Source organism: Trematomus bernacchii, unplaced genomic scaffold (genome assembly GCF_902827165.1).
Source record: "Trematomus bernacchii unplaced genomic scaffold, fTreBer1.1, whole genome shotgun sequence".
NCBI lineage: Eukaryota > Metazoa > Chordata > Actinopteri > Perciformes > Nototheniidae > Trematomus > Trematomus bernacchii.
The window spans coordinates 1-72,089 of NW_022987653.1; the positions used below are offsets into that span (position 1 = coordinate 1).

At 42.1% G+C, this 72,089-nt stretch overlaps 2 protein-coding genes and 1 long non-coding RNA gene across 3 annotated transcripts; 2 read left to right on the forward strand and 1 right to left on the reverse strand.

The window, feature by feature from the left end:
- Positions 1 to 4,559: 4,559 nt before the first annotated feature.
- LOC117486430 lies at positions 4,560 to 6,330 on the forward strand. The gene has a single exon (XM_034134862.1). The coding sequence runs from the start codon at positions 4,560 to 4,562 to the stop codon at positions 6,300 to 6,302; it is 1,743 nt and encodes a 580-aa protein (XP_033990753.1). The 3' UTR covers positions 6,303 to 6,330.
- Positions 6,331 to 23,971: 17,641 nt separating this feature from the next.
- On the forward strand, positions 23,972 to 24,465 carry LOC117486432. The gene is made up of 3 exons (XR_004556274.1): positions 23,972 to 24,043; positions 24,172 to 24,237; positions 24,404 to 24,465. It is a non-coding gene; the product is annotated as an uncharacterized LOC117486432 (long non-coding RNA).
- A 19,376-nt stretch (positions 24,466 to 43,841) lies between these two features.
- On the reverse strand, positions 43,842 to 47,140 carry LOC117486433 (mediator of RNA polymerase II transcription subunit 15-like). Its single transcript, XM_034134864.1, has 8 exons — positions 46,989 to 47,140; positions 46,592 to 46,781; positions 46,400 to 46,511; positions 45,444 to 46,015; positions 45,156 to 45,358; positions 44,770 to 44,929; positions 44,183 to 44,326; positions 43,842 to 44,101 (listed from the first exon to the last, which is right to left on the reverse strand). The coding sequence occupies exons 2-8, from the start codon at positions 46,776 to 46,778 to the stop codon at positions 44,061 to 44,063; spliced, it is 1,419 nt and encodes a 472-aa protein (XP_033990755.1). The 5' UTR covers positions 46,779 to 46,781; positions 46,989 to 47,140; the 3' UTR covers positions 43,842 to 44,060.
- Between the last annotated feature and the right edge of the window lie 24,949 nt (positions 47,141 to 72,089).

Genomic DNA, 72,089 nt, shown 5'->3' on the forward strand with positions numbered 1-72,089 from the left:
CCACACACACACACACACACACACACACACACACACACCACACACACACACACACACACACCACACACACACACACACACACACACACACACACACCACACACACACACACACACAACACACACACACACACACAACACACACACACACACACACACACACACACACACACACACACACACACACACACACACACAGTATTATTGTATGAGAGAGGTTCCAGGTTGAATTGAGGCGAATATTTGTAATGTTCAGAGGTTGTTGTGTTTAATATTCATGAGAATATTTGTCATTGTTCAAATGATAATAAACAAACATATAAAGCATATTTGTCCGCTCATATGTTGATAAGAGTATTAAAAACTTGAAAGATATCCCTCTAAGGTACATTTAGAACAGATAAAAAATGTGCGATTAATTTGCGATTAATCGCGATTAACTATGGACAATCATGCGATTAATCGCGATTAAATATTTTAATCGACTGACGGCCCTAGTTTTAAGATATACATAATCACATCATGGGGTCATTAAGGAACAAATTAGGAGGGCCAGTCAGGCCACTAATGAGCTCAATCATTCACATGTATTAATATTACTTTATAAATTAAAAGTACTAGGGGTCTATTACAAAACCTTTGAAGGAATCGCATCAATTAAAATAAATGTATGGCAAGTATGATCAAATTAACATAATGTCAAGATATAGCCAATAGACAATCAACATGCTTTGAATATAAAGGAAGAAGAACAATAAACAGATGAACATTTAGGTTTTATGTGTAAATTGTGAACAAACCATCTTAATACATCTGGCAGTCTAAGACAGCAAACTAAGCTTCTTTAACTGCTGCTAGAACACAGTTTTACCATGGGGTATGTCTAACAAGACCAAAAAGATATACAAGGCTTCCAAAACAGAAGAAACCAACTCAATACAGTATTTTAATTTCCTTCAAAACGACAAAAGCACTAATAAAAACCAAATAACAATAACTTAAAGGAAAAGTAATTGAAGTGGTTGCCTGTTGTAAATACCTTGGTATCTGGCTTGATGATTGTCTCTTCTCTTGCGTTCGGTCATACCCCCCTTCCCATACTATTATCGGTCAAAATTGGCCGGTGTGTTCTATTTCGTATAAGGCTTTGCCCTCTAAGGCTATCGCTATTGGGTAATCCCACTGCGCATGCGCAGCACTGACAGACTTAATCCACGCCCACCTATGACGTGGGCCCCACCTACGGTCTCACTTCCTTATAAATAGGAAGTATGCCCGTCAATCTGCTCCCACTTTTCTTCAGCACGTAGTAGCAGAAGCACTGTAGCAGGCACATTAGTAAAACAAAGATTCCTCCCTTACGTAAAAGCTTTGTTTCTAGTGGAAAGATGGAGATGGGGCAGGTAAGTCAGGGCTGCGTCCGGAACTGCCTTTCATGTGAGGCGGGCTACATAATGAGTTTTGACAAACACTCACAGTGTCAGTCCTGCTTGGGGTTAGAGCATGCGAAAGCTGCTCTTTCCCCACAGGTGTCATGCTCATTATGTGCCCGGCTCCCTCTGGCCCTCAAACAGCAGAGAGCGGACGCTCTCGCTGCTGCTGCGGTCGAGGATGATTGGGCAGTCCCGGAGGTTTACTCTGTGGACGAGGCCCTGGACTTCTTGGATCCGAGTGGAGGGCACGAGTCGGATGACTACGCCCCCTCCATTCATGGATCACCAGGTGGTTCCCCCATCCTCTCTCTCCTCCGGATGGAGGAGACAGAGCGGGGTTCCGGTGTAGGTCCGGCAGACGGACCAGTGGTCTCTCTCTCCGCCGTCACGGCTCTGCCGTCGATTGGCGGAATTCTCCAGGAACTCCCGGAGATCATTTCTAAGGCAGCCGCCTGGCGAGATCTCCGCGTTCCCCCAGCTCAGGAGAGCACGTTTTCGGATGACATGTCCGGGGTGTTCTCCCAGGCACAGAGGGTCAGGAGTGACCCGATCTGGCCACGCTTCTCGCCCATTAGGAAGTACCAGGAGGGGGCGGCGGCGAACCCCAGGACACTGAGGGCTCCGGTATCCACGTACGCTCCCCTCACGAGGGTGGAGGGATTTACGAATAGGGGTTTTCCGACCGTGCCGCCTCTGGAGCCGAGCCTCACAACGTTCTTTGGAGTTAAACAGGCCAGCACGGTTGCCGGACGGCAACCCATGCTGACTGCCTCCAGAGATCAGTTTGTCGCCCGACAGACCGACCGGATGCACCAGTGTGCTTACCAGGCGTCAGCGGCGGCCAACAATATTGCGTTGCTGGTGAATTCCATGGTGTGTATAGCTGAGCAGTCCGACACCATGTCCTCAGTGGAGGCTGAGGAGATCGGTAAGGCGGCCAGCACTGCACTTACCCTGAGCACCGCAGTCGCAGTTTCGCAGGCGCGGATTGCGACGTGGGCGACTCAGGTCCACCGGTACCTCTGGCTACAGCAGGGATCTATACCGGAGGGTGCAGGGAAGGAGCTGATAGAGGCTCCAGTCAGTCCGGACAGACTGTTCGGACCTCAGTTCCACACCATGGTGGAGTCAATGAAGTCTGCATCGGAGCAGGCAGACGACATACGGCGTCACGTCGGATGGCTTCAGCCGGACAGACGTCCCCAGCAACAGCAGCAACAGCAGCGACTGTAACAGTCTCAGCAGGGGCAGCGCGGGCAACGGCGAGATCAGCAGCGGCGCCAGAATCGCCCTTCGGCGGCTGCGGGGGCACCGTCCCATGTCTCCGCTCCTCCGCCACAGAGACAGAGTCTCCAGGCGACGAGTCGGAGGGGAACGAAGAACCCCCGCTCCTGGTCTGCTCCTCCGAGGGAGCCTCCGAGAGAGCCTCCGAGGAAGCAGAGCCGAAAGTGACTTTTTGGGGGGGATGTGCGGGAGTACATTTTCAATAAAAATGTCGGCCACACTAGTCAGGCCGACTGTTGTTAATCTGTCGGTTAACAGACAGCAAGATTCGCTGCATAAACCAGCTGTTTGTAACCTGTCTGTTAACAGACAGCTGGGCTCGCCGTTTGAGCAGGCTGCCTCTGACCTGTCGGTTAGCAGGCGGCGGGGCTCGCTGCACAAGCCAGCTGTATATAACCAGGCGGTTATTAGACAGCGGGGCTTGATGTGTAAACCTGTTGCCTCTGGCCTGTCGGTTAGCAGGCAGCACGGTTTTTCCTCTGTCCCAGGTGTGCCTGCTTCACACGGTCGTAATGAGCCTAGGGCTGTTATTACGCGCTGTGTGAATAGCACTGCACACACCTCCGCTCATTCCTCAGGCCGGGGTGAGATGCAGTGTGTGGAGACCCCGTCGCAGCCCTTTCGGGCGGGGCCCCCCTTGGGTTGCTTCACGAGCAACAGCGGCAAGGGCTCTGGCATGGCTCGTCACCATGACTACCACAGCACAACAAGAACAGGTTTGCCCGCTCTCGGAGCATTGCTCAGAGTGGCGGCGGATATGTTTGATGGACAGATGGATGAGCAGGCTGATCAGCAGAAGGTACTCTCTGCAATTCGCCTCCCCCCCGCAGTTCAATGGGATTCAGGAAACACTCCTGTCATCCCAAGAACAGTGTCTTGCGCTCCAGGAGGAGCTGCAGGAACTCCTGGTAAAAAGTGCGATTTCCAGAGTTCCTCAAGGGGAAGAAAATCGGGGGTTTTCCTCCCGTTATTTTCTTATCCCAAAAAAGACCGGGGGAATGAGACCCATCCTCGATCTGTCAGCATTCAACAGGGTGATAATGAAAAGACCTTTTCATATGCTGACAATCAAACAGGTGCTGGAATACGTTCACCAGGGGGACTGGTTTACGTCAATAGACCTGAAGGATGCCTACTTCCACATAACCATAATCCCGGAACACAGGAAATTCCTGCGTTTTTCTTTCCAGGGAATTTCGTACCAGTTCAATCGACTGCCGTTCGGATACTCCCTGGCTCCTCGCACTTTTTCAAAGTGTGTGGAGACGGCTCTGGAGCCGCTTCACAGAGGAGGGATGAGGGTGTTATTTTATCTGGACGACCTGCTGTTGCTGGCTCGATCCAAGGAGGAGGCTGCTTTACAGACGGTACAGCTCGTATCTCATCTGTCAAGCCTGGGTTTCATTGTCAACTGGAAGAAGAGCTGTCCTCTTCCCTCCCAGGTTATCGTTTATCTGGGAGTGGAATTGAACTCAGCCCTCATGAGAGCGCGACTCTCACAGCAGAGAGTGGAGAAAGTGACAGCTCTCCTCCAACGCGTCACACCTCGCAGGGTGGTGATAGCCCTCTCCGTGATGCAGCTGTTGGGCATGATGTCAGCTGGTCACGTGGTGATCCCTCTGGGACTCCTTCACATGAGGAGACTCCAGAGGTAGTTTATTCGCCTGCACATCGACCCCGTGCGGCAGAAGAGACGCATGGTGTACATTCCCCCTTCCGTGGGTTTGGATTTAGCCTATTGGAAAAATCTCCACGTCCTGTCAGTGGGGGTTCCCCTGGGCAGAGTGACGTCACACACAGCGGTGTTCACAGACGCATCTCTCGCAGGCTGGGGAGGAACGTTCATGTCGCAGGCAGTGGGGGGGACAGTGGCCGGCTCACATCCAGTAATCCACCACTTCGCCCCGTTGCTGTTCAATCAACATGTGTTGATTCGGACAGACAACAGAGCAGCGGTGGCATACATAAATCGCCAGGGAGGCGTACGATCAGCGCAGCTGCTGAGCACAGCCAGGCGGCTGCTGTGCTGGGCGCAAACACACGTACTCTCTATCAGAGCGGTGTATATTCCCGGCGTGTTGAACAGAGGGGCGGACCTCATGTCCAGAGGAGGTCCTCGCCAAGGGGACTGGAGCCTCCACCCCGAATTGGTCTCCCAGGTATGGAGCAGGTTCGGGAGAGCGGAGGTGGATCTGTTCGCTGCACGCGAGAACGCGCAGTGTGCCCTCTGGTTCTCCCTGAGAACGCAGGACCACCCCCCCCCTGGGCGTGGACGCGTTCGCACACAGGCCGTGGCCAAAGGTGTTGTTATACGCTTTCCCACCAGTCCCTCTGATCCCTCGGTTCCTGGACCGAGTGCAGGAGGAGAGACTGACAGCGATTTTAATAGCACCGGAACGCACGGAAGCGTCCTGGTTTCCATGCCTACAGCGGATGCTGTCAGGGAGGCCGTGGGAAATTCCGTGGCGCAGGGACGCTCTCTCCCAGGTGGAGGGAGCGATCAGCGGTCACCCAGTATTGGGCCACCGTTTGTGGGCATGGCCCCTGAACGGGAACATTTAGAGGGGATGGGCCTCTCTAAAAATGTTATCAGTACCATTCAGGGTTCAAGGGCGGCGTCCACCAGAGCATCCTACACAGCCAAATGGGCAGCGTTCCAGCGCTGGTGTGTAGGGAAAAGCCTGGACCCCGTTACGTGCCCCCTGCCTCACGTGCTGTCGTTCCTCCAGACCTTACTAGACAGGAATTTGGCTTATAGCACGGTCAAAACGTACGCTGCTGCCATCTCATCTTGCCACGTAGGGTTTGGTGTCAGTACGGTGTTTAGTCACCCTCTGACAACACGCTTTCTACGGGGAGTACAGAGACTCAGACTGGTGTCACGCGCTTTGGCGCCTCAATGGGATTTGGCGTTGGTGTTACGCGCACTGAGTAAAGCTCCATTCGAACCTTTAAATCAGGTCCCCCTGAAGTTCTTGTCAGCCAAAGTAGCTCTGCTCTTGGCCCTAACATCAGCTAAAAGGGCGAGTGATTTGTCTGCTCTCTCTGTGGCTCCGTCATGCCTCCAGATCCAAGGAGATGGCAGCTCAGCTGTTTTGCGCCCTAACCCGGCTTTTATGCCAAAGGTTATCACAAGCTCTTTTAGATTGAGAGTGATAACTTTGGATGGTTTCTTCCCTCCTCCTCACTCATCGGAGGAAGAAGCCACATCTCATCTCCTCTGTCCCGTACGTGCGCTGTCATGCTATATTGCACGCACAGCCACATTGCGTAGGTCCCAGCGCCTGTTTGTGCATCACAGAGAGCACTCAATAGGGCAGCCTCTGTCTGCACAGCGCCTGTCACACTGGTTGTGTGAGGCTGTGTCACAGGCGTATGTCTCCTCTGGGGAGGATCCCCCGGAAAACATCAAAGCGCACAGCATCAGAGGAATTTCAACCTCTACGGCTTTGCACGGAGGAATGACAGTGGAAGACATTTGCAGTGCGGCATCTTGGTCTTCCCCCTGTTCTTTTATTCGTTTTTATTTGAGGGATGTCTCCCATTCCTCTCTTACTCATTCAGTACTCAGTGTCCTGTCAGATTGAGTAATGTCAGAGACTGAACGGTGTGCCCTCTCTCCTACCTGTCGGCACTGAGAGAGCTGCCCCTTTTTCCCCTCTTTTATCGTTTTAACAAGTGGGATTTTTGTATCTCTACTTTTTAAATGCTATATTTCCAGGGACTGTGATGCTCCTTTACGCATGGGTTATTAATTGAGTAGATGTGTTTTTGTACTTCTGGTAACGGACGGACCAGTGGGGCGTGGACTACATCGCTTCGCCCTTAACCCAATAGCGATAGCCTTAGAGGGCGAAGCCTTATACGAAATAGAACTGGGGTTACGTATTGTAACCCAGCTTCTATGAGTATAGGCGCAGCCCTCTAAGGTTCGGGCCCCACTGGCTCCGCGAATAGCTGAAGAAAAGCTGTTTGTGTGGGAGCAGATTGACGGGCATACTTCCTATTTATACGGAAGTGAGACCGTAGGTGGGGCCCACGTCATAGGTGGGCGTGGATTAAGTCTGTCAGTGCTGCGCATGCGCAGTGGGATTACCCAATAGCGATAGCCTTAGAGGGCTGCGCCTATACTCATAGAAGCTGGGTTACAATACGTAACCCCAGTTTTGCACAGTGATATTTCTGGAACCCCTTATCCCATTTTGATGGTTGACATCTCATTTGAACAGTCAAAGCCAGAATGACAGCAGGGGTGAATTTCATTTTATAATTTTGCAATAAGTCAAAGATATGTTTACTGTATATTATAAAAATGCTTGTCATGTAGGCATACTGGAGATGGGAAGGCTTTAGTCAGTGTTGTAGCTGAGATTCTTACCGTTCCAATGATGTATTAATAATAACTTGGATTTATATAGCGCCTTTCATGAGACCCAAGGTCGCTTTAAAAATAACAGGAGTAGAAACAAACATAACAAAAGGCAGTCAGACGAACAGTTAGACAGACAAAACAAATAGATTTGGGGCCAAAGACCTTGGCAGACTTGAGGGCCCTTTTGAAGGCGTCAAGCGTGGGGATGTTGCAGATCTCCGCAGGGAGAGCGTTCCAGAGAGTGGGGGCTGCCATACTGAAGGCTCTGTCCCCGAAGGATCGCAGGTTGGTGCGGGGGGCCAGAGTCTGAAGACCGCAGGTTCCGGGGTAGGGCATGTGGGAATTGTATTGATTTGATACAAGCAAGCCAGTGTTTCATTGTGTACTTTCAACTACAGTATATGGTCCGGCAAGTTCAGCATTCACTGTGATGAATATACAATAAGACACTGATACCGTTTTCCTCAATGCACATTTATTGAACAGAACATCATGTGGAAAATCAGAGGGGCACTATTCAAGCTGGTCTGATTAAAAAAAAAAAAATAACCTTTTAAATTGATCCCAACAGTAAAATCAACATGATTTTAAATAAAAATGTAAGCAGCCAGGATTGACCTGCAGGAGGTTAAAGCCTATTTAAATTGGTAGAGCACATTTTGTGTCTTGATATCTTGTTGAAAAAAAAAAAAGTTTAACTCCATCTGATTCAGCCAGCTCTACCCTTTTGGTTGACATGTTATGCACAAAACAACCTCTAGATGTCACTGTGGTTCGAACAGAAAGCCCTTCAGCTAGTTTAAATCTTTATATATACAGTCTATGGTTTAAATGTCAGGCCTACAGCATGGCCACAAACCCCATCTAAAAACAGGCCTGATTGCATCCACCTGGGTTACTTGGCTCTACCCAATAACTATATATCATTTAACTTTAAACCACACTTAATATAATTATACATATGTGCATGTCAGTATAGCAGCTAATACATGTTTTTTTTTTTAAAACATTCAAATGTGAAAGACACCTTCAATGAATATTTAAAACTTACACAAAATCAGATTCTTGTAAAAATGCGAGGACATGCATTGTTCCATCTGTCAAGCTAAAATATATACATATATCTTAGCTCTTAGTTTGACATGCTAACTGAACGAGCATGTTCAGTTAGCATATATGCTAACTGAACGTCGAGCATGTCAAGCTAAGAGCTAAGATATATATGTATTCCATTCCTTTACATTTAATATTTAAAATACAAATTAGCAAAATAAACACAATTACACTGCGCTAAACAGCCACATCGACAAACAAACGAGAACCTAAATAGTATGTAATTATATCTAAAACCACAATACGTTAATTACCTGTACTCGGTGCGCCATATTGTTTGTCTGTTCTCTGTAAACCTCATGTCTCCTTAAATATCCTTGCGTCAGCGTCAGTGTCGTCAATTCGCTTTTAATCTGCCATGTACGGTAATGTCTCTCAGCCACCGTAGTGTCGTGTCAGGTGGGCGCAGGGTTCCCGCGGGGTCTTAAAAAGTCTTAAAAAGTCTTAAATTTGATAATATGAATTTAAGGCCTTAAAAAGGTCTTAAATATGGCCAAAAAAATAAGAAAGGTCTTAAATATGATTTAGAAGGTCTTAAAAATGATCGGATTTGAAAGGTACTTCTGTGTTGCGATAGCGTCTAAATGTGTTTTGGGGGAAATGTCCGGGCTGCAAAGTAACCAGTATGGTAATAGCCTTTCAGTTCCCCCCAACAATTTGTATTGAAATAAATCAACATGGAACCAGTAATCACTAACTTTGTTTCCGCCGGCCCCTTATTGGAGAACACCCAGCTAGTAACCTAGCAACCAAGCTTCAGCTAGCGGCAGACAGAAACTCATGTATCTTCGAATAAATATGGGGAAGTGTAAGTTCAACCGTTATTGGTTGGAAAACATCGAATTTAGTGCTTGGTTGAAACCAGGGGAGGGGAACGTGTTTAAAGCCCGCTGCACCTTTTGCAAAATAAATTAGCGTTTGTTTGGCTAATGTAGCGTTAGCTAGTGCAGCGTTAGCTAGTGCAGCAGCTCCCGCAACAACACATTGGGACCTCCGGGCAACGTTTGGGTCTACGTCAACCCTAAAAGCGGAGGTGCTGTAGACGCTAAATGCCGTAGTTAAACACCAATCATACAACAGCAACGATGAAAGATTGTAGCCAAGGCAGCAAAGCTCTGAATATAGCTCTTGTCTCTCTCTCTCTCTCACACACACACACACACACACACACACACACACACACACACACACACACACACACACACACACACACACACACACACACACACACACACACACACACACACACACACACACACACACACACCACACACACACACACACACACACACACACACACACACACACACACTAGGGCTGCTCGATTATGGCAAACATCATAATCACGATTATTTTGGTCAATAATTGATATCACAATTATTAAATACAATTATTAATTGACTTTGAAAACATCCATTTATTGAACTTTAAAACAAATAATAATTTGGACAGTATCTTTTTAACTGTTGATTACCCTGAACGTATAATTCAACTGAAAAAATAAATTAAATAAATGATACATTTAAATAAATAATATCAAAAATAATAAATACCAATAAACAAGATCAACAAATATGTTGTAGTGCACTGTCACAACCTAGCAAAGCAAAATAATCGATTATGTTGTTTCGTAATTGCGATTAAAATATGATTAATTGCACAGCCCACACACACACACACACACACACACACACACACACAGAGACACACACACATACACACTTTTTGTCTAACACGCTAACACAGTTCTGTACGGTTATGCTGTTATGTTCAGTCATTGTTCTTATGTTGAACATGAATACATTTATGGGACGTATTTCTTCTTTCATAGCAATTTTCCTTCATACTTTCTTGCCGTGAAATAGGTCTTAAATTCTATTCAAAGTGGTCTTAAAAAGGTCTTAAAAAGTCTTAAATTTGAGTTGGCGAAACCTGCAGGAACCCTGGGTGGGCGTGTCGTGTAGGGGGCGTGTCGTGTAGTGTCGTGTACTGGCCGCGGCCGCAGCTAGACCCTTCTCCCTCAAGCGGTGGCTGCTCACCCCATTCCACAATCCGCAGAGCGCAGAGGAGAGACAATATAATACTCTCCACAGCCAGGCACGAGCTGTGGTAGAGCGCACCATAGGGCTGCTAAAGGGCAGATGGCGCTGCCTCGATGCCACAGGAGGCAAACTGTGTTACAAGCCTGACAAGGTGTGCCAAATTGTGAGGGCGTGTGCTGTGCTTCACAATTTGGCACTGCTGAACAATGTCCCATTACCCCCTGAGGCTGCTTGTGCCCAAGACGAGCCCGACCCCCTTCCCCAGGCATGGGCGAGAAACCCTGGTGGACTGCAACAGCGTCTGGATGTGATGCGTCACTTGTAAAACAGACAAAACAAGGTATGGAAACAACTTATTTATTGGCCAAATCTTTTAAAGAAGTGCTTATTTCAGCCAGCACATGATGAATTTGTCCCAGCTGTCTTGCAACCTCGTGTATTGCAGCAATTGCGTCCCTCTGCATCTGCAGGACTGCATCCGTGAGGACACGGCCGCTGCTGGAGGGCTGCGCAGGAGGTGCCGTGGAGACGCCGGGGCTCGGCGCCGGAGGTGCCGTGGAGACGCCGGGGCTCGGCGCAGGAGGTGCCGTGGAGACGCCAGGGCTCGGCGCCGGAGGTGCCGTGGAGACGCCGGGGCTCGAGACACGAGGTTCCTCGGTACACTGTCCCCCTACCCCGCTGGAACCAGCATCTATAACAAATGATTTTGTTAATAAAGTTATGATTTGTTTTTCTAAATAAAGTTATGATTTGTTTTTCTACATGGACTTATTGTTTTCTTTACATCGGCTACCAGCAGATATCACACAACTTGAATGCATTTGGTTTACTCTAATTTCAAACACGGGTATATAAATGTGGTTACCTGGTTCATCCGGTGGACACTTAACATCGGTGTCCCCATCTGCCTCCGTCACCACTCCACTCAGCAGGGATTCGCCGATTATACCGGCCAGCCTTTCATCCATAGGGGTGAGCTCCGGTGCCCCCGTTCCCCCTCCCGTGGCACACACTCTGCCTGTGTGAGGTGAAGTAAAAAGATATGATTCTACACTGTATTGAAGTAAACATGTATTATTTTGAATTGTATTTTAGTGAACATGTATTGTTTGAACTGTTTTAAGTAATCACAACTGTTATAGGTAATCACAACGGTTTTGGGTAATCATATATATAGAAATGATATTCTTACTTTCAAACTCACTGACCCAGGGATTCTGTTTCACACACACACTTGGCCTTTTCACCCCTAAAAACAGATGTTGGTTTTAAGGTCATTAAAGACATCATTACACCGCTCCTTTTCACCCCTCCACAACAGATGTTGTTTTTAAAGTCGTTAAAGACCTCCTTAAATATGTGCAGAAAGGTTTAAATGTCTGAAAAAGGATAGTTTATGTGAAAAACTCTCATGGGAAAGGAATGGAGTTAAGATTGGGACGGAGATAAGGGTTGACTTTTGACCTTGTGAAACTTTGGAATTTCTCGTTCTGGTCAGAACTATTGAACCCGACCAGAAGTGAATTCAGCCAGTAAAAACACTTGGGGGAGGTGAGCAGCTTAGACAGCTCCTCCTCACGGACTCTCTCATTCGCTTGGGAATAAAAGGGGTAGGGGAAAGTCAACACATCTCCGCCCCAAAATAAGGATATGAATACTGATGTTTTTGTATGTAAAAATGCTTTTTGGTTTGGTGAGTGGCAGGTCCCGACATCTGTGTCCGCATCGCATCACAAACCTGAAGTCCGGAGTACTCTGTATAACTTGTACAGATGGAGCCTCTTATTTTGGACCCCAGCATACAGCTTCCTGCCGACTGCCAGTCAGTTGCCAGCCAGTTGCCTGCCAAAGACCAGTATTCAGAAATGTTAGGCCCTCCCACTATTCTCCAATTTCAGGGTTTAACCAGGAGATGGCGCTATATATTAAATAACTAAGACTTAGTTTTTCACAATAGAAAATGCAGATATTATATAAAAAACTAAAGTTAAAATCTTGTTTTTAATGCCCCAAGAGCAATAACATCTTGTCACAAGCTTTTTGGAAGAAAAAGACTGACTCAAGAGACCTGTAGTTGACTAATTACAGGCCTCAATAAAGTTCTGCCATTGGTTGTGAAAAACAACGGTGGACATAGTGGAAAGTGAAATTGACATTGTCGAATTTAATAAAAATACAAAATAATGTATCTGTGTACGTGTTTTACTATGTGATCTGCACTTATCAAACATCTAATTAAGGCGAGACACGAAGTTAGGCACGTTAATAACATTTTAATGAAGTTGAATACAGTATATTCATATTTGTCAGTGATTTCATGTCAATTCGGCGAACATAAACGATTAAATTAGGATTAAAAATCGAGAGCCTGCTGCTGTTCGTTACGGTAACCCAACTAGGACACTTGACACAGTGGCTTTTGGCAAAGCACACAAAGAAAACAAAAAAACCCGAGAGAGATGAGTTATTGTTATTACAACGTGACTTCACTATTATTTAACAACTATTTTTATTGGGTTCTTTTATTTGGAGTTAAGTACATTGTCAGAATAAGTGAGAAATGGATTTAACTTCTGTTAGACAGCTATCATACTGAATAAATATTTATGCAAAAATGTATGGCATTAATAATGTATATCTAATTACATTTAAAAATGTATGGCATTAATAATGTATATCTAATTACATTAACTGTGAATGTCTTTCATTTGATTTAAAATGAAATAAAATTACATAAAACATTTTCCATAAAAAAGTTGATTCAAGAACAAATCAGTACTTTTCTTATATGACTATTATTGCTAAATTTGAAAGGTCTTTACCAGCTTTGGAATTATATATATATATATATATATATATATATATATATATATATATATATATATATAGCACCTTCTGCCATCCCATCTCTACTGACATATGGATCTTAACAAAGATCCGCTATACATTAGTACCAGATATACTGTACACGGACATTTTAGTGAACCAGACCAGCTGTTTCCGCCGGGTCTTCGCTTCCCGGGCATCACGTTGTTTACAAGTGTGTTCAGATGCTAAATGACAAGTGCAAGTGACAATTGTTGTCGTCTTCTCTGTGAACGTTTTTTTTCTCCGTTATTTTGCCATTTTCAGATTTAAATTTCGAGCGGAAAGCTAACCAGGAAGTAATAATTACTTAAGCGGAGAACGGAGAAAGTAAACGTTACAGCAGGCATAACAACAGCCCGTGTTTATTTTATTATAATATATATCATTTGTTTTAAAGCTCAATATATAGTTTTATTATAATATATAGTCGTTATTCATTTGTTATAAAGCTCAATAAGGAAGATTGAACTTTAAACTTTCACACACGTTGACCGGCGAAAAACTCTGCCCGGTTCACCGACCCCCCTCTGAGTGAATACCCAAGATATCTTGGTTTGATTTGGAGAAGGCTTTTAAAGTATACTAACTCTAACTCTATTGTATACTAACTCTTCCCGTCAAGAATATGAATAGAACTTAGATAGACCACTTTACATTTCTGCGAATGAATAGCTTAGCTACTTGGCACTAAGAGTACAGATATGTCTACCCTTTCTTTTCAGAGTGTAATATCTGCATTTTCTCTTTTGGTTTGAATAGGAGAAGGGCAATGGTTATCGATGGTGCTTTTAATGCCTATTGTATACGAACTGTGTGATTTATATTGCTTTTCAAATGCATATAAGCCCCCCATTCAATAGCACTTAGTTAGATCACTTTACAGATCAGGTTGGACCAGCCCTGTCGCTACTCTCTGCATTTCCTACTGCAGATAAAAAAAAGCTACAAATATGTATTTCTTAACCCTTGTGCCCTCCTCGAATTTTCAACCTTTCGACCCCTTCGTGGCAAAAATGTACACGCCCATAATAACTGCTATTAAATCATCATACATCAACATTTCTTTCTACTTTTTTTTTCATGAATCACTTAAACAACTTATAACGTACTCAAAACTACCAAACATTCAATCATTTTCAGGATTTTAACCCTTTAAATGCCTGTTTAATTAACTGAATTATTTCATTATTTATGACAAAAAACACAAAAAATGAATTTTTTTCAATATAATAATTAGTAGAGGGATGAAACTTTGGTGGTTATTAGAGTCTTGGATGTGTCAAAGATTAGCAATAAAATTGATTCGACTGCATTATTATTTTTTACGTAGTGTCAGATACTACCTCTGGACCCCTTCGTGGCAAAAATGTACACGCCCATAATAACTGCTATTAAATCATCATACATCAATATTTCTTTCTACTTTTTGTTTCATGAATCACATATACAACTTCTAACGTACTCAAAACTACCAAACATTCAATCATTGTCAGGATTTTAACCCTTTAAACGCCTGTTTCATTATTTTAATTATTTCATTTTTTCTTACGAAAAAACACAAAACATAATTATTTTTCAATATAATAATTAGTAGAGGGATGGAACTTTGGTGGTTATTAGAGTCTTGGATGTGTCAAAGATTAGCAACAAAATTAATTTGACTGCATTATTATTTTTTACGTAGTGTCAGATACTACCTCTGGACCCCTTCGTGGCAAAAATGTACACGCCCATAATAACTTCTATTAAATCATCATATATCAATATTTCTTTCTACTTTTTGTTTCATGAATCACATAAACAACTTCTAACGTACTCAGAACTAGCAAACATTCAATAATTATCTGGATTTTAACCCTTTAAATGCCTGTTTAATTATTTGAATTATTTAATTTCTCTCAAAAATGCCTCATTGACTTCCATTCAGACCACATTTGTTGATCTCACTGCCATTGCAGTATAAAACCATGCATTTTGTAATGTCAGCATTTCATTTAGAAGAAAAGTAGTGATATTTGATATTTCTACTCTATTCCAACAGATTAAACCATTTTCCCACTGTAGGCCGATACATGAAATTCTTACATTTTTGCCAGTTATATTATGGAGCCGTGTGACTACCAGGGGGCCCCGAGAGTGGTGTACCCGAGAGTGGTGTATGTATGTATGTATGTATGTATGTATGTGTGTGCGTATGCGTGTGCGTGTGTTTGTGCGTGTGCGTGTGCGTGTGCGTGTGTGTGTGTGTGTGTGCGTGTGTGTGTGTGTGTCATTTCCAGCAGCAGACCAGCAGGTCCTGCAGCATGTGACCTGGTGCTCTCAGGTGATAGAACAACCATTTTTTAGGCCTGTGCACAACCAGCACACACCTCTCCTCCCTCTCCGTGTGTGTGTGTGAGAATCTGTAAGCATGCACAGATCATTTCATGGGAACAAAAGGCCATCTTTTGAGGGATGTGTTTGATGTGTCTTTGAAGAGCTGCTTGATTACTCAAAAACAAAAAACAACTGTTAGTGTGTTTATGCACCTGGCTACGAAAGATAAACATGCAGTTTGACCAAGGGCTTATTTCATTAGTGAGCAGAGAAGGAGAAAGACCTGGAGCAAAGAGAAGGAACTCAAATGAAGAAGCATGTCAGTGCAGAGGAGACTTCAGAAATAATCTTGTAGCCTTCTTCTGCCAGCGAGCTGCAGGACTCATCTGAAGAAGACACAAGGTTCGAGCTGGGGTCTGACACTGAATGCTTTCTGGAGTCCAGCATTTCTTTGAGTTCCTCTGACCCTTCATCTGAAAGTGGAGAGGACACTGAGGGTCCCGTCCACAGTGAGGGGACAGAGAAGAACGGAGGTCGTTCTCCCAGGAGCTGGGGAAAACCAGGGTGTCCTCACAGATTGTGAGAAGAAAGCCCCCTGTGATGGTGGATGATCACCAAATCAAAAAAAAAAGTCAGGAAAAATGTACAAAAATGCCCGAGGAGGGCACAAGGGTTAATAAACTAAATAGTATTCTGTAGATAAATGTAGATAGTAGATAGTATTCTGTAGATAAATGTAAACGTAAATAAATGTAAACGTTCACCATCCCCCACCCGCCCACTCACTGTTTGTTGCTTTTTGACATGTAAATGGTAACTACCCCCCTCTGAGTGAATACCTGTTGTACCTGTCCGGGGCTAAGCCCATAGGACGATGCTCTGATGTCATCACCCTCGCACATTGGACATATGTTTACAAAAAACGATGTTAACACTTTCTCGTTCTTAATATATGCTATATTTAGGGTCGATATGTGTTGAATTTACTTTAAAATAGCAGATCACTGTGCATAAGCAGTCAGAGGAAACATAACGTTCTCAGTAAGATTCACGAGCGTCTAACTCTCTCCCCCCTCCCCCTTTTGAACTTTTCGTGAAGATGGCCTTATTCATTTTTAATACAACTGAGATGTTGGGCCGGTTGTAACTTTAAGACTATATATATAAATAATGTTTTATATAACATTATTGCCTCTGCATTGGATTATTATCGGATAAGGTAATAACTTAATAATTAACTATGTCTGAGAGCAGAAGTTTAGGGCAAATAATTTCAAATAATTGCAAGTCTCTTCAGTGCGCATGTCACAAGATGCATTATGGACATTGTGCCTTATTCTCATTCATACTTAATTTATTTCTTCTTCTGTCAGTATGAACACAAAAAACTAACCGGTATTACATTTCATTCTAAAGTTTACGGTCTAAAAAGGTATTTAAAACAGATAATTTGTCGTTGCTTTTGGCATAAGCAGTCAGAGGAAACATACGTTCTCAGTAAGATTCACGAGCGTCTAACTCTCTCCCCCCTCCCCCGTCGCACAACATTAGACAGAATGGCAAGGGGGCTGCTTTTGAACTTTTCGTGAAGATGGCCTTATTCATTTTTAATACAACTGAGATGTTGGGAATCTATTTATAGACAATTTATTGTGGCTCAGGTTAAGATTCCTCAAGTGAGAATCTCTCTAGTGATTACCTTGATGCCAAGGAAGTGCTCAGTGTATGTCTTATGACCATTTAAATAGTTAATGTGTTGTCTTGTGTTGACCTGCAACCGCATATTTACACCTCCATGTTCACATTTCCCTTACCTAGAGCAGGGGGTGTCAAACTCAATTTCATCGCGGGCCACATCAGCATTAAGGTTGCACTCAAAGGGCCGGTTGTAACTTTAAGACTATATATATAAATAATGTTTTATATAACATTATTGCCTCTGCATTGGATTATTATCGGATAAGGTAATAACTTAATAATTAACTATGTCTGAGAGCAGAAGTTTAGGGCAAATAAGTAGCTGTCACTACCCGATCCGTTCGCCTGCCCGATCGGTACTGCGCATGTGCGAGATGGTCCGCCAATTGGGTTCTTTTATTTGGGGTTAAGTACATTGTCAGAATAAGTGAGAAATGGATTTAACTTCTGTTAGACAGTGTTGATAATTGTGATCTTCTCGCTCCCAGGAAAGAAACTTAAAATAACGAGACTAATGGAGTCTCTGAAAAGGTTCAAATGGGTAGTTTAATTAAGTAACGTGGTTAAAGAACAAGCATGGTGAATGGAGAGACAAAGCCGGTGTTGTCTTGAGGGAGGCTGCAGCGAAGGGAAGAGACTGAGTTATCTTTCGTCCTGCCTTTTTATCCACGTCTCGTTGTCCCCCGCTGTGCAAATAGTGGGTGGCCCCCTACTCATTTGCCGGTTCGATATCGCGAGAGCACAGATGATTTCGACATTGATATTCTCTGCCTACTTCCTTAAGCATTTTCTCCTCATTATCTCTGTCATGACTTTCTATTTAATACCTTATAAACAGCTGTAATACTTAGTTTAGAAGTCCTAGTGGTTCCGCTCCGGCACAGTTCTTATTTTACGGAAATTCCCTCTGACGTCATAGCTTCTCACGTATCTGTAAACACTACGATCAACTAGACCTTCATTTAATATTCAGCAGTAATAATATCTTAACGTCTATCGATGTAGTGTTAAAGTCCGTACGTTTGTGTGTAACACTCCAAGTCATTTTCACTTTACATTCAGAAAACGCAACATTAGTCACAAGCTAACCGGATAAAGGATTTTTCAGAATAAAAGCTTGGCATTGATTTCCTGAGAACTTCCGGGCTTTTCCACAATAAAACAGCTTTAAACTGACGATATGTTTTAGACTGAATTATGCTGTTTAACATTGATTTTAATTTCTAACAACAGCTATCATACTGAATACATATGTATGCAAAAATGTATGGCATTAATATCCTAATAAGACTCACCTAATTAACTAACAACTAATAATTAACTCACCTAACTCACCTAATAAGATCATAAGACTCGTGCATGCGCAATGCATATTCGCATATTGGCCAGCCGCCTAGACGGTCGAGACGTCAAGTGTCCTAGTTGGGTTGCAGTTGTCACTACCCGATCCGTCCACCTGCCCGATCGGTACTGCGCATGTGCATATTGCTCAACTCCGTACGGCAACCCAACTAGGACACTTGACACAGTGGCTTTTGGCAAAGCACACAAAGAAAACAAAAAAAACCGAGAGAGATGAGTTATTGTTATTACAACGTGACTTCACTATTATTTAACAACTATTTTTATTGGGTTCTTTTATTTGGGGTTAAGTACATTGTCAGAATAAGTGAGAAATGGATTTAACTTCTGTTAGACAGCTATCATACTGAATAAATATTTATGCAAAAATGTATGGCATTAATAATGTATATCTAATTACATTTAAAAACGTATGGCATTAATAATGTATATCTAATTACATTAACTGTGAATGTCTTTCATTTGATTTAAAATGAAATAAAATTACATAAAACATTTTCCATAAAAAAGTTGATTCAAGAACAAATCAGTACTTTTCTTATATGACTATTATTGCTAAATTTGAAAGGTCTTTACCAGCTTTGGAATTATATATATATATATAGCACCTTCTGCCATCCCATCTCTATATATAATATCTATCCGTGACATATGGATCTTAACAAAGATCCGCTATACATTAGTACCAGATATACTGTACACGGACATTTTAGTGAACCAGACCAGCTGTTTCCGCCGGGTCTTCGCTTCCCGGGCATCACGTTGTTTACAAGTGTGTTCAGATGCTAAATGACAAGTGCAAGTGACAATTGTTGTCGTCTTCTCTGTGAACGTTTTTTTCTCCGTTATTTTGCCATTTTCAGATTTAAATTTCGAGCGGAAAGCTAACCAGGAAGTAATAATTACTTAAGCGGAGAACGGAGAAAGTAAACGTTACAGCAGGCATAACAACAGCCGGTGTTTATTTTATTATAATATATATCATTTGTTTTAAAGCTCAATATATAGTTTCTATCCGTGACATATGGATCTTAACAAAGATCCGCTATACATTAGTACCAGATATACTGTACACGGACATTTTAGTGAACCAGACCAGCTGTTTCCGCCGGGTCTTCGCTTCCCGGGCATCACGTTGTTTACAAGTGTGTTCAGATGCTAAATGACAAGTGCAAGTGACAATTGTTGTCGTCTTCTCTGTGAACGTTTTTTTCTCCGTTATTTTTGCCATTTTCAGATTTAAATTTCGAGCGGAAAGCTAACCAGGAAGTAATAATTACTTAAGCGGAGAACGGAGAAAGTAAACGTTATAGCAGGCATAACAACAGCCGGTGTTTATTTTATTATAATATATATCATTTGTTTTAAAGCTCAATATATAGTTCTATCCGTGACATATGGATCTTAACAAAGATCCGCTATACATTAGTACCAGATATACTGTACACGGACATTTTAGTGAACCAGACCAGCTGTTTCCGCCGGGTCTTCGCTTCCCGGGCATCACGTTGTTTACAAGTGTGTTCAGATGCTAAATAAAAGTTTAGCTTGTACTTTTGATACCCCGCCTCTCGGCACCACAACATCCAGTTTACTGTATTTCACATGAGCGATGTCGAACATTGAAAAGTCCTTATAAAATCTCTGTTATTAGATCAGTACTTTTCTTATATGACTATTATTGACTTGAACACTGAGAATGTATTTATTAACTTCAGACATTTGAAATATTTGAAATCAGATGAAAACAAACTGTAACGGACCCTGCCGTGTTATCTATGATTACTATGCCTTACTGTACATTCATAATTTCAGCCGGAGGTAGGTGGTAGGCGTTGCGGAGGAGCAGATTGCGAGTGAGGTGCCTGTTCTAAACGAACTATTCCAGCTGTTATAAAGCATTAAATAAAAAGTAAGCAAGGAATACAGAATGTTTCGTTACGTAACTTTGTTGAGAATGTGGCCATGTACATGTAATACATGGGATCATTTGCAGCGACTTGGTCATTGTGGGGAAAAATAACACCCATCCTGATCGTTTCAATGAAGTTGAATACAGAATATTCATATTTGTCAGTGATTTCATGTCAATTCGGCGAACATAAACATCAATGATGATGATTAAATTAGGATTAAAAATCGGGAGAGCCGGCTCGTTCGTTTTTTCCGACTAAACAACATCTATTATTTAGAAGTTGATTTCACATGACTCCAGTGTGGAACTCCACTGCACCCCCTGGTGGATCAATGATCCATTGCAGCTGGCTTCACAATAATTAAATGTATTTATCATGGGGGCGGTATCAAGTCTGACTGGGGGCCGGCCGGCCATCACGGAACGTGCATGAACCGATCACGACCCTCGCACTTTAAACTGTCCAAAATAAGACGCTGCATCTGTATATGTGTTTGGTTTCCTACCAGAAGTAAACTCAGATAATTGTTATAACTTTTGATTCCGGTGTTTTCAATTCCTTTCTTTATTTTAATAGAGATTTCAGCCTCATCCAACGAACGGCGCGTAGCAGAGGGGGTGGCTATCAGCCACCACAATAGGTGTTCTGCTCCAACAGAGGCCAGGCGTTTTTTGGCGTCCACCTTAATGTCGGACCACTTCTTTTTAAGTTCAGCGACAGTGCGACCCTGTGCTGATGCAGAGTTCACAGCATCTGCCACATGCTGCCACTCTCTTGCCTTTTTGGCATTCGTTACGCCAATACTATGGCCACCAAACAAAATGTTTTGCCTCGTCTCTACTTCTCTGACAAGGATTTCAACTTCAGAGTTATTAAAGTTTCTTTTCTTGCCTCTTTTTTCTGTCTTTGCCATGTTCGTTTTTGCCGGAAATCGGTTTGATGAATATTATTTATGGGCAATTATGGGTGTGACGGGAAGCCCGCAAAAGCTGCACCGCATTTCTAGTTGATTGGGATTTATAAAGGGAAACCGGCGTAGGAAGTGCCGTACGCACTTCCCTCGCCGGTACGCAATGTTTTGTGAATCGGAAAATGGCGGAAAATGTATGTCCCTATTTTTGTGCTTTGTACTACGTAAGTAACCTTCCCACGTCAATCCTACGCACGGCGTTATAAATGAGGCCCCTGGTCTGTTTGTCTTTGCTCTTCTACATGTTGTCCTAGTGACTATGAATTGAAACCAGTCATGTTGAGGGTAAGTTACTGCTTTTTTTCTTATTTGGATTGAATGAAAAGTACACATTTAAACTGCTGTGGTCACTAACACTTGAACGCATGTGTTTGCAGTGTGCCAAGTTATTTCATTATTAATCCAAACAAAAATAATGCATGTGTTGATAAATCGTGATCTTCTCGCTCCCAGGAAAGAAACTTAAAATAATGAGACTAATGGAGTCTCTGAAAAGGTTCAAATGGGTACTTTAATTAAGTAACGTGGTTAAAGAACAAGCATAGGTAAGGAAGAGACAAAGCCGGTGATGTCTCCAGGGAGCTGCAGCGTAGGAAAAGAGACCGGGCTGTACTTTTCGATCTTCTTTATACTTTTCTTGTTCTCTCCCGCTGTGCAGATAGTGGGACCGCCCTTCTCCTCTGCTTGGTTTGACATTGCGGAAAACAGAGGATTTCGACATTCTGTATTCCCTGCCTACTTCCTTAAGCCTTTTCTCCTCCTTATCTCTGTCATGACTTTCTATTTAATACCTTATAAACAGCTGTAATAGTTAGTTTAGAAGTCCTAGAAACACTTCTACGGCACAGTTCTCATTTACGGTAACTCCCTCTGACGTCATAGCTTACTCACGTATGTGAAAACACTCTACGATCAACTGTACCTTCATTTAATATTCAGCAGTAATAATATCTCGACGTCTATAGATGTAGTGTTAAAGTCCGTAGGTTTTGGTGTGTAACACTCCATGTCATTTTCACTTTACATTCAGAAAACACATTGTTAGCTACATTCTACATACTGTCCGGATATGAAGGATTTTCAGAATAAAAGCTTGGCATTGAGATTTCCTGAGAACTTCCGGATTTTTCCACAATAAAACAGCTTTTAAACTGACGATATGTTTTAGACTGAATTATGCTATTAAACATTGATTTTAATTTCTAACACATGTGTATGAATGAAATGTATTCTCTAAACATTAATATGATAAACAGTGTGTTTCACTTTATGAGATTAGCAGGTGAAGTAAAGATGGGTGATGTTTGGTCTTACTAACATAATTACTTATTTCTATATTGCCATAATATGAATACACCAGTGGCGTTTTCTCCTGGAGGCCAAGGGAAGCCAGGCTTCCCCTGTTTTTTCGGATTGAAGAATAATTTTAATAAATAAATAAAAACACTGCGTTTAGTTTTGGAAATTCTTCTTTGCTGTGTGTTGCTGCCGGCCCATCTCACCCCCATTCTCATTGAGTATTTTACAAAGAGTGAAACAGCGCCCCTCTAGATGTTATGGTAAAACAGTAGATTGCACTCACTGTTGCGAGAGGAGGCCAGCCGAAATTGGCTTCCCTTGGTGAAAAAAAATTGAGGGATTGACCAATCAAACGAGGCTCACGTGATGCCTCTGCCACCCTGTGATTAGTCAGAGCCATGCCAAGGGAAGCCAGAGGCGGCTGGCTTCCCTTGCCTCACAATCCAATCAAATCGCATGAACTTGGTGGTGCAGTGACGCGTCCTAAAACCCGGAAGTAAGCTGCGCTCACGTTCCCTCGACAAAAAAGCACTGGGATTTCTCCATAGGATTTTGGAAAATAGCTTGAAATAAGGTCAGTGGAAAACGAACCTGTTTGATAAATGCACGTTTTGTTCAGCCGTATAATATCCACATGTCTACTCTACTTTTATAATTTTCGAATCATAAATCTAATCGATAGATAGATAGCGTCACTGCACCACTGCAATAATTGTACTAAAATTCCGCTACAGCAGCAACTAAAATTAAATCTGATGACAGGCCAATGCCCAAACTGGAGCTGTGTACAGCGAGAAAAAAAGGAGCGAATCGGACGTAAAACGTTAAAGGTCTCCTGATTTAGTTTGTGAATGAATGCTTATTAGAGTTTCGGCTGGAGAGTGCGTGCGGACCTGTCGGTTAGATAACAGGCGTGTGTAAGTCCTGCATCTGTATGATACAAATGTGTGTAAAATGATACCGGGCGCTGTAATCACTCATCTGGTTGCAGCGTTACATTGACCACCACACACCCCCCCCCCCCCCCAAAAAAAAAAAGGACGTATTACTGGCTTCCCCTAATTTTTTCCCCACACCACGCTACTGGAATACACTGACACACTTTTCTATTTTAGTACCATCTGCTACCCTCTCTAATGAACTGAAGGCTTCACTAGTAGATGGTAATGTATTATATTACTGTTTATACATTTAAACCCTGAATCACATTCACTGTGCATCTGTCCAAAATGTTGATGAATCTTTTGGCCATCCCTCCATGCAGCCCCTGCTCTTCCTGTAAAGAGACTTGTGCCCCTTCCAAAGGAGCTGATGTTTATGATGCCGGAACCATCCGCCCCGACACCAACAGAGACCAACATCACTGTTCCAGGTGTGTATATGTTTGACTATTTGCACCTTGTACAGTTTGCTGACTACAGTGAAGATGCTAAGTGTCATACAACATTATTTCTTTATTTTACTGTTGATAATAATGACATGTTTTAATATTTTCTATAGTGGCTCCTGAGATTTCTGCAGAGCCCTGTCAACCGACACTGCATCCACCAGCTGCACCAACACAAAGTGAGTAATAATAACAATAACAATACATCACATTTTTGAGGCACCTTCAAGTGTTTGAATGTTTCTCATTTGGATGTATACTTGCTAGAAATCATTTTTCACAAAATCACACACACACACACAATCGTAATTATTTGCCATGTGTTTTTATTTATTGTCTGCCTAGGTCAGCCATTACCCAGGCCATCAACGGTCCCCAGCTGTCCTCCTCCTCCTCCTCAGCTTCCTGCCTACAACCAGGATGTTAGTCATTGGAACTGTTCGCCGCAGCAGAGGATCTGGATGAAGATGGAGCTGGAATCCATGGGGCTCTGGCCAGGCTCCGTTCCTGTACGCAACCCTCTGAAGATGCTGTCATTGTGGCGTGGCCCTCCCCAGCCAGAGCTGATTGACAGCGTTTATGATTTTCCCTGCGCCAAGTATTTTCAGCTCCATCCCTTTTTCATCTGGAAGCCAGAAAATGACAATTTGATGGGAAGGCTGAGGAACAACTACACTACACACTTGTATTGACGGCTGTGCTCAGCCTCAAATTGCCTCTGCTGGTGTTGGTAGGCCTCGTGTGATTGTCGGCACCACCGGACAGTACTACTTGCTGTCTTCAAGGCTCTGCTGCAAAGTCTGCCGGAAGAGGTGGTATGCCGACAACCCATCCTGGCTGGAAAAGCTCCCCAAGAGGTTCACCAACCTGCTGCCAGCAGTACTGACTTGCAAGAAAGCCATCTGTAGGTCGGTACTGGATGAGCTCCGGCGCAGCGGTAAGTCACCCACTGATATGGCAAAGCAGATCACGGAGTTGATGCACCTTAAATATGAACTGGCTGACCTGGCGTCCCTCGTCAGCTGTAAGAACATCATGGATGTTGAGGAAGGAAAGTACGACCAGAAGACAATTACCCAGTTCCTTCGGCAGGAAACCAAGCCGGCTCCCTTTGGAGAGTATGGGGACTCTGATGGCTGGAACTGGATCTCTGTGTCTGCATCAGTGGCGTCGCCTGGCCTGGGCATCCGGGGCTTTAGCCCCGAATGTTTTTTCTGTAGCCCCGGACAATTCTCCCTCAATAATATAATACATTAACCGTGCTTTACGTGAACCTCATCATGACACGAGAGGACGGCAGCACTGTAATTTCCCGTGTTCTGTGAATGCAACAGAGGCATGACACCAGACCAATCAGAGAGTTGCATGGAAATAAACGTGTGCTTGTGTCATTCAAGCTTGGCTCTGTGTGTGTGTGTGTGGCAATAGCGCATTTAGTGTGATAGGGAGAGAAGGGGAGGGAGGGACCGGTGCCCGGTGCCAGCAGGGACCGTGTTGTTAGCATCTGGTTAGCTAGCTGCACTAACGGACATAAGGAGCTGTTTGTTCCACAAGAAGCTGGAGGAGAGTCCTCTCCTCTCAGACTGAGAGACTCAGGTGAGCTAAAGGACTCTCTGAGTGTTTAGATACTTAACTTTAGTCTAAGTTATCTCAGTGGGTCTCAAACGGTTTGGTCACAAATTATTCAAAAGATTATTTCCGCGGCACACCTTCATATGATCATTATAGTTATAAAAAAAATAAGAGAATAAAGGAAAAACAGTTATGAAATACTATATGGCAGTAAAACAAGAATAGAGTTTAAAAGGGGAGTGATTAGTAAAATATCCATAAAGAAAAAGTACATCTGTTTACAGTTCTGCTTCATATGGGTGTTGAGAGAGGTATCCATAGATCTCTTCATTTTGCTCTCAAAGTGCACCAGATTGATGCATTTAACTTCAATATTTAAAAAAAATCTTCCCCGGGGAGCATCCCCCCAGACAGGAGGCCACTTTACTCCTGCCTATATGCTGTGAGCTGATTATCGAGCCTTCATTGTAACAGTCGCGGGTGTATTGTGTGTGTGCAGGTGGGGAGTGTTGCAGTAAAAAATGCCACTGTAGTGCCGCCGCCACTGTGGGCTAAGCCCCGAATGTTTTCAGGTCCAGGCGACGCCCCTGGTCTGCATACTAAAGTAAACAGATATGGTTCTAAACTGTATTGAAGTAAACATGTATTATTTTGAATTGTATTTTAGTGAACATGTATTGTTTGAACTGTCTTAAGTAATCCCATATATAGATATTGTCTTCTCACTTACAACTCACTGACCCAGAGATCCTGTTACACACACATACACCTCCTTCCACCAGCACACACACATATTATTTTCAAGGTTCTTTCTGGGCATCAATATATCTGTGTACAATGTTTGGTTGTCTGGGAAAGAATAGTTTGTGTGAAATATTCCTTGGGAAAGTAAAGGAGTGAATACAGGTGCAGAGATAAGATTGACTCTGTCCTTGAGAACTTCCGAATCTCACGCTCTGCTCAGAAGAAAACATACTTTTTCTCAGAACTCTGATTCGCTGTATTGGACCCGACCAGAAGTGAATCCAACCAGTAAAAACACCTGGGGGAGTGAGCAGCTCACACAGCTCCTCCCCACGGACTCTCTGATTCGCTTCTGAGTAAAATGGGAAGGAAGAAGTCAACCCATCTCCGCCCCAAAATATGAATATGAATACTGTTGTTTTTGCATGTAAAATGCTTCCTGTTTTCTGACTGGCTGGTCCCGATACCTGTATCGCACAGCAGTGGAAATTGAAAGTCCGGAGTACTCTGTAAACTTGTATACGTGTTTTGTTTCTTACAAGTAAAATCAGATTATTGTTATAACCTTTATTCCGGTGTTTTGAATTCCTTTCTTTATTAAATATAACCAGCCTCATCTAACGAACGGCGCGTAGCGGAGGGGGGCTGTAAGCCACCATCCAAAAGTGTTTGCTACAACAATACTACCTGACAGACTGCCTCCTGCATGAGTACAAACACCAGCAGGGCGCCATCACAAAATTACTGCAGGGCACCTTTGGACAGGCCTGCCGATCAGACCACACTCGCAAAGTTGCGAAGAAGGTCACCTTCTCATCCGGGACCATGTCATCATATGCAGTGATGAATGAAAACTGGATGATCCTCTCATGGGCGATGGTGCAGTCTGAGACAGAGAAGTCCTTGAAGCCCGTGTACCAGGGGCTAGAACAGCGCTACAGAACTGCAGGCGTGGAAAAGGCACAGTACCACTGGGTAGACAGGTATGTTTGGATCAATATTATTTAATACATACGTTTAATATTTGATGAAATAACATGCATTAATTTAGCTCATACAAATAATGATACTGTCATGACTGAGTACACATGACTACATGTATCAATTGATAATAATTACTAAAAATAAATATAACACATACAAATAAGTATATTTCTATGCATACATGGGATTGTACAGTGATTGTTATGATTGTTTTAAAGGGGCCCATGTCATGGCCATTTCCACTGATCATAATTACATTGTTGAGGTATACTAAAATAGATTTATACTGTGCAATTTTCCAAACTCACATTGGTTTCGCATACAGCATCTCTGTCAAGCATGTGTATTCAGCAGTATTCACTTTCTCCACTAAACGACTCGTTGGAGCTCTTGCCCCCCCCTCCCTGTGAGCCTAGTGTGCTCCGATTGGTCAGCTCGGCCACTCGTTCTGATTAGTCAACCACCAGAGAGGCTGCGCCCATGTCAGTGCTTTTCCCGGCTGCTCTCAGCGTAACATCAGTCTTATCATGGCGTCGGTACAGCGGTATATTTTATATACATATATATTTTTAACTGTTGTTATAGAAGAGTGTGACGGCCTCAGGGCCTTTGTCTTACGGTGGGGTGGAGCTGAAGAGGGTAATCAGCGCGATCACGGACACCTCCGTAGCCGGTGCTATTAATCCCAGCGGCCCGGAGTCTCTCTCCAAAGCGGCTGCAGAAGGACGAACTGAGCGACCCTCTCCCCTCGACCACCTGTCTCTGCATTTACCACAATAAATGTGCCGTGGTTTTGTAAACTCGTGTATGTCTCCTTGTCTTTCCGTTGTGGTCTACGAGCTACTCTCATAACAAAGAGTAAGTTATTTTTACCCGTTATAAACTACTACTGTTTGATGAGAAATCAAATCATGGTTTGCTATATATGAATTCAGGGAAGAAAGGATAGGCCTACTAAGTATTTCCATTAAACTTTATTTTTAGAAATGTACAAAATGAACATAAATATACATATATACACGGTATATCATCCATTCCTCCTCCTCGCATCTTGCCTGCGCACAGTCGGTGCGGTGCCTTTTAGCACCCTCAGTAGTAGTAGAATCCCTTCCCCATCATGGATTGTCCGCCAGGATCTGGCTGGACGAAATCAAATGGAAATCACAAAATATTAGAGAAACTTAGTTGTTTTAGATTCGTTAGTAGTAGTTGTGTAATGAACAGCTTGCCTGCTAATATGCTAACCTAGCTTTGTTTACCTTGGTAGCTAACACGATATGAACGTTAGCTTGGAGGAAAGGCAACTATAATGCAGTGTAATAAAACTACTATGAACAAAAGCTAGTGGTTCATATTAGGCTAGCAATAACGTGTTTATAATTGCAATCGTATACGGGTATTCTGCTACGTTTGGTCATACAATGTAACTTGCATGAATACATTGTTTTGCGCTAGCATACAGCTAGCCTCGTTAGCTACATGCAGTATATGTACGGTCACAATGTACGGTAAATCACAGTACAGTATACTGTATGAGTATTCCGTGTGTGTGACTGCAGACATTCTCCTGCCATGACAAACATGTAAGGCCATCTGCTGACATTGTAGTTGATATATTTAAACGCTAGCAACGTAGCATCACAAAAATGTTTTTCTGACCAAAACTAGCTCTAGCTCCGTGTGTTAGATCGCTACGCCAGCTATAATGTAATTACGTTTCGCGACTGACCGGCAAATCACCCGGAGTATACTGTCAATAGGTATTTTGTGTGTGAATGCAGACATTCTCCTGCTATGAGATACATGTATGCAAGGCCATCTGCTGATATTAGAGTTGATATATGGAAACTCTAGCAACTTAGTTAGCACAGTTAGCACTGTGTCAATGGCTTAGCAGTCCAACACAGTTTACACATTTAAACAGTCTTGTTTGATAAATACACAAATAACAATGCAAACTTACAGGTTGTATACCCAGATCTTCCCCTGCTCCAAACGGTCCAAACAAGCTGTGCATATCCGGCCTCAAACTGGGCAATGTTTTGGAAGCTTTCGTCTGTGAAATGCCGGTTCTTCGAACCTCTGGAGGAGGAACACGACGCTGCTGGTGTGGCCATAGCTCTTCGGGATTGGTCCATTTCGTTCCGGGTACCGCATGACATCAGGCGGTACCCGGAACTAAATGGAAGACTCAAATGGGCAGTGACGTATCTCCAACGAGGCGTTTTGGGGAGGTATTTTCTGTGTTAGAGTTTTACTCGCTACAGGGTGTACTTTGAGGGTTTTGACTCTGCACACCGTTTACATGCATAAAAACCTTCATAACACACAAGGGGACGGGTAATAACCGGAAAAGCATGACATGGGAGCTTTAACATTTAAGGCTTTACTCTACTGTCTTTATTTCTTTTTTCAGGGATTGCTGTGCAGCTTTTAGGGTGTCAGAGTCGTGTGAAGGGGAGCATCTGAACTGGGATGCTTGGATGACATCTGATGGCATTGCTGCTCAGGCTACTTCCGGTAATGTGCTCAATACATGTGCATCAAGGTCCAACTTCAATGCTACATGCTCATCAAGCTTGACCTGTTCCATTGTTTGAGGCGGTTGTGTGTCCGAGCATCATCCCCTCTACAGCTCTTTTGCTCAGTTCCTGTCTGCAGCCTTTTCTGTGGTGGATCAGGAAGACCTGCAGAGGCTTAAAGATGCATACAGATGTAGCACTTCATTTCAGACGCCTACCCGTGCGGGTCCGTGATCTGCACGGGGTGGGCCCCTGCTGAAAAGGAAACCCCCCGCAGGACTTTTTACGCCCCCTTGATAAATACATTTAATTATAATGAAACCAGCTGCAATGGATCATGGATCCACCAGGGGGTGCAGTGATTAAAAAGCTGCCACAGTGGAACTCATGTGAAATAAAAAATAAACAGCTGATAGATCTACAGTAGAGGTATCTGATATAGCAGATATTTGTTAAGATCCATATGTCATGGATAGGATCATATTCTGTGCTAAATAAGAGACATGTAATCATTTACAAAACATCACCATGTTTTTATTTAACAAAATAATGTTGTTTAATCCACGTTGGTGTAAGTACAAAACCATCGCTATGTTTTTTTGTCAGGAAATGCAGACCGGCTCATACAAACGATTTGTAATCATCATCCTCACGATCATTTAAAGCTCCCATGTCATGCTTTTCCGGTTATTACCCGTCCCCTTGTGTGTTATGAAGGTTTGTATGCATGTAAACGGTGTGCAGAGTCAAAACCCTCAAAGTACACCCTGTAGCGAGTAAAACTCTAACACAGAAAATACCTCCCCAAAACGCCTCGTTGGAGATACGTCACTGGCCATTTGAGTCTTCCATTTCGTTCCGGGTACGGCATGATGTCAAGCGGTACCCGGAACGAAATGGACCAATCCCGAAGAGCCGTTACGTTACGTCCGCGGAGCCGTTACGTTAAGCCCCCGCTGATTGGTCCAAATTGACCGATCCACGGACTTCCTCACACACACATCTGTGTGCAGGGAGCAGGCAGCTCAGCTGATTTCTCCTCCCTGGCTGCAGGCTGATAACAGACAGTTGGGATCGCGTCAAAATTCTCTCTGCAGACCCATTCTCACAGCGTTTATCAACCTTTTTCTTACTCAATATCAAGCCACACTTATTGTTTTTACTTCGGATGTGAGTTTGTGTGTGCTCAGGATGAGTTTGGCTGTGTTTCGCTATGTATCCTAAACAAGGAAGCAACACCTCCACGGAGCTCAGCGCGATTCACAACGTCCCGACCAATCAGAGCACACTGTGCTCACAGGGAGGGTGGGGGCTGGAGCTTTTGGAGCTACAACGAGCCGTTAAAGGCAAATAGTGAAATTCAGTGAATACAAGTAGTTTACAGAGATGCTGTATGAGAAACCAATGTGAGTTTGGAAAAATGCACAGTATAAATCTATTTTAGTATACCTCAACAATGGAATTATGATCAGTGGAAATGGCCATGACACCTCTCCTTTAATGCATCATATGTTCGCCGAATTGAAATGAATGCACTAATACATGTAGTTTAATCCACGTGAGTTAAAGGTGGGGTAGGTAAGTTTGAGAAACCGGCTCGAGATACACTTTTTGTTATATTCCATGGAATGCTCTTAACATCCCGATAGCAATGAATATCTTAAGTGCTTTGACAAAAAATCCATAAAAAAATGTCATCTGTGGAAGCCGTAGTACTGTAAAAAGCACGACCAATCATTTTAGCCGGCCCGGCTAAAATAACTGGATGGCCTACCTGCCTGTCAGCCTTCCATCTGTGCACAAACTTATCTCGTGCCCTCATTGGTCATGTGCGCGTTCATGTGTGTTGGAGGAGGGGCTCTATAAGGAAGTGGCAGATTTTCTCCGGTTGTGTATTTTCAAATTCTAGCGATCTCGAGCAGGTTTCTCAAACTTACCTACCCCACCTTTAACTACAAAAATTATCGGTTTGTTTTTATATCACATCCGACCGGAGGAAAATGCAGCACGGCTCTGACTACCGATAATCCTAATCCCACGGGCAAACAATAATATGTACAGTGTTAATCGTTTACTGTATTATTAGTGTCTAATATTACTGCTATAACAATCACACATTGAGTTGTTAAAATCAAACCGTTGTTTTTTTTTTAACCAGTCTGAGGGGCTCTTTACACGAGAACGAAACGGCTTGTATCTGCATAGTTTCTCTTGCGTATAGCCCTATTATTTACACGAGGCCGTAACAAACGGACCCCACAAACAATAACGGGTCCCAAGGTGGATAGATTTGCAAACAAAACGCTCTGGGGGGTCAAACGAGTCCGTGTAATCGCCTCTATACGAATATTTCCTGAAAAAATAACGATAGCCCCACCTCTGCTGCTCACTGCTGTAGCATGGCCAGTAGCTACTGACCATGCTACAGATGTTAGTACAACATCTACAGCTCGACCATGCTACAGATGTTAGTGCAACATCTACAGCTCCTCTACCACAACCATCAGCAACAAGTGGACATGGAGAATTACATGAACTACTACATGTTGCTAAATCCACCGCGGGGGAAAAACAGAAAGGTAGCCATGGCAACATTGCTGCGGGGCTGCTCCGGGCTGCTTTTGGTGTTTTTTTGTGGAGGAAGTTACAGCGCCACTTACGGGCCGTCTCCACGGCAGCGTTAAAAAATCTTGAAACGCTTCTGCCCATTCACTTTGAATGGGGTGACGTCACTTTTTTTCGCTTTCGCCGAAATGCATTGTGGGCAGGCGAGCGGAGATTCTCAGGATTTTCAAGATCCAAAGTTGAACAATGTTCAACTTTTGAAGCTGAGGAGGAAGCGTCAGCCAATCAAATCCCGTGTACGCAAATCTGACAGTTCAAGCTCTAGCCAATCAAACGGCGTGTATGCTGGGAGAGACATACCGCAGATCATTTCCTCATATTCCAAAAAATGGAGGAGAAATTAGCGGTAGCGAATCAATCACCCGGTGCTTTATGACCAGACCTACCGGGATATAAACCGGAGGAGCCAGGCATGGAGGGAGGTGGCAGAGACAGTGGTATGTTTTCGCCTGTTTTGGGGAGTTTATATCCAGTTTACTTCGGGCTTTTTGGCTTCGTATGTCGCGGGCGGGAGATTCATGTGATTGGTTGATCGCAAAAAAATCCCCAAGCTTCAGATACGCCCACCTCCAAGATTTTTTTAACGCTGCCGTGGAGACGGCCCGTAATAGCGAACAGGCTGAACTATAAATGATTTTAAATCTTCAGGCAAAACAAGCAGAGACAACATGTTCACTCACAGCTCTGCACATGTTTGGAAGGAGAGATACTCATCATCGCTTGCTCCAGCTCTTGAAGTAAAAAGATATGATTCTAAACTGTATTGAAGTAAACATGTATTATTTTGAATTGTATTTTAGTGAACATGTATTGTTTGAACTGTTTTAAGTAATCACATATATAGAAATTATAAACTCACTGACCCAGAGATCCTGTTTCACACACATACACCTCCTTCTCACCAGCACACACACACATATTCTTTTCAAGGTTCTTTATGGGCATCATTATATCTGTGTACAAGGTTTAATTGTATGAGAAAGAATAGTTTATGTGAAATATTCCATGGGAAAGTAAGGGAGTGGATATCGGGGCAGAGATAAGATTGACTTTGACCTTGAGGAACTTCAGAATCTCACGTTCTGGTCAGAACTCTGATTCGCTGTATTGAACCCGACCAGAAGTGAATCCAACCAGTAAAAACACCTGGGGGAGTGAGCAGCTCACACAGCTCCTCCCCACGGACTCTCTAATTCGCTTCGGAGTAAAATGGGAAGGAAGAAGTCAACACATCTCTGCCCCAAAATATGAATATGAATACTGTTGTTTTTGTATGTAAAATGCTTTCTTGTTTGATGAGTTGGTTGGTCCCGATACCTGTGTCCGCATCGCATCACAAACCTGAAGTCAATTCTTCTTGTTTGCTGAGTTGGTTGGTCCCGATACCTGTATCCGCATCGCATCACAAACCTGAAGGCCGGAGTACTCTGTATAACTTGTATACGTGTTTTGTTTCCTACCAGTAAACTCAGATAATTGTTATAACTTTTGATTCCGGTGTTTTCAATTCCTTTCTTTATTAAATAGAGATCAGCCTCATCCAACGAACGGCGCGTAGCAGAGGGGGGGGCTATCAGCCACCACAAATAGGTGTTCTGCTCCAACACTCTTCATCTAGATCCATCCCTATATGCAAACAGACAAGACTTAGAAAATCCTTCAAAACGTCTTTACTGTAATTAATGTGGATACAATCACGACTGACATAATGGAAGTGTATTCCCTATGTTTTAATAAACAATACTTAACCAACAGCATATTTCTGACAAAGCTAACAACAAACCAGACTCACCCATGGCCTCAGCAGGAGCAAGTGAGGCATGTGTCGTGGTGGAGCCAGAGGGGGGGTGCAGCTTCTTCTGCAGGTACTGTTGCAGCCTATGCATCCTTGTACCTGCAGCAAATTTCTTATTCACTATGAAGGCGGCATATCCATCATCCCTGCTGTCCCAAATGTCTCTCCAGGTGTTTTTGGCACAAGTGCCAAAGCCCACCAGCTGCTCATCCTCTGACACTGCTGCTGCAACAACTGTCTTCTTAGCCTCATAGTCCAGAAGTGACTGGATCTCCCCAAAGCTGAGGGCATAGCTCAGAAAAGACAGAAGGCTGTCCTTGCTGTTCCCCTCAGCCATGAACAATCCTGCAGCCTCCTCCTTCTGCTGGTTCGTGATCAGGTACATGGTATACCCAATGTCATTTTCAAGGAGCCAGCGGAAGGACTTGCCCTTATATTTCCCAAACTGCAGGATGTAGTCTCCAGCCACCTCCGTTCTATCAGAAGCATCCCCTCCTCTCATACGGACCACGGTGAGCGCATTTTGCTTGACCACTGCCTCCTTCACGGGTGCATGCTGGTCCTGTAGCGACGGGTTGTCTTTGAGAAGTCTGGCTGCATCTGTGGGATCCTGCCGCAGATATCCCAGTGGACCCTTGCGGAATGTGACAGTCATCCTCCCAGGGAAAAACGAGTGTTTTTGCATTTTATCTGTCAAGAAGAAAATATATATCAGTGAGTTAATGATGTTCACAGGTGGGGTCTAATAGAGAGCAGACATTATGAGGTTAACATCTCAGCCCTAGCTTTAACTGTCTGCACATTCACATTGTGCTATGATATATGTAGTGCTATTTTACTTTGGATCAGATATTGTTGATCTTTGTTCCTGTATGTCTGGAGCTGTGTGTTTGTTGAAACTATTTACACTTCAATTACCCCCCATGGGTCAAACCCTTTTAACTAAAGCTGGCTACACACCAACCCGATTTTGGGAGTCAGAGGCCGTCGGGCATTCGCGGCGCCCTACTCAGGTTGGTGTGTCCCCCACCGTCGTCTCTTTACGGCACCTTTTCACACCTTCCGCGGCCGATTCAACATGTTGAATCGGCCGCGGGAGGTCAGAGAAAGTCGGCCCAAGCAATCACTCTGATTGGCTGTTCACACTACCGCTGCTTGCTTGTTGACTATACTGTATGTAGCTGACGTAAAAGTCCAACACAGTCTCACGGCATTTCGTGTTATAGTCACGAAATTAATCTATTGATTCGTGTTCACCAACACGATTTCGCCATTTTTTTCGTGTCACACAGAACGATTTTAAAAGCAATGTAAATAATAACAAATTAGAAGGAAAAAGACATTTAAAAAAATACAGATTTAAGTATTCTGACACAGAACGATTTTAGAAGCAATGTATTTATATTGGTAGTATGTTTCGTGCCTGCACCAAATAATAACAAATTAGAAGGAAAAAAAGATGACATAAAATACAGATTTCAGTATTCTGAGGCTCTGAGCCCCATTTCTTTTCCTCACTGACGGCAAAAAAACTCAGACATTATACAATTTAAAATAAAAGGGATAGGGTTAAGCTTAGGGTAAGATATTGAGTAAGAACATGTTTTTATGAACCACACAGCTTCCGGTATTCCAAGACCCGACCGGACAAAAAGACGTGTTGCAGGCACAAAACATACTACCAATAGAAATACATTGCATTTAAAATCGTTCTGTGTGACACGAAAAAAAGGAGAAAATCGTGTTGGTGAACATGAATCAATAGATTAAATTAATTTCGTGACTAATAACACGAAATGCCGTGAGACTGGGTTGAAAAGTCGGGACGCCTTCGGTACGCGTTCTTTGGTCTCAGGTGGGTGTGTAGCGACCTTAACAAAGGGAGTTCAGCCCAGGCTGAATTCACACCTCAGCTGCCTTTGTTCCAGGATCTCAGCTGCCTCCCCCGCAGTCATGTGACCCAGGTAACACTTTAGTGTGAAGCGTCCTATAAAATCTTAAGGCCCTGACACATCAGGCCGTATTCGGCCGTCTTGCGTTGTCTGGCGACAACGCGTTCCTTGTCGCCCAAAGTCAATTTGGTGTGTCCCGAACCCTCGGCCGTGACACGCCTTATTTGGCCTTTCACGGTCGACACCCGGCCGATTCAACATGTTGAATCGGCCAAAATACGGCCACAAGCTATCGGGCCAAGAAACCACTCTGATCAGCTGTTCAGCTAGCAAATGAGAAGCGAAACGGAAGTGAGGGACGTAAACAAACGATTTAAAAAGGCACAGGACAGCAGCTAAACCCCAGCAGGTGATACTTAAAAGACATCAAACATAGCCCTTAAATGTCCTCTCTTACCTCCCACACATAGCAGGGACATCTCTGATATTGGCGGGAGCGTCCCCGGCTGTCCTCTGCTGAGAGCTCCGTGATTTGTTTGGTCAAGTCCGGTTTTTCATCTCATCGTAAATTTAGCAAGAAGTGGCCATTATTACATTGCTGACTCAATAAACTACACACCCGCCAGAACACTGCGATCATCAGATGCAGGTCTATTAACTGTGATTTTATAGTATGTCTGCACTTTATGTGCTCATTTCATCATTCATGTATTTTTATATTCTAAAACATGTTTTCGATGGACGAGAGTGAAAATGGAACGCACACGCTATTTGTTTGTTTATATCAGTCTGTTCTTCTTCTGTGTCTTCCGGTTGTTGCCTATTTTGAATGACGAATACACACTACCGCCGCCTGCTGGTAAGGAGAGTTATTGCCACTCACGCATGCGCAGTTCGTACGTGCTCGGCTGAAGTCTTTGCGGTGTGTTCCAGTGCGACACATGGCCAAGACGCAGGAGAACTCGTCGATGGAACTGTCGGTGTCGGTGAGTTCTCTGGTGACTGCCTGGTGTGTCAGGGCCTTTAGGTCACAGGCTTCTCCAACAGAGCAACACAATAATACAGATAAACAGAAAAATATATTAAAAAGTAAATACAAAAAGAAAAATAGTTTTAAAAAAGTGAAATAGTGCAATAAGAGTCTATAAGCTATTGGAATTATATATTAGATACATAATTACTAAGTAGCAGATGAATGTTATGGATGTTGTTTCAACAGTTCAGGTGTTTAGCAGTGTGTGTGTCTGCGTCTATTATGTATATTTAGCCCCGTCTGGGCAACGGCACAGCTGAATATACATAATACTTTTTTATCCAAAAGTAAACTGCTGTTAACCTGTTACGCACCTTCCGCCCGGTACCGGGCGGATAAACGCGTCATTTGCAGGAAACAACGTCTAAGGAATCTTAATATTGAATAAAACTATGAATGTGTTATATCCATGTAACGGGAAGAAACTCAGCTAACTGATCTTTTTAATTTTTTTTTTCAAAAAAAACCCACAATGCTAGCACTCAGCCTCTGAATTAGCCAAAATATAACCCATCTCTGCACCTAAACTCACTCTAACTCCCTTATTACTTATCCTAGATGCACAACCAACCACTCGTTTTTGGTGTCCTGGAGACACTGAATCTACCGGTGCCCTCCTCAACACTCAGTGATAAACATTCGCGACGCTATAAACGAAAGCGTACATCATAACATGTGGAGCTAAGTAGCTAGAAACACTAACATGGCTTACCTTGGTCAAAACTGGTCTTCAATGGCATTTACACGATAAAAAAACGATACTGCAGTTAATCCATAGGTTCATCCTATGTATCTGTGCCTTCTTTGAAATGATTTCTGATAATCCATAAGCAATAAAACGGCTTTTTAATTTCCAAACTCCAGAAGGAGAAAATCTGCAAAATTAGTTTCAGTTGTAAACGCGCAGCCCCCACTTTTTCTCTTTACAACGAGTGTGTGTGTGGGCCTCCCCCTTCGATTCTATTGGCTCTAATGGTCAGAAAGGTGTGTCAACGAACCCAATCGAGTCAAAAGATAGGTCAAATCCACCCAAATGACCCCAGAAGTGGGGTTTTTTGGCTAAATCTCTCTAAAAAGGTCAAATTTCACTTGTTTTGCATCAATCTTGATACAGGGTTCTTATTATATGTTGTACTTTGGATTCCTAAAGCTTTTAGTCTACTAACCCATCATCCAAGGGTAGTTTTCACTATCTGTAAAAAATAATTTTTGGACGGACACTATAATTGACAGTTTTTTACTATGTAAAATCTGAATTTTCTTTAAAATAAAAAACATTTATATTGATTCTGACACTTCTACATCCAACTCACAGATGTAACCTTGCTTTGATAAAAGAAATTATTCATATAACCCTTTCAGAAGTTAAGTTGTAGTCATTTGTTTTGGGCATGTCATTTTCGAGCCTGAAACATGAAAAACAGGCTCGGTGCTTAACAGGTTAACTTGTCCCCACGCTGTGTTTTGTAACAGTGATGGGTTAGTATATCTAACCCCGGTTTATTGGAAAATAATACGGGAGTTAATGGTAAACTTACATGGTAGTTAGCGTTAATTTATATATTTAAATATACATGAATGTAAACGCACACACACGGAGGATTTCGACCACAAGTAACTCGTGGTAATTTCGCCTCACCAAGTCAACAAAAACACAATAAACTCGCACAGAAATCCTACCACATGAACTTTAAGCGGCTTAAGTTGAATTAACTTTACATTAACAATGTAATTCATCCCAAAGTTCCGTGTATGCATGCAGCCGTTACTCGATACACGTAGGAAACACGGACCACTTTATAGCGTTCATTTAAACTAAAACATGTTAGACAAAGCCCAGATAACATAACATTACATGTCGCTTCTCTGTTAATTCATGTTAATATAACTTACCTTATAGTTTGGTCGTAATGTCCAGAGTTGAAAAAGATGTATGCATTCACGTCGCTGTCGCGCGGGGGCATCGAGGGTTGTCTGAGAAGAGCACGTGAGTGTATATACTGGCCAGGCATGAATGCACAACTAAAAACATTAATGGAACAGTGTAGTACATGCAGTACATGGGGGGAGTAAAGCAGCAAAAAGAGACTCTGAGACCACATGAGACACCAAAGCGTCCCTGGGAAAAGATAGGAACCTACCTGTTTATGTTTAATGACAGGGACTACTTGATAACTGTGGACTATCTAACAAACTTCTGGGAGGTGGATCGTCTGGAGAATACAAAATCTAAAACAGTGATTCGGAAACTAAAAGCTCACTTTGCCAGATATGGAATTCCAGATGTGGTGTTCTCAGAAAATGGTCCTCAATACACATTGGAGGAGTTCAGGAATTTCAGCAGGTCATGGGACACAAATGTCCTCTCCAGGATACCCACAAAGCAATGGGAAAGTGGAATCGGCTGTTAAAACAGCCAAAAGGCTGATGGCTAGAGCTAAACGGGCAGGCAGCGACCCCTATTTAGCCACGCTGGATCACAGGAACACTCCACTGCAAGGTACGGTACAGCCTAGCAATGATGCTCATGGGGAGATGAACCAAAACCCTTCTGCTAATGAGTGAGGCTCTGTTGAGACCAACAGCAAGCAGACGGAATGAGGGTGTCAGAGAAAGTGAAATGAGACGAAGTGAACACTACAACTCAACTGCAAAAGATTTACCTGAACTGCACAGAGGGGACAGGGTGCGAATCGAACCACTCACTGGGCAAAAGCGGTGGTGGAACAAAGCAACAGTCATTCAACCTGTAGAGCAAAGGTCCTATGAAGTAATGACAGAGGAGGGTCAGGCCTTGAGAAGAAACAGGAGACATATCAGGATGACCAAGGAGCTAGATGAGGACATCACAGCAGGGGAAGGAGCTTATGCTGAGCTGCATGGTGAGCCTGAACCAACACAGGACGAGAGCAGCAGCGCAGAGGCAGAAACGGGGCCGGACGGAATGCCCCGCACTCCGCGCACGAGGTCAGGCAGGCCTGTCAGAAGGCCGGCGCATCTGAAGGACTTTGACTGCTTATGCTGACAGTTATACTTACTCAATACTAGTAAGTTTTAAATTAAAATCAATGTTTAATGACGTAATTTAGTTTAAACATACAGTAAGCTTAACACTGTTTTATTCTGAAAACATTTCCGGTTAGCATTCGTCTGTGGCTAACGTTGTTGCTAAAGTTTCTTTTGAAAAGCTTTACCGGAAGAAGTCTCCGGAATATCAACAGTGAGCTTAACTTCCGTTTTTTTGTTAGCAACGATTACAGCCGTTAAAATGCATTAAATAAAAACTCATGAAAGAGAGTATGAGGAGAAGAGGCGTGTGGAGTTATACAATGAAGACACAACGTCTAAATTCTCTGTTTTATGCGATATCGGACATAGAAGACCGAGGTGGGAGGTCCCCCTGCGTCACCACAGCCGCCATTGAAGAGGAGGAGCCAAATGATGAGATATATAGTTAGGTGACGGAGCTTTGTTGGCTCTTCTTCACGGCCGCGACTGCGAGACACAGCTGCAGCTGCGCTCTCTCCACCACCTCCTGTTTGTTCCATTACCGCGCTATTTAATTAAAGTACCCATTTGAACCTTTTGAGAGACTCCATTAGTCTCTTTATTTAAGCTTCTCTCCTCGGATGCGAGATAATCTACACAGCATCAACAATAGTGAATAGGTATATAAAGAACAAGACAATATGGATACAGGAAAAGATACTAAATGTTGTTCAAATATGTGACTGCTAGTCATTTGTGTAATATTGTTGTTTGTGTTATTCTTGTTAAGTATTGGCAGTTTATGGACAGTTACTTATGTGGAAAAAAAAGGCAACATGTTGCAATTTACGTTTGCCAGGGGGACATTATTTGTTGATGCACAGCTGGCCCGGGGGGACGACAGGAGCCGAGGGACCAGGCATGAGCGTCTGTTCTGAAGTTAGCACAACTAGGATGTTGCATTGTATCTTGTGGAACATTACAAGTAAAGTACGTGAGAGTAAGATAGTGTGTCGTTATTATCAGTATAGTACACAATACATATTGAAACACTTATGGCTAAAAATCATTTGTATAGCAAATAAAGCAGTACTCTTGTATAGCGATTACCGTACAGGCGCTATTAATCGCGCACTAAAAAATGAAGAGCTGCTGATTTGACCAAGCAAACGCGAGAGACGGCTGAGTTGACCGCAGTTATGCATAGCAACCGAAGCTAATCTGACTATCTTGACTACTTGTTGCTATCCTATTGTGGCATAAGCCGTTTTCTACAGTCACATTTTACCGGCGTATATTTCATTATGATTCTACTTGTGATAGTCGGACATGGCAACCTGTGCAGCCCATGTATTGATTCCACCCGATAGCTGCTATAATACAAAACAAAACGTCTGCCTGCTCTCCACAATGATCAATAACAGCGAACGGATGGTCAAAATAAGGTACAAATAAACAGAATCACACGAAGCCTGGTTAGTGTTGCCTGACTTTATAAAGTGTGTTTTTTTTTGTTCAAGTGTGTGGTTGCGTTCTAGTCACTTTGCTCAGCGCTACTGCTTGTTACAACTTTCATTTGCCGTATGCTACTCGCCATAAACTGTTATTGCTCAGGTTAATCTCACCTCCCTCCGACGTGAGCATGGTTCTTGCCGGGCAGCCAAGTGGGGTCAGCTAAGAACCGGTTTTCGGTGTTTAGAGCCGGCTCCGCTGTGGCTGAAACAGTGAAGAACCAGAGCTAAATCCGGCTGTAGCCCGGAACTGGCTCTGGAATCGGTTTGGTGGAAAAGGGGCAGAACCAGAGAAGAACAAGTAAAGCACAAGAACGGTTCTTGAACTGGAACCGGTTTGGTTTATTGGCGGTCGTCAAACCACTTAAGAGTACTGGAGTGTGAAACAAGAGCTATTGAAGGCTTCTCAATTCTCTAATCTCCCCTCCTCGACTCCTATCCTCGTGTCTTAGTCCCGCCCACAGGAGAGATGCGAGCGGAGGAGTCGAGGAGGGGAACCGAGGAGAGAGGAGGGGAAGCAGCAGCTGTTTAGCATGGATGTATAATAAGAACTGGATACAGCGTGGGAGGCGGGGCCTCATTCATTCCTATGAGAGCTGCTCATAGAGAACCGCAGTGACGCATCCTAAAACCCGGAAGTAAGTTAGCATTTTTACCACGTCCGGTTCCTTTCTCCATAGGATTTTGGAAAATAGCTCGAAATAAGGTCTGTGTTTGACACAAATTGAAGAGACAGATCACGTTTTGTTCTACGACATTAAATACATCAGCAGCTGGTGATCTTTGAAGAGTTTACGTGTCTAAAAAACGATGGTTGTTAACATGTGGCTGAATAGGACTACAGAAGTTGTCCAGGCCGTTTTACGTCATTACACCGAACACGTAAAACACTCCCGCTAAGTTTGTTTGCCCTGTTCTGCTTGAAAGCAAGTACCTGCCTCCTGCAAACTGTTCAAAGAAACGCTTCAACTTGTACCATTTAGAATCTGTATGTTTGAATATGGATCAAGGGCCCATGTCATGCTTTTCCGGTTATTACCCGTCCCCTTGTGTGTTATGAAGGTTTTTATGCATGTAAACGGTGTGCAGAGTCAAAACCCTCAAAGTACACCCTGTAGCGAGTAAAACTCTAACACAGAAAATACCTCCCCAAAACGCCTCGTTGGAGATATGTCACTGCCCATTTGAGTCTTCCATTTAGTTCCGGGTACCGCATGATGTCATGCGGTACCCGGAACGAAATGGACAAATCCCGAAGAGCTATGGCCACACCCAGTGGCGATGGCCGCACCCTCTGCCAGCCTAACATTTACTGTTGGAAGCTCTGGTTCAGTTCACAATCGATCCAGTCATGCCCCAGATAGCAAAAAAGTTTTGGCCCAGATCCGGCCCACACAAAACACCTTCATCCGGCCCATATACCGCATGGAATGATGGCACTTGGGCGCTCCGCTCCTGTTTGCCAGATCTGGGCCACAAGCAAGCCATAGCAATGCCACATGTCAACCAAAAACGAACCACATAAACCAGAACTGGCCCTTATCTGGGCCACAGTTGGTTTTCATTCTGGCCCAGATCCGGCCCACATTCCATATCCTTATCTGGCCCAAATACTGCATGGAGTGATGGCACTGGGGCGTTCCACTCGTTGGCCAGAACTGACCTAATCTGGGCCACAGTTAGTTTTTATTCCGGCCCACATTCCGTATCCTCATCCGGCCCAAATGCGGCATGGAATTATGGCACTTTGACGGTCGGGTGATGTTTACCAGATCTGTGCCACAAGCAGGTCAAAGCATGGCCACATGTCTGCCAAGAATGAACTAAATAAACCAGACCTGGCCCTAAAAAGCCATTAAAACTTTGGTGACTCAGTAACTGAATATCAATAGCAATATTCAACATACAGTAAATACAAATTTTAAAATGGCCTCCCAAAAGTTGCATCAATAAATGTTCAAATGAGTTACAACAGATGAACCAAACGTTTTTTTAATGATTGTATCATAATTTATTAATAGTGGTGATGAACTAGCCACTGCATCATTACATTTTCAAAATAACTGGGATACAATCCAACCATGCCAAAATAACAGAATAATAAACAAAAACAAAATATGTATAGTATAGTAAAGCAACTTTGAAAAAACATGCAATTAAAAAATAAAGCTTAGCTCCCCAAAAATAAACAAACTCTTCTGCAGACTCAGTGACATTTCAGATTTATTTTATTGATTTTCTCGTGAAAACATAACTAGAACAGAATACTTGTACTATACTTATACTAAATGAACGAACTTTTGCCGACCTTGGCACGAGAACAACCTTTCCGGGATTTATTGACCTCCTTGACTGGGCCCATGGGAATCTTGAAGGCCTATAAGGAATGCACAAACATTCATTATATATTACAAATTATTATACATATATTGCAAAATAGATATTGTAACTGACTTACGGGTTTCTTGGACAGCTCGTCTTCGTTCCTCTCTCTCTCTTCTACCTCCATCTCGGTCGCCCGCAAGGTGAAGCCATTTTTTTATGTAGGCTTCTACCTCTTGGTCTGTTGCTGTCGCTGTGAGCCTGTTGTTTCTGACAGTCCCTAAAAATAGAGAACATTGTAAAGCCATTGGATGGATTGAACAACTTAGGACGCAATCTGGGGACCTAAGGATCAGCCAAGTGCATGGCGTGCTGTGTCCGACTTCAGTGGTCACTTTGAGAACATTCTGGCCATGGCAGAGGACGCCTTTTCCTTCAGCTGCCCAACAGCAACAAGCTTGACGCCTGCTAGTAAAATCGGACTGCAGCTGATCCAGAATTTCTCAATGAGGGAGAAAGAGTAGATGTGCTTCCAGCCTCCTTTCAGAATTTCTTTTTTAACTCTTTATGTGGCAAACCATGTTAACCATTTTACTTGACTTTTTTACCAAGAGTAATTAGAATTGGTTGAATCTAGGATCAGTAAATACTAACTGAGTGTCAAACATGCAAGAAAAGGGGACTGGACTCATTAGACTGATGACAGCGCAATGTAACACTTACCAGTAATGACATCTTTTAGTTGCAGTCTGTGGAATGCTGTTTTCCCATTGATGCCACGCCAGTTGAGCTGTTTGGCAAGGGAGTTGCTAAAACAGTGTTTCATCACTCGCCAAACGCAATCCTTAACGTCCAGTCCTCCAATGACACTCAATGCAGTAATCTGAAAAAGATCATTTAAAAGCTAAGGATACATGCATTATATAAACACAAGTCACAATAACCTAATTTAAAAAAAAATTAACATTAAAAAACATTATTTCCCTTTTCGCTTAGCTGGTATTTAGCCTCACTGCTGTCCAACATACAACTTAGGTGGCAAATAAAATATTAACAATAGTTTCAAATTGGGTTCCCCATCCTTTTAAGTTGGTAAGGGCAATAATTACCATTTTGTTTTGAAGATCTGCGTCTTCCCTCAGACGTTTCTCCAGAGCCAACAGGGAGGTTATTTCTTTTAGCGGCAGTATATCTCTGCCAAGGGGATCCGGCCCACCAGCAGGTTCGCCTGGAATGTTCTGCATGTTCATCTGAATGACTTTGAGTTGATCCATCATCATCTCTTGATTTGTAAGAAGTCTATGCAGAAGAGCTAAAAATAAGGACATTCAACATATATAAATGTACATATACATACATTTACGGACGAAACAATAACAAATTGTGAAATCACTTACGAGCAAGACCCCCTTGGCTTTCATCTTGTTCTGGGGTTCTCGCAGAATATCGGGGTTCTGGGCTTCTCAAAGACGCAGACTGTCGGGGTTCTGGGCTTCTCAAAGACCCAGACTGTCGGGGTTCTGGGCTTCTCAAAGACCCAGACTGTCGGGGTTCTGGGCTTCTCAAAGACGCAGACTGTCGGGGTTCTGGGCTTCTCAAAGACCCAGACTGTCGGGGTTCTGGGCTTCTCAAAGACCCAGACTGTCGGGGTTCTGGGCTTCTCAAAGACGCAGACTGTCGGGGTTCTGGGCTTCTCAAAGACCCAGACTGTCGGGGTTCTGGGCTTCTCAAAGACCCAGACTGTGGGGGTTCTGGGCTTCTCGCAGACTGTGGGGGTTCTGGGCTTCTCGCAGACCGTCTGGGATCTGGGCTTGTCATCTGCTTGTGATGTTTTGTGCTCATAGCCAGTTTCTTTAATGCAGACTGTATATCAAAGCCTGGCCCTATTATGTTTGGGCCTGGTGGCAATGTCCTTTTTTGTTTGACAGTAACTTCATTATCACTGTCACTCTCAAATCGAGTGTTCGGTCTTGTGTGTGAGTGTGTTAGGGGGGGGGGGGGGGGGATTACAAAGGAAAAACAATGCAGCATAAATTATGTGGTAAAGAAATATCAGATAAAATGTATATCTACCATGACTCATTAGTATGTAGGGATAGTTTGGAGGAGAGGACAAACCCACTGCATTTTGTTTTCAGAGCACCATTTTTTAAAATAGTGTTTTTAACATATTTGTTTAAATACTTAAGTTATGAAAAGAAAACTCTTCTCTGTTAAGGTATATTAGTCTCAATTCTTGAGAGGTCTTATATTAGATTTGAGAACCTGAAAAAATGCACACATTTTGACTTTAGATTTTTCCATAACATTTACATCTATAACAATAGTAGTAGAATGGCACTTTAATACTTACAGCCTTTTACGCTTTCTTTTTGGGAGGTCATCCTTGTCTTCTTCCTCTGCTGTTTGAAGATCAGTGTGGGTTTCCGCTTGAGGGAGTTTTAGACGAGCGGTTTTGTAGTTTGCTGTAAAAACAAGAGAAATATCATTAGATTATGATTTTTCAAATCAGTGAATCCTCACGGTAAATATGTTATTTGCATACCAGCTGTATATAGAATCCGGACACTAAATGCATCCCACACGTCTTCAGGCTGCTCCTCATTTCGTATGGCTTTAATTAAGTCGTCGTGCTTGTAGTGAGCTGGCCACTGACAGTTATCATCTGCAACCCACAGTGCTGGAACTACTTCAACCTCTTGGGTTTCCAGAAACTCAACAATGTGAAACATGGCCTAGAACAGAAAGAGGCACAAAGTTACTAGTTTTAAGAGTATAAACAAAGTAACCTTTTACGTTTTTCCAAACTGCAAACTTATTCACATAATTACAAGTCTTTAAATTAGAAGAAAGCATTTTTTATGATAATCCTTATGCTTTAAAAGGTGAATGATGGCTAAATTGATCATTAATACATGTTCATAATAATATGGGATACGCACCTACAGAGATAAGTGAAGGCAGGCTGGACACTGTCACCGCTGTTATGCACACAAATGATCAATCATTTTCCTCAAGATAAAAAGCTTGGTTAAATTCAGCAGTCCCAATGACTGTTACCACACCACATATGTTAATACCGCAATTTAGGATGGGTCTGCATGAAGAAGTGGCAGAACAACAAAACCAACCTCCAAAGGTAACCGGACACACTTCTGCACATTGGTATCTAACTTGAAACACATCAGATTTGGTGACAGATCTGACACAAAAAAAATTCCCAAATCTGTGGAGTCAATGGGATAGTCAAAAAACTTTGCAATGTGTCTATATTCTTTGCAGACAATGTATTCCTCACCCTCAAAGACAATTATATTCTGAACCAAGAGTATGTTATTGTTCCTCTTGATACATCTGTCCCTCTCTGATGAACTGATGACAAACTCATCTATTGCCAGTTCTTTAAACTGGGAGACATTTCCTGTAAAGCCATGTGGAACAGGTCCATCTGAGTGCAGCCTTTTCAATTTCTTGTGGGTTTTCAAAGTTTCCTCATCTTTTAAACTTGGTGAATCAAGTTCTGAAATTCTGCGTATAACTTGCTGCAGTGGAGAGCTAGGTTTTCTAACCATTCTTTTAATTGTTTTTAAGTAGTTTTCGAAAGGAAACCCTGATATTAAATCTAAGTGGCCATGCACCTTCACATCATCACTGAGATGAGTCAAACCATGTATGTTGTAAACTAAAAAACCCTGACCATAGAGTTCCCCAAAATGCTTAACAAATGATTGAAGTAGTGTGTTTGCAAAGTCATTTAACAGCAAGCAATATGTTGGACTTGCCAAAATGTATATACTCACAGACAACAGCATAACATTTTGATAAACCTCAGTAGTCAGCACATCCCTCAAAACTACTGGACCGGTATAAAGTAAGAACTGCCTAAGTTCTGTTGCCTTCCATCGCAACCTCTCATTAAGGGCCCTTGGCCGTCGAGCAAATTCTGAGGGTATGTAACTTCTGAGAGCAAGCAATTTTTCTGAAATTAAAGAGACTTGCCTGGATGAAATGCGGGAATGCAACTTGACGCTTGTGCCCATCCACAAATCAAGCAGACGACGCACCACACCTAAGCACACTAAATGCATATAGTCGTGTGGAAATCCACTGACCATAGGAACAGATGTTTCACAAAATGGGGAATGTTGTACGTGGTGGTCTTCATCCTCTGCATTTGAAAAAGATACATCAGTTCTTGCTCTAGCATCAACTTCTGGGAATGTCATGCGATGATTAATGTAATTGCCTGACTGTACACATTTATCACAGCCACTGTATCCATTGTGTGACTTAATACCCTTAACAAAGGCCCTCGCAGGAGCATCACAGATTACTGAGGACACAGTCAAGAAGAAGGTCTTACCATTAACAACAAATCCACTGCTCATGGTTTTTAACTCACAGACCAGATCCTTCAGATATTCTGACAATGACTGAGGCTTTGACTTCCCACAGAAAAGAGCAATCAGCACAGGTTTTCTACAATACCCCTGGAGCATTCCCAAAATTGGCCAGAACTGAACAGATGAACTTTTAAAAATTGGAAGACCATCAATGTTTAATTGTAATTTGAAACTGTGATGACTCGGGACAACTGATGTAAGCTTCTGAAATATTTGGCTGAACATATTCTGTATACCTAAATAATGGAATGATCCACCCGCCAAGGAAGCAATGCTATGGTACGTCTGTGTTTTGAGGAATGTTCTTGCATCTTTTGGCAAAGAGGGGTGATGGGGTTTCAGTATAGACAAGAGGGCAGACAAAGCGATTAATGAAACACCAAAATGTGTTGCCCAGTCTCTCAAACAACCCGCAAAATCATCTTTAGGAAAATCCCCTCTTTCATCCACATGGCTATCCTCGTCACTAGTTAATTCACTTTCCCCATTACTCTCTGACTGACAGTTTGGTGGAAAATCCGAGCCTGAAGCGACTGCTCCATGTTGAACACTATAGTTCTCTTCAGCATTATCCTCAACATAATTATCCTCGTCACCCAAAGATTCTAACAACTGGTTGACTCTTTTAACAGCCCTTTTCCTGGAATTGCTGCGAGTGATATTCCACTTTTCCCTCTCCATGAGACAGCAATTACAACAATTACTCTTTGAGAATTAGCCAACCTGTATAGGTTGTCAACAGCCAGTTACTCTGAAAAAGAAAGAAGAAACAACATTTAACATTGATACTTCATATAGTTTAGCGAAATGTATCACATGGAAGCAGCTTACCTTAATGGTGATAGTGCACTTGCCACTCTACCACTATTTTCTGCCCACCTTCAAATTTCTGTAACATAGTGTGAATATTACTGTTAAGTTCAAAAACATCATGATACAAACAAATTACAAGACAAAAACAAAATGTGTAACAGGGTTTTTGCTATAATTTAACAACTTCCTACAAAACATGTGATGCCTTACTCCCTCCCAAAATTGGTATGAATTGTATCTATTATTGTGATCAAGTTCAGTTCCGATTCGTTTTTACAACAAATCAATAAATGGTGCGCTTCTACAAACAAAAAACAACATGACTGATACATTTAAACAAACTGCTAACAGGAGATTAACTACAATATTAAAAAGTGTACATTATCTTTGGAAAATAACACAGGAATAATTAAAGTTTGAGGTGTGTGGGTTTTACATTCACAGAATTACACATATTTCTGGGGGATAAACAATTATTGTAGTGTTAAGGGACTCTCTTTACTTCAGTAGGCTACCTGTTGGATTTTCAGTTTGTAGCAAATATCACGGCATAACAACTGAGAATATTATCTTAACTGGAGTTATCTCCACTGAGAATGAGAATATAGCTTAGTGATACCGATTGCCAGCATAAAGTCATATTTATCATTTCATTTAAAACTTACCGCGACTTGACTTTTGCAGTTTTCCACCGACAATCCTTCCAACTGACTTCCTCTTGAGGGCGCCTTTTTTTTCGCGCTTATTTGCTTCAAGTCAGATATTGCTGGGGGATAAAAAAACGATTCCAGTGTGAAGGGACTCTCTTTACTTCAGTAGGCTACCTGTTGGATTTTCAGTTTGTAGCAAATATCACGGCATAACAACTGAGAATATTATCTTAACTGGAGTTAGCTGCAACTGAGAATATTAGCTTAACTGACATTAGCTCCAACTGAAAATATTAGCCTAAAGATCTGGAGTTAGCTGCAACTGAGAATATTAGCTTAACTGGAGTTAGCTCCACTGAGCATATAGATTAGTAAAATACCGATTGCCAGCAGAAAGTCATGTTTATCATTTCATTTAAAACTTACCGCGACTCCACTTTTGCACAGTTTTCCACCGACAATCCTTCCAACTGACTTCAGTCTCTATGGCGCTTTTTTTTCGCGCTAATTGCTTCAAGTCAGATATGCTGCGTTCAAAAGACCCCGGAAATGGAAAAACTCCAACTTGAAGTTATACTAATTCCCACGGATACATAACCACAAGACAGCAAGAAGATACAACTACAAATACAATAGGGCTTAAGACCCATAGTAGTATTGAAAATATTTGATTTGATTTGAACAAAAAAATAAAATAAATCTGTATTTCTAACAAAGAACTTGAAGGCTATTCATTGGCTTTTTCCAACTCAAAACTGGGACTTCCTAGTTCCCACGAATGCAGCATAGTTTAAATATGGGATGAAAAAGTTAATGTCAGAAAAACATATTAATAACTGTTTTCTTTAAGAAATGTATTGTTATTCATTATTAATAAAAATGATAATAGTTATTTAAATGACAATATTTAACCCAAATGTAAGACAAATTAAAACATTGTTTTATTTTGTATTTATTGGTGTTAGAATGTCACCCTCAGGATCAAAAAATTGTCACAGTTTGCCTCCAAGTCCCTTCCTCCAGCCACACTCTCTCATCCCCTGCCCTCTGCTTTACGATCTGTCCCTGTCTCAAGCCCCTGCTCACCTCCCAGGCCATGAACTTTCTCCCTAGACCAGCCATCCTCGAGCGATCTGATGCCCTCAGACTTTTTCACCAGACTTCATCATTCCCCTGCTCACCTTTTCTCACTTCTCTCATCAGCCACTCACTACATGTACCGGTCAAGATCCTTTTTTCTTTGTCATTTCATTCCAGCTGCTATATAGCTGTCTTGAGTTTTTGCTTTTGAACTTCTGTCACCCGATCCTGGACCAGAACCTGCTTACCTCCCTGCATATTGTCTATCTACCCGTTACCCGTTCACCTGCCTGCCTGTTTGCCTACTTGCATCTGCCGTAAACTAATTTACAATAAAACATTGCACTGCTTCAGTCTGCCTGTCTGACTACATTTGAATCCCCTGCTTCCCGCACTTCCAACCCACACTTGTGGAGCAATCTAGAAGTTAGATCACACATGGCCTGTTAGCACCCAGTTTGGCTCGTTGATACCATATTATATGATAGAATAGAATAGGGAGGGATGAAACCCTCTTTAATGGTCACACATGCAGAGCACACAGCACACACAGTGAAATTTGGCCTCTGCTTTTAACCCATCCTAGTACAAGGAGTCTAGTACTAGGAGCAGTGGGCAGCTATTGTACAGCGCCCGGGGGATGGCACAGTTTATTGTCCCAAGAAGACATTTGCAATCAAGTTTTGCACATACAGCAACTCCAAATTATCTCAACCAAATATACATTCAAAGATCAAGACCATAAAACAGTGAACTTCACAAGTCTGAACCTAATCACTCAGACACTTCACTTACACAATATAAAACAGTAAGTCAACTGACTATAGCATATGCAAGAGCAACTGTATATTAATAAAAACAAGATTGCCATTTAGAAGCACATTAAAGCCCCCCCCAAAACAATAATGGTCACACTGACCTGGGGTCAAAGATTGCGAGATTCACATTACATTATCTCCGTGTGTTTGCTTACACATATAGCACGTACCATGTTAGCCACAGTGGTTTGGGTTTGAATCCAAACATCTAGGTGATACTGTGACACTGAAAGTAAAAAAGAGTTTGAGTATCCGGCCTACGATGAGTGAAATACACGTCACATCTGTCTCCAGAGCGGCTCAGTGAGCTAACCCTGGATTAATGTTTCTCTTTACTTACTAAGAATAAGAAAAGTCTCAGTAAAATAAGTTTGATACTTTTGTAAGTGATTATTAATTAATATTAAATTCATTATTATTAATATTTCACAAATATGCAGAAAGTTCTGGAAAGTGTATAATTTATTGCAAACTTTCTTTTCATAAGAGTTTGTTGATTTGATTTGTTTTAACGGGTAAATACACACATGTCAAGAGTTCTCTTTATAGTCGTTCTATAATTTTATAAATGCAACAAACTTTAGTTTTTGTACATATAGTATGAAGTATAGTGTAGTATAAATATGTTTTGCGGCTCCAGACAACATTTATTTGATGGAAGTGAGGGCAGATTGGCTCTTAAGATAGTAAAGGTTGCTGACCCCTACCCTAACCCTATCTCGGATCACACGGCAGTCCAATCCACAATTTATACTATATGTCACATGTAGGCCTTTTCAGGCTCACATCTAGATTAGCCTGTGCCAAAAGTGTTGCATCCTCGCCAAAAGTGTGCCGTATATTTACCAAAAGTGGCCCAGATATGTTTTAAGATAACCGGGCCACATTTGCTGCATCAGTTGTGGGCCACTTCAGGCTCATATCAAGATTTGCCGGTACCAATTGTGCTGCATCCTTACCACAAGTGGCCCACGTCTGTTTTTTAATATTTGGGCCATATTTTTCATGTCAAATGTGGGCCACTTTAGGTTCACATCCGGATTACTGTGCCGCATCTTTGCCTAAACTGGCCCAGATATGTTTTCAGATAACTGGGCCACATTTGCTTCATCATATATGGGCCACTTTTGGTTTACACCCAGATTAGCCTTTGTCCATTCTGCCACATCTTTGCCAAAGGTGGCCCACAGTTGTTTTGTGATATTTGGGCCACATTCACCATTTCCCACATGGGCCACTTTAGGGTGACATCCAGATTACACATTGCAGGAGCACCGCATCTTTGCCAAAAAAGGCCCACATTTGCTTTGGGATATGTGGGCCATATTTGCTATTTTACAAGTGGGCCACTTTAGGCACACATCCATTTGGTCCGGGCCAGAAGAAGGCCAGCAGTGCCGCATCATTGCCTGAAGTGGGCCACATCCGCTTGCTATCTGGGGCCAATGCCAACCCAGATAGCAAAAAAGTGTTGGCCCAGATTCGGCCCACACAAAACACCTTCATCCGGCCCATATACCGCATGGAATGATGGCACTTGGGCGCTCCGCTCCTGTTTGCCAGATCTGGGCCACAAGCAAGCCATAGCAATGCCACATGTCAACCAAAAACGAACCACATAAACCAGAACTGGCCCTTATCTGGGCCACAGTTGGTTTTCATTCTGGCCCAGATCCGGCCCACATTCCATATCCTTATCTGGCCCAAATACTGCATGGAGTGATGGCACTGGGGCGTTCCACTCGTTGGCCAGAACTGGCTCTAATCTGGGCCACAGTTAGTTTTTATTCCGGCCCACATTCCGTATCCTCATCCGGCCCAAATGCGGCATGGAATTATGGCACTTTGACGGTCGGGTGATGTTTACCAGATCTGTGCCACAAGCAGGTCAAAACATGGCCACATGTCTGCCAAGAATGAACCAAATAAACCAGACCTAGCCCTAAAAAGCCATTAAAACTTTGGTGACTCAGTAACTGAATATCAATGACACTATGGATTCTGCAACAGCAATATTCTACATACAGTAAATACAAATTTCAAAATGGCCTCCCAAAAGTTGCATCAATAAATGTTCAAATAAGTTACAACAGATGAACCAAACGTTTTTTTAATGATTGTATCATAATTTATTAATAGTGGTGATGAACTAGCCACTGCATCATTACATTTTAGCCTTATATCCATTTCGGAAAGGGGAATAAACATGGTCCAGTATGTTTCCCCCACGCGTCGGGCCGCTGATGTGTTGGTAATATTTTGGCAAGACCTTCTTCATGTTGGCGGTGTTGAAATCTCCGGCCACAACGAACGCCGCATCTGGCCGTGAAGTCTCGGTTTTATCAATAATCCCAAACAGCTGATCGAGTGCCGTGTTGTTGTCGGCGAGCGACTGCGGGGGGATATACACTGCTGTTATCACAACAGATGTGAATTCATCTAGCTTATTTTCAATGGATTGAACATTAGCCAGTAGAATACTCGGAAGAGGGGGTTGATTCTCTCGTTTCCTCAGTCTGACCAGCAGCCCGGCCCGGCATCCGCGCTTTGTCTTCTTCTTGCGTCTCTCAGGTAGAACAGCAACAGGTAGTGTTGTAGCAAACACTGTTGGATGGTTGGCTTAAAGCCCCCCCTCCGCTACGCGCCGTTCGTTAGATGAGGCTGGTTCTATTTAATAAAGAAAGGGATTCAAAACACCGGAATAAAGGTTATAACAATAATCTGATTTTACTGGTAAGAAACAAAACACGTATACAAGTTTTACAGAGTACTCCGGACTTCAGGTTTCTACTGCTGTGCGATACAGGTATCGGGACCAGCCAGTCAGCAAACAGGAAGCATTTTACATGCAAAAACAACAGTATTCATATTCATATTTTGGGGCGGAGATGTGTTGACTTCTTCCTTCCCATTTTACTCCGAAGCGAATCAGAGAGTCCGTGGGGAGGAGCTGTGTGAGCTGCTCACTCCCCCAGGTGTTTTTACTGGTTGGATTCATTTCTGGTCGGGTCCAATACAGCGAATCAGAGTTCTGAGAAAAAGTATGTTTTCTTCTGACCACAGCGTGAGATTCGGAAGTTTCACAAGGACAGAGTCAATCTTATCTCTGCACCAATATTCACTCCTTCACTTTCCCAAGGAATATTTCACACAAACTATTCTTTCCCAGACAACCAAACATTGTACACAGATATATTGATGCCCAGAAAGAACCTTGAAAAGAATATGTGTGTGTGCTGGTGGGAGGAGGTGTATGTGTGTGTAACAGGATCTCTGGGTCAGTGAGTTGTAAGTGAGAATACAATATGTATATATGTGATTACTTAAAACAGTTCAAACAATACATGTTCACTAAAATACAATTCAAAATAATACATGTTTACTTCAATACAGTTTAGAACCATATCTGTTTACTTTAATAGCCATGGCGAATCTCCATTGTCTGTCGGAGGGTTATTATTGTCCACAAAGTTTCGCAATTGAAGAAGTTCCTCTCTGCTATATTGTATGGCAGAGTAGGTGCGGTCGGCTTGTATGTTGCGAACCATGTTAAAAGTAAAACGGCAAAAGTAAAATAAATATGTACAAAATACGAAAATGGGCAAAGTTGGAGAGGAGCACAAAGACGATGCGGCCATCTTCAACGGCGCATCACACAACATCCACACAAATACACGTCACATCTGTCTCCAGAGCGGCTCAGTGAGCTAACCCTGGATTAATGTTTCTCTTTACTTACTAAGAATAAGAAAAGTCTCAGTAAAATAAGTTTGATACTTTTGTAAGTGATTATTAATTAATATTAAATTAATTATTATTAATATTTCACAAATATGTGGTTCTGGAAAGTGTGCTCACAGGGAGGGGGGGGCAAGAGCTCCAACGAGTCGTTTAGTGGAGAGAGTGAATACTGCTGAATACACATACTTTACAGAGATGCTGTCTGCGAAACCAATGTGAGTTTGGAAAATTGCACAGTATAAATCTATTTTAGTATACCTCAACAATGGAATTATGATCAGTGGAAATGGCCATGACATGGGCCCTTTAAGTTGGCGTGACGTTGAAGCAGCGACCCTGCTGTAGTTCGTTTATAGCATAACGTTAGCATTTTGCTTCTGGCGACTAGATTTATGATTAGAAAATTATAAAAGTAGGGTAGACATGTGGATATTATCCGGCTGAACAAAACGTGATCCGTCTCTTGTGTCAACCACAGACCTTATTTCGAGCTATTTTCCAAAATCCTATGGAGAAATTGCATTGCGTTTTTGACGAAGGAACCGGAAGGAGTTTACTTCCGGGTTTTAGGACACGTCACTGCGGTTCTCTATTGGTGCATGAAGATAAAATGGCCCAACTTTTGAGAGAGCGAAACGTCACAAATTACCCGTCATGCCTGAGAAGTACCCGTATGTGCGCTCATAGAGCATGCGCAACTTTAACCACGCCCCCCAAAAGGCTCGTTCACATTATGCACGTCAATTTGTACACGTAACAGCACCGCACGTACATGACAGCATGGTACTGGATTGTTATATGATTTTGATATTAACGAGGCGGCCGTGGCAGTTAGCAGCTAGCGGCTAGCTATTAATTATGCTAATGTACACATAAATCGTTATGTACTTTTATATTACGCTGTAACAGCATCTAGTGATATCCAAGCAACAGAGCTTAACCACTTGGTAATATATAAAAATATATGTATTTTGAGTTATGATCAATTGTGATTGAAATCTTTATCTAAAAAGTAAAGCTGATGATGGATTACTGTGGTGGAGTTAAAATAACAATAGCCTATTTCTTTTTGAAATGTGATGGAGTAAAAGGATAGCAACTGTGATTATTCATAAGTAGCCCACAAGTAACTAAAACGTATAATAGGTGTATATATATATATATGCACACAACTTTCTCAGTGAGGTACCTCAGGCGTCAGTGGAGTACAGCGCTTCGCGATTGTCAACGTGGGGGGGGGGGTAGCGTCAGTGGAGTACAGCCCATGTAGTATAATATTTTACAAATGATGAATTACAGCAAACATGTGCAATATATCCATTATTACAGCTCTGTGGGCTAGCAGTAAGGCTATATGGTCCGTTCTTATTGTGCATCCATGGGTAAAAGGTAAAGCTGGCTACACATGTTAGAAATTAAAATCAATGTTTTATGGCATAATTTAGTCTAAAACATACCGTCAGTTTAAAAGCAGTCTTATGAAGAACTCATTGATTTCAGTATTGTGTTCACACCTTAAAAGGTGTGAAAGGAGGGATTGTTAGAAATTAAAATCAATGTTTTATGGCATAATTTAGTTTAAACATTACGTCAGCTTAAAAGCAGTTTTATTCTGAAAATCCTTCATTTCCGGTTAGCATTAGCATGTGGCTAACGTTTTGAAACCGTGAATTGAAGGTGAAATGACATGTGATGTTGTACACTAAACACACTGGGATTAGCACTCATTTATTGACGCTGAATAACGTTTATCAGGGAATGTTTAAATAACCACAGACACCAGAAGGATGTAATTTAGCAACAAAAAAAGGCAGGAATTGCATTGGACCCGCCCCCCCGACGACGCTGGCCAATAGGAGAAGACCTCAGATGACAACAGGAAGACCAAGCCAAGAATCAAAAATCCGACGCAGGGAGTTAGCTATGCAGAGGCAGCAAAGACAGTTTCAGGAGGAACGCAGGTTACAATGGAAAACAACAAAAAGAGCAAAGAAACAGAAAAAGTTCACAACTGTGTTAAGTTGAAGGAGGACACTCTGATAGTGAGTAAAAGAGAGTTTGTACTGTTTATGGCAGAGATTATCAACTGTTCAGCGCAGACTAAAAGCCGGAATGAAAGAATCAAAATAATTGTCAAATCAGCTGAAAAGTACCTTGATGTGAAAGGGATGCACTGGGAACATGTGAAAGATATCCTGAATGATGACGTCCAACAATCTCAGACATGGAGTGGATCATCCTGATGGTGTTAATTGTACTGCAGTGGAATGCTAGAAGTTTAATTGCAAATGGACAAGAGTTCAAAAAATATATTGACAACCTGGGAGAGAAACCTAATGTACTTTGCATCCAGGAAACATGGCTGAAACCACAACTGGATTTTATTGTGAAGGGATATACTGCAGTTAGACGAGATAGGGACTCTGGCAGAGGGGGAGGAGTTGCAACATTCATACAGAGTGGTATAAGTTACAAAGTTATGCATGTAAGTACAGAGCATGAGGCAATAGTTATAAGGGTATGGAATGATAGAGGACCTATAGATATAGTAAATTATTATAATCCATGTGGGAAATTAGATCAAAGTATATTAGAGGATGCTGGGGGTTCACTGCAAGACAAAGTAATATGGTGTGGGGATTTTAATTCACATAACTCGCTATGGGGAAGCAGTAGCACAGATGCAAATGGTGCAGTAGTTGAGGAATTTATAGATGACCACGGGCTAGTGTGTATTAACACTGGGGAAGGAACACGATATAATTGCACGAAGAATATTGAAACAGTACTCGATCTGACATTTGTATCTAGTGCTATAGCAGGTATAAGTACATGGGATGTGGTAAAGCATACTACAGTGGGCAGCGATCATTATCCGGTGATGACTAAAGTTGGAACCAACATGAGTTTTGAAAAGGAAAAGAAAATTCCTAGGTGGAAATTGGGAAAGGCTAATTGGGATGCCTTTCAAGTTGTAAGTACGAATAGATGTAAAACACTTCAAGAGGAACATTTTGATGATATAAATAAATTCAATGATGAGCTGGTCAAGGTTATCGTTCATTCAGCTAAAGAAACAATTCCGAAAATTGCAGGAGCTAGGCGTACCAAGAGTGTACCCTGGTGGAATGGTGAATGTAGCAAGTCCATTAAAGACAGAAATAAAGCATTCAGGCAACTCAAACAACTCCATTCTCAGGAAGCTTTGAATCAGTATAAAAGGGCCCAGGCTATAGTAAGGAGAACAATAAGAACGCAAAAACGCACTTTTTGGAGGCAATATTGCAATAGTATTGGAAGAGAAGTACAGCTTGCAGATGTTTGGGGCATGATTAGGAGAATGGGGGGAATTCGAAGGAATTATGAGTTGCCAGTTTTGAGCAGAGGGGACATAATGGCTGTCACAAACTTAGGAAAGGCGGAACTTCTAGCTCAAACATTTAGGAAAGTTCATAGTTCGGATAACCTTACAGAGGAAGCCAGGCAGTGCAGAAATAATACACTAATGGAAAACCCGAGAATATTGGATAGAGTAGAAGTGTTAGGGGATCAGTTGGACCTGCATTTTAGTATGTTTGAGTTGAGAAGAGCAATTATTAGTGCTCGTCAAACCACTCCTGGGAAAGATGGTGTTTGTTACAAAATGTTGGAACACATGACAGATAACACTCTAGTCATTGTGTTAAGGTTGTTTAATAGGGTGTGGGATTCTGGCCAACTTCCTTCAGTGTGGAAAGAAGCGATAATAGTGCCCATCCGAAAGCCAGGGAAAGACCCTTCAGATCCATCTAGCTACAGACCTATTGCCCTGACATCTCATTTATGCAAAATTATGGAAAGAATGGTTACAGAAAGGTTAACATATATCTTAGAAAGTAAAGCTCTGTTGTCCCCATATCAAAGTGGGTTTCGTAGGGGTCGGAATACAATGGATTCTATATTGTGCTTAGAATCAGACATCAGGAAAGCACAGACCAACAAGGAAGTAGTGATTGCAGTCTTCTTTGATATTGAAAAGGCTTATGACATGCTCTGGAAGGAAGGACTACTAATCAAGTTAAAATCATTGGGAATTGGTGGTAAAGCATATAATTGGGTTATGAATTTTTTACTGGACAGGAAAATACAAGTAAGAGTAGGTGCAGAGTACTCAAGTGTTTATGCTGTGGAGAATGGTACTCCGCAAGGTAGTGTATGTAGTCCGTTGCTGTTCAATATAATGATACATGACATTTTTAATCAAGTTCATCCAAGTGTGGGAAAATCTTTGTATGCAGATGATGGGGCTTTGTGGGCAAAAGGTCGCAATGTAGCACATGTTGGAAAGAAAATACAAGCTGCAATAGTTGAAGTGGAGAAATGGACAAATAAATGGGGATTCAAACTGTCAGTAGCTAAAACGCAGGTCATTTGTTTTACAAAACGGCATAAAATTGCTCCTATATCGTTAAAATTGTACGAGCAACCTCTTGAACAGGTTAATACAATAAGATTTCTTGGTGTTTGGTTTGACGGAAAGCTAACATGGAGCAATCATATAGGCAAAGTTCAAAATAAATGTAAAAAGGTCAACAATGTACTTCGGTGTTTGGCGGGACAGGAGTGGGGAGCGAGTAGATCATCACTTCTGAATATATATTGGGCACTCATGAGACCTGTAGTAGATTATGGGTGTATAGCGTTCATGGCAGCAGCAGAATCAAACCTTAAAAAACTGGATGTCCTACAAGCTCAGGCCCTGAGAATATGTAGTGGAGCTTTTAAAACATCTCCAGTATCAGCAATACAGGTGGAAATGGGAGAAATGCCTTTAAGGATAAGAAGAGTTAAGTTAATGTTGGCATACTGGGTAAACCTTCAGGGGCATTGTGATAGTCATCCTGCGAAAAGTATTTTGAAAGACTGCTGGGAGCACAATGAGTCACATTTAACAAGTTTTGGATGGATTGGTGATGTTAAAGCAGCAAGTATAGGTTTGAATAAAATACAGTATTGCCCCACAGTTCCAATCTCGTCCATTCCACCCTGGTTATTCCCATTGCCAAGGGTAGACCTCAATATACAAAGGGAGTTGAAGGAAAAGAAAGAACTACTACCAGTATGGCGCATAGTCCAGAATTATTTTGCAAGTAATTACTCAGACTCAACAATCATATTTACAGATGGCTCCAAAGATCCAGAGACAGGGCGTGCAGGGGCAGCAGTTTATATCCCAGTGAGTAATACACATATAAAGAAAAGGGTAACAGACCATGTGTCAGTATACACGACAGAGTTGTGGGCATTGGTGTTGGCATTGAAATGGATAGAGGGGAAAGAAATACATAATAGTGTAATTGCATCGGACAGTTTTTCAGCATTATCGAGTATACGATCAGGCAGATCTTCATTTAGAATGGACATAATAAATGAAATATTTCTAATTTTATATAAAATGCAAATCAAAGGCATAGCAACTAGTTTCATCTGGGTTCCTGCTCATGTTGGTGTGGAGGGTAATGAACAGGTGGATATTCTGGCCAAACAAACACTCAGAATTATGAACATAGACATAGAAGTTCCACTTAGCAAAGCGGAGGTTAAAACATTCATACATAAATATGCACAAACAACATGGCAAGAACATTGGGACCTTAGTGATACAGGAAGACATCTTTATAAAATTCAAAGGTATGTGGGGGATGGAAGGAAGGTGGGGTTTAAAAGAAGGGAGGAAAATGTCATTTCTCGGATGAGAATAGGTCATACAGGTCTCAATCATACATTGAGTAGAATAGGAAAGCATCCAACCGGAAAGTGTATACACTGTAGCCAGCCAGAAACTGTGGAACATGTTTTAATGATTTGTGGGAAATATAGTGTTCAGAGAGGTGTGTTTTTCCAGACACTGAAGAGGGCAGGATTCAGTGACTTGTCGATGTCGGGGCTGTTGGGGAAAACATCAGGCAATATTTATTGTGAGATTATTAAGTTTTTAAGAGAAACTGATACATTTAAAATAATCTAGAGTTTTGGTTCTTTTTTGTTTTGTTTTGTTTGGTTTGTTTGTTTGTTTTGTTTTTGTTTGTTTTGTTGTGTTTTATTTCTTTTGTTTATTGTTTTCTGGATAGTCTCTTGTCCACACTCCAGTCCAGTTGGTGGCGGTAATGCACCTATAAATTGGTTTGCCAACCGCCAATAAAATCTAAAGAAGAAGAAGAAGAAGAAGAATCAAAAATCCATGCTCCGGACCTGGGCTGACCAAGACATGGGGAGAGTGTCTCCGCTTGCAATTTCATTTGTAAACCACCGCATCTTTAGTGTAATTAAATGCTGTTAACTTTTATAAGCTTGCCTTGACTCTTTTCAGTCTCTCCTGCTCTCGGGGTTCAAGAATATCTAATAATTGGCAACCAACGAAGGGAAGAGAGGAGAAGGCTGCAGCTTAACTAGCATCACACCAGGCTGCAGACAAAGGAGTTTTTTGGCTGGGCCTAAAGGAAAGGTGAGACGGTTACCTGTTTAACTAAAAAACTGTCTACATTAGGTGCAAGCGTTGGTAGTGATTTGTAGATTGATCTGTGGTGATTGCGAGTGGTGCAGTTTTGTTTATAGTGTTTCTTCGGTGCCGCCCGATTAATGTGAATATTATATAGTATTAAGACCTTTGGGAAGGCACTATATGTGTTCTGTTTTGCACTGGACTGCGTCCATTCATGTTAGTCTATATGTTTGATGTGTTAAACCGGTGTAGTCTGGTTTAATAAAGTATATTTTTGTGTGATGTTCTAAGCCGGAAAGATTGTGTACAAGATTGGTATAAGATCAGCTTTTAAGGTCAGCATCTATAGAATTTAGAGCTAAGATAAATGAAGATTGTCTTGTTTTGTAACAAGCAGTGTGGTTTTTATCTGCATCACATGTTCCCATTGTTCCCCTCCCCTTCCCCCAGAGCATGAGGTTAATGCTATACTGCTAAGCTAGTTAGCTAGCCAGTTGGCATTACTAGGTGGTGAAATAGTTTGAGAAAAGATACAACCGGTAACTACTGATTAAATACACAGGGATGGTGTAGATCAGGGGTGGGCAATTATTTTTTCCATGGGGCCACATGAGAAACTGAAAATATTGTGGAGGGCCGGGCCAAAAGGCTGAACTCAATTCTGCATAATATTAATTGTATTTCTTTATAAAAAGCAGTAAATAGCATTGTTTTGACAAGCTGGTAAGAGTATATGTTATAGTTAAGCAATGAAAAAGTGAGGTTGCCTTACAAAAAAATGTCATTTATTAAATCAAATTTCCCAAAACAATGGTAAACAAAATGAACGTTTTTCACCATTTGTGACTCATATTAGTGAACATTTTCAGTCACATTCACTCAAACACATTTTGAGTTTCATTTACTGTTGGAAAGAGGTTCTTAGCATTCTAAAGACATCACAATATTGTCTTTGTACTCCAAATATTAAGCAAGATACATCATATTGAACTGTCACTAAACATCACTGAACTGTGATTTTGAGAAAAAGGCTTCCAAAGAAAGTGTCCCAGTTCACTGCTAGTTGGTGCCTTTACATGCCAACATTTGTAGTCTAACCACCTCATTTGGTGTTTTTAAGTTCTCTTTTCTTGTTCAGTGAGAGAAATCTAGTCTCTGCTGGGCTTTAACGAGTGCATCAAAGTCAGGTTGAATGTCTGAGGTGGAGATGCGAAGCACAGCTGACAGATGATCATCAGTGAGAGAGGATCTATACCTGGATTTCGTAAACTTCATAATTGAAAATGTTTGTTCACATATGTATGCGTGTCCATGCACTCGTTTACCCTCCGTGAACAGATCGCTCCCTGTCGTCGTCCCTTTCATCGACCGCATTGCTGCCAGCTCCTCCGTAATCTTGAAGTCCGGTGTTATCCCGCGGACGAATACGAGTAACTGGGCTGTGTCGCGGACATCACAGCTCTCGTCCAAAGCCAAGGAGAAAAAGTCGTAACTTGCCACTTCACGTTGCAGCTGAAGCTCCAGATTCCCCGCAATGTCCTCGATCCTTCTAGTCACGGTTCGCCTGGACAGCGGGACTTGCTCAAATGCGGCTTTTTTTTCAGGGCATATTAGTGCTGCAGAGTCCACCAAGCACTCTTTGACAAACTCCCCCTCCGAGAACGGCTTACTGTTTTTAGCAATTTTGTGGGATATCACAAAGCTGGTCATGGTTGCTGCATCACTGGATGTGTGAAGCTTGGTAAAAAAGCCTTGCTGCTTTTGCAGCTTAGCTAGCAAAGCTTCCGATGTCCGCGCCCTTTCAGCGTCAGTCAAGTTTTTATATTTCTCCGCGTGTTTCGTCTCGTAATGTCGACTCACATTGTACTCCTTAAACACGGCGATCTGCTCCCCGCAAACTAAACACACGGTTTTACCTCCGACTTCAGTAAATAAATACTTAGCAGTCCAATGTTTGTTGAAAACCCTGCATTCAGCATCTACCTTTCTTTTTTTAGCGGACATTTTTTTGAGGGCTAAAGTCGTCTTGTGACAAGGATCCAATAATGTGCACGTCTTGATATACGTATTGCGTCATTATGCACGTGAATAAAAAACAACTTCAAAATAAAAGCAATGCAGCTTTAGTCCATGCATGAGGTAAAGTTAGAAAATATGTTTATTTTGTAATTTCCAATTAGCCTTACACGGGCCGGTCAGAGTCAACCAAAGGGCCGTATGTGGCCCGGGGGGCCGTACGATGCCCAGGTCTGGTGTAGATGAACATTGAGTAGATTAAGTTGTTTTTGTTTTTCATGCTTTTCAAAGAAAGTAATTTTAACTTTATTATTTGGGAAAATAAACCGGAAGTAGGTTTATGAACCGGAAGTACTAGTTGATACATTTGAAAGGGGTTACAAATAAAACAGCTCCCCTAGCGGACATAATAAGTATTACAGTTAATACATTCTTCACCACACACAGATAAACATTGCATGTGGTTTCTCTGACTTGAAGTATTGTAGTTAACACATTTTATTACATTTGCATAATTTCATAAACTTCATAATACACTGTACACAGTTTACTTGGATTTTCACCATATTCCTATTTTCATATTTCAAAGTCAAAACTATACACTGTTCATTTAAAAAAAAAATAATAATTGGTTTTAAAATTTGCATATTTTCAAAACTTTGAATTCGTTTTCCAATTTCTGTTTAAAAAAAAAAAAAAAAAAAAATTACCAGATTTCAAAGTTAAGTTCAGATGACATATCTTTATAAATAATACAAAGGTACTATTCAGAGGATTAGTAATTCATTTTTGATAACTTAATAATATTATCCAAGTACTTAAGAAACATGTCACCAAAAGACACTAAGTTAAGAGCATTCACAATGCCAGACTCAACTGCAGATATTAAGGAGAGGGTAAACATCTGGTCAGATGTTATGACAGCTCCCAGTAAAAGACAGAAGACACAGAACCAAGTAGAGGAACTGTTCAAGCAGTGGCAAACGAGAGGATTGATTCCAGCAGATGATCAACCTGGACCAACTGGCCCATAGAAAAGCTGTAGTTGAATATGAGAATGCTGAATACCTACAACAGCAAGAAGCATGGATCAAAGCCGGACGGCCCTCTTGGTATGGACCTGAAAAAATTGCTATGAACAGAGCTGAAAAAAGAAAAGGGAGAGTTACAAGACTGGTACTCTATCTGGAAGATGTCCGCCAAGGATTGACAAACAGCTTACATGTGGTAGAAGCAGAAGAACTGCCAGTAAATGAAGACACAGCAGAAACAACAGAAGAGGCTCCAGTTATCCAAACTCCAAAGCAGTATCCAAGCCTGACCGAAGTGTCTCCTCCCGACATATCGGAGAACAACCCTTCTCACCAAGCTTCAATTCAAGCCCCAAATGTGAAAGAATTGGCGTATGAGGTAAGAATCCTATCCAGTGTCAACCAGCTGATGGAAGCAGAACTCGGCAGAAGAATGGAAGAACTCAGCAGAAGAATGGAAGCAGAACTCAACAGAAGAATGGAAGAACTCGGCAGAGGAATGGAAGAACTCAAAAGAAGAGAGGAAGAAAGACAAAGACAAGAACATGAAGAAAGAAAAAGATGGGAAAAAGAACAAGAAGAGAAACAATTCCGAACTGGTTACTCTCCTGAAACAACACATTCCGCAGAAGAAAGACAACGGACAGATGAAGCCCATAATGACATTATGGCAGAAAGACACCAGAGAGAAAGGAGAGAACAAGAACAACAAAGAACTCAAAGATGGGAAGACTCTCAAAGAACACGCCGAACAAACTACTCTCCAGACGAACAAAATTACAAAGGACAAGGACACGATGACAGCGACAGTGCACATTCTGTAACCAGCAGACACTCAGTATGTCCGGAAGACACACAGCAACAACAGACCAGGGGCACTGTACATAGCGTCATGCCATTGATAGCGGCTGGAAGAGGAGGATTTGACTACCAACCATGGACTCACAGGGACATGGAATCATTAGTGGCAAAGCTACCTCCACTCACCCAAGGAGGTCAGAAGTGGGTGAAAGATCTGGAGAAGTACACTGGCCAAGACCACCTGTGCTTGGGAGACATGAGGGCACTGCTTAGACGGATAGAAGGAAGACTAGAGGCAAGAGCAGTAGATTTCATGGCCAAATGCACCAACTCTCCAGATGACATTTCATTCAACAAAATCAGGTCGAGCTATTGGGCTGCTATCCGTCACATCTACCCGACAACACGCAGTTTACATGCCCTCACCAGCCTGAGAAAAGAGCAGGGGGAAGACATGCATGCCTTCTTGAAGAGATGTGAAGGAGTGTGGGAGGACAGCACGGGAGAACGACATGATCTTTCTCCATCTGTTGAAATGTTGTGGAAGAACGCTGTCATTAAAGCCCTTCCCCCATCAGTGCAGGCATGCCTGGGAGACGTGGTGGGATTAGACACTAAACCCATTGAAGAATGGAGACAACATCTCATTCACCACGATATGAAATACCAGGCAACACAGAGGGAAAATGATGAAGATGACAAAATACTAGCTAGAAGACTCTTGAAGATACAAATAGCTGAGAAAGATACCGAAGCTAATAAAAACAAGAAATCGACAAAGCAGATGGCCATACTAGCAGAGAAGGCAGGGCGGACACCTCCAACAGTTCAAACTCAGGAAGAACCAGAGAATCAAATGCAAAACCAACAAAGCGGAGGAGGAAGTTTCCAAAATGGTGGCTGCTACACATGTGGTCAGACGTCACATTGGTCCCAAAGAATGTCCACAAAACCAAGTTCAGCAGACACCTGTGTATCTTCCTACCCAAGTACAGCCACAAGCACCGCAGTATCTTCCCACACAATTCCAGCAACAGCAAATACCTGTGTATCTTCCTACCCAAGTACAGCCACAAGCACCGCAGTATCTTCCCACACAATTCCAGCAACAGCAAATACCTGTGTATCTTCCTACTCAAGTACAGCCACAAGCACCGCAGTATCTTCCCACACAATTCCAGCAACAGCAAATACCTGTGTATCTTCCTACCCAAGTACAGCCACAAGCACCGCAGTATCTTCCCACACAATTCCAGCAACAGCAAATACCTGTGTATCTTCCTACCCAAGTACAGCCACAAGCACCGCAGTATCTTCCCACACAATTCCAGCAACAGCAGATACCTGTGTATCTTCCTACCCAAGAACAGCCACAAGCACCACAGTATCTTCAACAGCAAACACCTGTGTATCTGCTTCATATGTGGTGATTGTAGACATTTGGCCAGAGATTGCCCCACTCAGCAATATCCACCACAATCGAGCACCTCACAATACATAGGAGAACCAGTATCGGATATTAGAAAAATTGAGGCGGAAGCATATGCCAGGTCCATGATGAATATTTCTGTTGGATCAGGTGATTGGGTAAATGTAAAAATCCACAAGATGAAGTCGTTGCAAGCTGTATGGAGTGGACCATGGGAAGTTGTAGAACGCACTGCAGATGCACTCTGGATCAGAGTTAACAAAGGAACATGTTGGCACCTTCTTACAAATTGTGTAGCCGTACCGCCACATTACCTGAAACGGCACGGCAGTTAGAACTGATTTTGAAAAAACTGGTACAAAACAATAAGAAATTGAACATTTTTAGGAACAACAGCACCAGGAGATGAATAAACTCAAGAATCCGTAGAGTGTAAATACATAGAGAAAAAACACATTTTTACACTCAAACTATTTGCATGTCATAGACAAGGAATTTAGATAATATAAACAAATGTTCACCAAAAGTAATAAGTATAATAGAAAGTAGACATAGGCCTACACTTGAGTCAATTTACATTACTGTGATCTGATTAGTTTGCTCTGTAGGTTTTATACTATTGTTCTAAGTAACAGTGGGATTTTAAATATTGGAGAAAGTATAGAGATGTTCTTTCGTAGTGTGTGAAATATGTGATGCTTGAAACATGTAAGTATTTCAATTTATAGGAAGAGTTATGTTGGGTAAATATGTAACAATGGTTGAAATAATTTTTAGAAGTTTTTGGAATAACATTCCAAATATAGTATTCCAATCTAAAGTATTGGTTTCACCATTGTGGCATAGTTATTACCATAGGAGGGCTTTAAGAGGGAAATATTGAATGACTTCTGTTTTTAAATCCTTGATAAAGGAGGGAGTAATTGTTGCATGTTCGGACACCCAAGGTTCCACACACTGCTAAAAAGGTTAACGTTGTTTTTTAAGTAGACCAGAATTGAAGATACATGAGTATAATGAGCTATGAAATACATAGCAGAGCTACACGGATCCTAGTAATGGTTTGACTCAAGATAATAGTTATGTACACAGGTTTCTGAAATAGATCTATTAGACATTTTAATACTAATTAGGTGTAAATGAATTGCAGTAGTAGTAGTAGTAGTAGTACTATAAGGAAGTGAGTTTTGTACCACGTGTCAGGAAATATGGGAAGCAGAAGTCCCAATGAAAAGTTAATACCATCTTGAAAATCATAGTTGAAATTGTGAATGAATAAGGAATGGCGCTCCGCATATGACATATTTTTGTAGATAGAGGGTACCCGCCTATGCTGATTTACCTCTGAAAAGACTCTGCAGAGCACGACATGGCCAAAAGACCGAGACCAAATGACCTTTGACCCTGACTGACAGTGTGACAAAAGCACTGTCAATGACTGACTCTGGGGTGTACCTGACCGAACCTGACTTGACAACCAGACGATATGAGTGTGAATGAATGCCGGCATGTGATCAGTGTAACTGCATGATTCTAAAACAAAAACTAACCAAGCATGGTTTTGGACTAACATATTATTTTGGAGCTCCAAGGGAAACGAGAGGTTTCCTAAAAATTCCACAAAAAGGGGAAACCGCACATGTGACCCATTTCTAATCTACTTGATGATATTTTACTCCCACAGGAGTTGGCCGTTTGCAAATGTAAAACTCAAACTAAAATCTGAAGATTCTGTTTCTTTTAGGACTGAAGGACGGAGAGAAACACTTATTTTCACTGAAGTGTTTACTGTGGAAACAATAATAATGGATGTAAAATTGTAAATAATGTTCGCTATGTCCCTAACCAATATTTACCTGAACGTTTTCTTTCCCCTCCCCATTACAGGATTTTGTTACACATGAGTTCATGTGTAAAAAGGGGGGAGTGTGTATAAATGTATAATGTATAACGTCAACATGGCTGTAAAATTCACAATTTAAATGTTTCTTTTAGGGATTGACTGAGCATTGAATGATAGTTTTAGAATGAACCTGCTCCATATCTGGGGATAAGATACTGTTTGATGAATGTTGACATGTTTCTAAATATTGATTGCATTTTGAACAGGTAACACAGATGCAGAAGCAGTGGCCAAGGGGCTACTGTGAGAGATGTAATTCCAGAATAGAATACAGAAGAAGTTGACCTGTGATAATGAAACTATTTTGTAATATTTTAACAGACATTAGAGTAACTGAGGTTTGAAATATAGAAAGAACATATCACAGTTAAGTTAAGCTAAAACATAGTAATGTAATGACACAGAATTTAATTTAGACAACATCTTGTAAATAGATGTAAAAGCCATGGACTTTATTGTTTAGGTTATTATGGGGATATACATTTAATTTAAATTCATAATAGAAAGACATTTGATGACAGTATGTTGGAATTCTGCATTCATTTTTCAGCTTGATGATAGACAGGTAGAAGCAGTATTGCCAGGTGAAATTGATGGGATTTCTGCACACGAGCCAAGCAGAGAATGACGTACCTTATAGGACAGATACACTCAGGAAACCACACTCTGACAGCATCATGACTTCAGTTGTTTTTGAATCCATAATGAAATTGTATTACATAATGTTAGTGTGTGTCTTTACCACAAACAGGAATAGTTCATTGTTATATTTAGATTTGAGAAAGATTACAAGGATTTTATTTAGGAACAACACAGATGCTCATCAGACATTTCCGAGCTATTGAAATATGTTATTTAGTTCACCATGAAGATGTTTTATTTTTTTTGTAACATATGCCAAGTAGTAAGATTCAGATATCAGCAGGTTCTGAATTATTATTCCTCTGTCCCATAACCAACAAGAATGTGGATGGGGAGAACTATATCTGCTGTAACCAGATAAAAACAGACCGATAGAATGGCGCTAGAATTTAGTTGAAAAAGAGGGTGTATGAAAAAAAAAAAAAAAAAAACTGAAGAGGATAAGATTTAGCTATTTTCAGATAGTTTAATCCTTATATTTTGTAAAAGAACAAGTGCCTTAACACTGAATGTGGTATGAGAATGGTGTCTGTGAAAGGAGGGAGAAAGAAATGTTCAAATACCAAGGTAATTGCTGCTATTTTGAATAGTGATATTGAATGTTAAAACTAGAAGTTTAAGCACAAGGGAAAACTGTTATGTTGAAGACCAACCGAAGTATTTTTTGTATTTTTGATGACGGTTATTTGAACCATTCCATTTTGATAGTATGTTTTTTATATGAGTTATGTACTATGCAAAGTTCAGATGAAGAACTCATTGATTTCAGTATTGTGTTCACACCTTAAAAGGTGTGAAAGGAGGGATTGTTAGAAATTAAAATCAATGTTTTATGGCATAATTTAGTTTAAACATTACGTCAGCTTAAAAGCAGTTTTATTCTGAAAATCCTTCATTTCCGGTTAGCATTAGCATGTGGCTAACGTTTTGAAACCGTGAATTGAAGGTGAAATGACATGTGATGTTGTACACTAAACACACTGGGATTAGCACTCATTTATTGACGCTGAATAACGTTTATCAGGGAATGTTTAAATAACCACAGACACCAGAAGGATGTAATTTAGCAACAAAAAAAGGCAGGAATTGCATTGGACCCGCCCCCCCGACGACGCTGGCCAATAGGAGAAGACCTCAGATGACAACAGGAAGACCAAGCCAAGAATCAAAAATCCATGCTCCGGACCTGGGCTGACCAAGACATGGGGAGAGTGTCTCCGCTTGCAATTTCATTTGTAAACCACCGCATCTTTAGTGTAATTAAATGCTGTTAACTTTTATAAGCTTGCCTTGACTCTTTTCAGTCTCTCCTGCTCTCGGGGTTCAAGAATATCTAATACACACCAACCCGATTTTGGGAGTCAGAGGCCGTCAGGCAGTCGGGCATTCGCGGCGCCCTACTCAGGTTGGTGTGTCCCGCACCGTCGTCTCTTTACGGCACCTTTTCACACCTCCCGTGGCCTCCCGCGGCCAGAGAAAGTCGGCCCAAGCAATCACTCTGATTGGCTGTTCACACTACCGCTGCCTGCTGGTAAGGACAGTTATTGCCACTCGTCGACTGAAGTATTTGCGGTGTGTTCGTAGGCGGGCGGCGTAGCCGACGCAGGCGACGTAGCTGACGTAAAAGTCGGGACGCCTTCGGTACGCGTTCTTTGGTCTCAGGTGGGTGTGTAGCGGCCTTAAAACGCATGTAGTACTGAACACGTAACATGAACGTGCCGGGCCGCACGGTCCCGTGGGTTAGATGCGCGTTCATAATGCCGAGGGAAATAACTCTCAGAATAACGTTATTAGCACATTTTACAACTTGAGGACTGAATGTTTTTAATAAGGGCTATACAAACGTTCATACTGGGTAGTTTATTTAGTTTAAAAAAAATTATCCAACGATTTACAGACCACTCTTTCCCAATGTAAGTCAATGGGAAAAAGTGTTTCCGGGCCCAGCAACCTAACGTAAGTATAGTACCGCCGTTTGGCCACAACAAATATGTTCCTCAGAGTCCGGCGCACTTCCTGGGGGCTTGGCGTTTCGAGAAATGAGAAATCCTCTCCTCTGAGCAGTCATTTTAAAGAGACGTCCATTAATGATGACAGGAGGCACAGCCCTCTGTCTGATGGACAGATGTGTTCATGACGACTTATAGATTTACTTTGAATTCATTCACAGTGCGTTAATAACGCGTTAACGCAAAAAAAAATTAACGCCACTAATTATTTTAACGCGATTAACGC

Bases quoted from the DNA above. Each gene is read 5' to 3' on its own strand.
- LOC117486430 (XM_034134862.1), top strand. From the start codon at position 4,560: ATGTCGCAGGCAGTGGGGGGGACAGTGGCCGGCTCACATCCAGTAATC.
- LOC117486433 (XM_034134864.1), bottom strand. From the start codon at position 46,778: ATGTTTCACATTGTTGAGTTTCTGGAAACCCAAGAGGTTGAAGTAGTT. The intron at 46,016-46,399 runs GTAAGTATTAAA...CTCACACACAAG, and splicing joins AAAAGAAAGCGTAAAAGGCT to ACCGAACACTCGATTTGAGA. The intron at 44,102-44,182 runs GTAAGTCAGTTA...CATTCCTTATAG, and splicing joins ACGAGCTGTCCAAGAAACCC to GCCTTCAAGATTCCCATGGG.